Raw genomic sequence first — 72089 nt, 5'->3', positions numbered from 1 at the left:
GCATTGATGGACATGGCTAAATAATAGCTGCAAAATATTACTCTTGTTAAACAATTTTACTATTATAATCTCTGAGATTTGTCTCTTACTCTGCAACATCTCATTGTTGTTATCTTTCTTTAAAGATAACGACAACATCAACCATGAGCGACAATCAGCAATCAGTTGATTATGACATTATCATTGAACTCGTAATTGAAACATCAGTGGATGTTGATCCCTTGGATGATTTAAATCCTGAGGATGAAGAAGAACGTGATGAGGATGCAGATTTGTCCGAATTATATGACATAGGGTGGGAAGCTGACCTGCTTGAGCCTATGGAACTATAAACATTTATTTTTAAAATTTATAATTAATAAAAAGTAAAAAGGTAAACCGTTTAATTTAAAAATAAAGACACCTTCAAAAGCAGGTTATGTGTAGTGTCTTCAATAAAATATTAAAATATGCTCATAAAATTAGATCAGATTCACATATAAAATAGCACAGGTAACATAAATATAAATGTCATTTCTTTTCTGCTATTTCTGTATTGTAAATTTGCAAGGACTAAAAAATCTTCTATTTAAAATGTCAAGTAGTGTGTTAAGTTTTTGATCACTGTTATTGGTTTACTGTTTGGTAATAATGGTTAATAACATTTGTTATTATATTTTACCACAGATTCAACTGCAGATCATTTCAAGATTTCACCATGCCAACAATAGAAAGACAGAGAAAGGCTGCAAAACGTCAAAGACAGCAGGTGAAAAAAAATAAGCAGCAGTCCTCTAACAAAAAGATTTGTCAAGTCACGAAGAAAGCACCGGGTAAGAGCACAAAATATTTCATAAGAAATATGTGTAGTAAAAAAAATATTACTACAGAAAATGTTTCAGTCCATAAAACGAGAAGGAATTCAAATGGAAAGGAAAGGCCAATCAAAAATGTTACTGCTAGAGCAAGAGATAACTCTGTGCATGATAGTAGAAGGAAACAACAGTTTAGGGAGATTCGTAAACGAATGTTCCGCAACAGGATAATTGGCAATTTGTTAAAAAATATTAAGAAAGGTCAACAGAAACTGGTTTTTTATAAGAGAAAAAAAAAAGTTGAGAAAGTTATTGATCAGGCATTTGAAATTAAACGTAAGTTATTTATTTTGATAATCAATAGAATTAGGAAGCTAAACAAGGCAATTTATGATTTCAAAAGAAATAGTAGATGGAAGAGAATAGTTAATCGTAGTAATTTTTGTGAAGTTTTTTCTGGAGAATGGATGCATAGTTCAAGCTGTGAGGCATTTTTTAATGAGGAGAGTTATTTCCAGGATAATGATTTGGTGCATGCAGTTGACACCAGTGGTCGTGCTTATGAAGTGAAAGATGGTTGTCCAGTTGAAAAAGAAAAACTTGTGACAACAGAGGCAGAAGAGGTGTTAGGTAATGAGGTTTTAGGAAGACGTGCTAAGGGTCCTGTGTACACCTGGACGTGTAGTAGTATTTGCAGTGTGCGACAGGATTCCATCAATTTGCTTTGTGATTTTGTACGGTCATTTAATAAGAAAAGTTTGAAGCAGAAAATGATGTTGTTGCAAGAATTAGATCCTTGCAGAGTGAGAGAAGTGACAGGTTTGCATGGTCATTCACTGGCTTGTCTTTCCAGGAGAGTATGCCAGAGTGTTTTTCATCATTTCAGGATGCTAGCAGTGCATCATAATAAAGTGAGGAAATTAGTTAGAATGTTGTATTATGCTAAGAGTCCAGCAATTATGCTTAAACAATTATGCGCTGCTCTTTTGCATGGTTCTGAAATAGATGTGAAGAATATATGTGAAGAAATTGAGTTTTGTTACTTTGGAAGTAAAGAGGAGAATGTTGAAATTGAGCAAGAAGAAGAGGGTCATGTGGAAGATAGTGTACAGGTTTCCAGTACAGATAATTTCCAGAGGGAAATTGCGACGTTTGAGGTGAAATCAAGTGAGAGGCCTAATTTCACTTGTGTGTGTTGTCGACGCACTTATTATAAGAATCAGACTAAGTTAGTGGATTTATATGCAAAAAGTGAAAGGGAAAATAATAGTGAATGGAAGGATTTCGCAACATACTTGATGGTAGAAAATTGTTTTGATTTGGGATTGGATCAACGTGTGTGTACTTATTGTTGTTGCAAATTAAATCAAAACCAGATGCCTGCTAGAGCAGTTCATAATAATCTGGAATTGGTTGAGATTCCTTCTGAATTGAAGGATTTAAATACTTATGAATCTATTTTGATTCAAAGTATCCATCCCTTTCAGGCTATTGTAAGAATGGAGCCAAAGACAGGGAAATTGCCTCCATCAGATTTACAGAGAGGATTAAAGGGAAGAGTTGTTTATTTGCCTCTAGATTTGAAGAAAAACATTAACACAATTGGAGTAGAAAAAGTGGAAGAGGAACCTCTGGTTATCTTAGTTAATGGGGTTCCGACAAAGAATAAGAAAATATGGCAAGATTTAGTAGATGTTAGGAAAGTTAAAAAGGCAACATTGTATTTGAAAAAAAATAATAAATACTATAAGAATGTATATGTTGCAGAAGAGGAAGTAAGTGAGGAAGAGGATAGCGATTTGTGTGCTGGTCAAATTGAGAAAGTAGAACCCTCTACTAGTGAAGAAATATATGAACATTATAGTGTTCATCCTTTGCATTCCAAGGAAGTCATGGGGAATGCTATTGAGTTGTTTCAAATGAAACAAGCCAAAGGGAGTCCCATTAGTGTTTGGGAGGAAAGTTTGGAAGCTCGGTGTTTCCCACAGCTTTTTCCAACAGGTCAGGGAGGAAGATATGATGAGCGACCTCATCAAATTCCTGCTTCTGAATACCGGACTTTGCGATTGTATGCAGGAGATGCTAGGTTTCGACAATGCATTCCTTATTTGTTTCATCTCCTGTTTGAAAGCGATCTGTCTGGACTGTCATATGCAGTGAACCACATCTTGAAAAGTGGTATACACATGCAAAACATCTCGGCAAGTGACTTTATGGATAAAGTCAATGTCCAAGACAGTATTTTGGATTCTCACCTGATTAATCTCATGGCGTGTCAGCGTGGTACTAATGAGTACTGGTACCGTCGTCATGGTGATTTAAAATGTATGCTGAGGAACTTAGGTACTCCCACATGGTTCCTCACTCTGAGCTGTGCCGAGTATGGCTGGGAAGACTTACTTGAATTTCTACGAGAGGCAAATTCTAACGTAGATAACATCGAATTCAAGACACCCAGAGAACTGTGCTCTTTGGATCCAGTCAATGTATGTAGGTACTTCAATCATAGATTTGAAGCTATGATGTCTTTCATCATGAATAAGAAGAATCCACCTCTTGGAGAGGTGTTGGATTTCTTCTGGAGAAAGGAGTACCAAGCAAGAGGTGCTCCTCATATACATATGTTGCTGTGGATCAAGGATGCACCTAAATTTGGAACGGATCCAGAAGACTCAGTGATGAGTTTCATCCAACAGTATTCTACGTGTGCTGTTCCAAACGCAAAGGAGAAGAAAAGCCTAAGAGAAAAAGTTCTGCGTTTCCAAAGCCATCGATGTGGAAAGTACTGCCGTCGTAAATTCCGAAACAAGGACAAGTTCTACACTAAATGTCGTTTCGGCTTTCCACGACCGGTGATTTCTAAAGGAAGAGAAAACAGTTTGATGTCTTCGCTGCGACACAATGTCATGAAGAAATCACCTAAAAACACTTACAATTTGAAGAGGAACGAAGAGTCCAAGTACATCAACGACTACAACCCGGTGATTTTGTCCATGTGGAATGCTAACATGGATATACAGTTTGTGGCTGATAACTGTATGGCTGTGGCTCGGTATGTGACGTCTTACATCACCAAAAAAGAGAAGACAGAATTGAAGGATATGTGGGAGGACATTTCCCATAAAAAGAGCCTCAGCAAGAAGTTGTACAGTTTCAGTCTGAAGATGTTGTCGCATCGAGAAATCGGAGCGTACGAATGTTCTGACCGGTTGTCTTCAGCAAGTCTCTATGCCAAGTCCAGGAGTATCGTTTGGGCGAGTCTTGGTCTTGCTGCAACGCGTAATCGAGTTCTCAAACCTGTGCGGGAAATTGAGTATTTGGCGGAAAAGGAGCCAAACAGTACCGACATTTTGAAGACCAACATGTTGGATACATATTATCCAAATCGAAGCAGTCACCTCGAGAATGTTTGTCTGTATGAGGTTCTTCAAAATTACATATTCAAGAGGAACATCAAAGAAGATACTGAGAAAGGAGTGTATGCTGTAATAGGAAGTGAGGGATGTCTGGTCAAGCAAAGAAAATGCCACTTGGTAAACCATCGAAAATTGAGTGGCGAATCTCCTGAAAAAAAGGAGTTTTTCTATTTAGCACTTTTGCAACTTTTCAAGCCTTGGCGTGCAGAAGAGGAACTGCTTGGAGATTTCCTCTGTTACGAAGACTCTTTCAATGCCACCAAGGAGACCATAGAATGTCCTGCTTTTCCCAAATATGTAGAAATGTTAAATGCGGAAATTGAGCAGGAAGCAACGATTGCAGCCGAGATTGCCAGAGACAGTTCTCAGGACAGTCAGAGTTCTGCTTCATTGAGTCAGGATCCACTAGGAGGACCTGTTATTGAAAATGAAGCTGCCACTGCTATGAATGAAGTGGAAAGAGCCATGGCACATGCTCAAGAGGATGCGGTTAACTTAGAAGAGTTGGAAAGACAACTCAACGTTGAGCAGAGGAAAATATATGACGAAGTTACCATGCAAATTGATCATGGATTAAGTCATGATAAGAAAGAGTGCTCATGTACGTCGTTGAAGCCTGTCCGACTGTACGTGAGTGGAGAAGCGGGAACTGGAAAAAGTTTCCTCATTAAAGCAATTTCATGCTATTTGCAGGAAAGGACAGAGTCATCGCTGTCTTGTGTTGTCACCGCTCCAACTGGACTGGCAGCACATAATATTAAAGGGATTACTTTACATCGTTTACTGATGCTGCCAGTGGAGCATGACAACAAATTACAATATCACAAGCTATCTGGAGATGCTTGTTTTGAAGTTTCAAGAATCTTGAGGAAAATGAAACTTCTTATCATTGACGAAGTAAGCATGGTTTCCAATGTCATGCTTGCCTTTGTGCATTTGAGGATGCAAGAAGTTCTCAAAACAGAGTATGATGTGTTATTTGGTGGCAAACACATCATTGTTTTCGGAGATCTTCTGCAGCTGACACCAGTGAAAGGGCAACCTGTGTTCAAAATGCTCACGCATGAAGATACCAGGAAGTGCCTAGGCAGCATTGGCAACGTCAATATATGGTTAAACTTCAATTATGCTGAACTGCATGAAAATATGCGTCAGGCGAAGGATGAAGTTTACAAGACTATTCTACAAGATGTTAGAATTGGAAAAGTGACCGAGCATGGGAAAGAAGCTTTACATGCACGATTACTGTCAAATTTATATCCAGAACAAGATGTTGTGCCTGAGAATATTTTTCAGAAAATTACTGAGAAGAAATCTGGAATATGTTTGATGCCAACTCTTGCAGAATGTGCCAAATTTAACAACAAAATGTTGCATTTAGAAAAGCAAGAGATTGTGAAACTGGAAGCTATTGATAGAGTAGAGCATATGGGATCAACAATTATTTTGTCTGAGAATCTGAAAACAAAATTGGATTCATTAGAGAAGAGTATATCTAAAACTGCAGGTTTTGAAAAGACTCTGAATGTGTGCTTGAACTGCCGTATAATTTTAAGAAGGAATTTACATGTTGAAAGAGGTCTGGTAAATGGATCAATGGGTAATGTTGTTGATTTTGTGAAATACAGAAATAGAGATGGAATTGAATTTTTAAAAATTAAATTTGATGGCATTGAGGAAGTACAGCTAATTGGTCGTTGTTCTGCTAGATTTTTGCTTGTAAAAGACTTATATGTTCGCCGTAAGCAGTTTCCTGTTTGCTTGGCATATGCGGTGACAATTCATAAATCGCAAGGTTTAAGTGTAGACAGTGCATTGGTGAATATTGGCAGTTCTGTGTTCAAGGAGGGTATGGCATATGTGGCATTGTCACGAGTTAGAACTTTATCGGGATTGTACTTGATTGAGTGTGATGTCACAAACATTTGTGCGGATCTAGATTGTGTTAAGGAATACAATAGGTTAAGAAGAGAGTATGCGCCACATTTGCCTCAGTATCCTTTGTTTGAGAAACGTGTGGTAGGCCGGAAACGAAGAAATGAGAACAATACTGGGGAGGTTGTAGCAAAAAGACAAAAAGTCAATGAACCTAAAATTACAAGCAGAAACAAAAAGGATTCTGTTGAAGATGTTGTTGGTTTTCAGTTTGAAAACAGTTCTGGTGTCAACTGCTATGCTAATGTAGTGGTTAATGTTTTGTTTTCTCTAAAAAATGTAAAAGAAGAGATTGTGGTCAATTCTGATCAAAGATTTTGCAGTTTGTTAAATTCTGTGTTAGAGAAATGTAGCACTGATAGAAGAAACATAGAAAGTGTGTCTGAAATTCGAAATCTGTTAGACAGATGTTCAGGCCAAACACAATTCTCTCAAAATATTCAGCAAGATTGTCAGGAGTTTTTAATGTATATGCTTGATGTATTACATGCTGAAGGTGTAGATGTAGATCAGCTGTTTGGGCTTTCTTATCAATGGCAGCATGACTGCGAGAACTGTATGGTATCAAGTACTACTAGTGTAGACTCAAAAAGATTTATATATTTAACTTTGCCAGACAGTAAATCAGTCTCCTTTAATAAGCTAGTAAAAGCAGCTGATCACAACATGGAGTGTAGCCAATGTAAATCTGAAATGATGTCCACATTATTTATACGAACATATGGCCAGTATGTCATTTTAATGTTCCAACGATGTAGGCCTGATGGAACAAAATTGACAACTTTAATTAAAAATTTTGTAGCTTCGCAGTTGTCAATATCAGGAAGGACTTTTGTAACTGCAGCAATTATATATCATGACGGCCCTTCAATAACATCAGGACATTACACAGCTTATTTAAAGTCTAGAAATGGCTGGTCATTCTGCAATGATTCTGTTTTAATTTTCAAAAAAAAATTGCCGTATGACCTTAAAAACTCTTACCTGGTGTTTTTAAAACCAAAATTTTAGGGAAATAATCTCGGGATGTGCTCTGTGGAATTTCAAGAAGTTCTAATGGCTCCTACACAATTTGGCCTTGAGGATAAGTGTAGTTCAGAGACATAACTTCTAACCATAGGACTGGACGTCATGGAGAAATACGTGCACTTTCAATGAGTTCAGAAAAACTGTTTCTTTTTATAAGCTAATTGAAGCAGCCAATCAAAACATGGAGTAGAGGGAATGTAAGTCTGCAATGCTGTCTACTGTTTTACATTGCTTTGTGATTAAAAGTGATGTAGAGAATTAAATAATTGTAGTAGTCATAGAGGTAGTGTAAGTCTGCTTCATAGTAAGCAGTATCAGTGTCATATGAAATGTAGAACATGACTGAGCAAGAAGGGGAAGATATTACTATTCCAGGATTGTGAAAATGATCTTCAACATTTTAATTCTGAAAGTTGCGGAAATGCCAAATGACGGGATTGGCTTACAAGAAATCCAAGAGTTATAAATGGCTCTGACCAGATTTGGCCTTGTGGAAAATTGTGGTAGAGAGCAAGAAGTCATTTATTGCATGTAACGTGTTTTTAAAAACGATGGAGATTTTCTTTCAGAAAGTGGCGGGCTGAAAGTAATAACAGCACAAAAGAGTGTAAGCTGTTCATAGGACATCCTTGGACGTCATGGAAAGTAAGTTAACTTTAAGGAGTTCTGAATTTTGATTTCTGATGTTGTATGGGTTTTTTAAACACAATCATTTTGATTGTGTTTTTTTTTCCCCGCTGTTACATGATGAATACCTTCAAGTCACTGTTTTTAGTGAAATTTGATACATTCTGAGAACAGCAAAAATAAACCATTTAACATGTATAATTAATGTTCTACTTTTTGTACATATGATATACATTTAGAAATGTGAGGTAGATATGGAGAAACTGAGGCTTCTGTAAGTGTCAAAGTTAATGCTTACAGTGCTGCACTTCTGGGTACTGTTTTTTTTTGAAAACTGAATAGGCCTCACCTTAAAGAAACCTCTTGAAAGGACACATCTTATTTGTATCCTGAAAGAATCATTTAAAATGTTAGACACAATTTTATGATGGCTTTACATCTTTTTTGCGCTGCTATTGCATCACTATTGTGAGACATCAGCAGTGCAAAAGATGCACCATGTTCCAAAATAGGCCTCACTTCATCAGCATCAAGATACTGTTTGTTTAAAATATATATCTTTAGGATTGTGTAGGGGACGTATAGCAGCAGAGGCTTCTGTAAATCTCAAAGTTTTTGAAAAACTGTTTCTTCTTGAACCTTTTCCCTTGTCTTTTCAAATTTTTAAATACATGTTTTAATATTTTTGAAATGTTTCTTCTCTCTTTTACAGATTGAAAGTATGAAAAAATATTTGAAAAAGTTAACAAGAATTATAAGGTAAATGTTTTCTACTCTTTTAACCCGCAATCCACTGCTGATGATGTCATTGACTATGTCATGAATGATGTAATAAGTGGACATGACTTACTTCATTGGTAGGCCTTCACATGTATTAATGCATACACTGCTGCACTTCTGCGTACTGTTTCATATGCTGAACTACATCTGCACTATGAGATACCTAAGCAAAGGCAACACAGGTGATGTGATTTTGAAATGAGCAAAAGAAACTCCACGTTTTTCAATTACATTACTTGTGTTTTCTAAGTTTACGGATGACATTGTGCAGATGAACTTTAGGTCTGTCTATGGACACAGAAGAGGTCTGGCCGTTGTTCAAGAGTGAAGTGGACATGTTTTACTTCAATGGTAGGCCTTCACATGTATTATCTCCTCTGTATTCTTCAACAAGCATAAATTTGATATGCAACCCTAAGTAGGCCTCATCTTAAACAAAATTTTGGAGAGGACACACCTTATCGTCATCCTGAATCAATCATTTAATCTATCACATTTAACATCTATTAGTTCTACTGCTTCATTTCTTTAATCCTTACTTTCCTGCGTTTGCTACTTCTCTCATTCCTTTCTCTATTACTTAATTATTCTACTCCTTCCAGTATTTTTCTCAGTCCCTCTCTTCTCATACTTCTTCATTATTATTCACTCATTCTGTCTCTATTAATGTTACTGTTTCTGAATGATCTCAAAAAAATTTTAAAACAAGAACAGTAAGTATAAGGATAGGAAACAGACATTTATGTTACAAGAAAGACAGCTATAGGAAGTAAACAAAAGATACTGTTACTCGCAATCCACTGCTGATGATGTCACTGACCATGTCAAGAATGATATAATATGTGACATGATCAGAAGTGGATTGCGGGTAACAGTATGTTTTCTTTACTCCCTGTAGCTGTCTTTCTTGTAACATAACTGTCTGTTTCCTTCCCTTATACTTACTGTTCTTTTTTAAAAAAAAATTTTTTGGTTCGCTCCTGGTTCGCGTACCGGAGAGCGAACTGGAAGCGAACTAAAAGAAATAGAGATTGGCAGAGTTTCAAAAATTCTACCAATTTTTTTTATAATGGGGAGGTAGTTCTGAAAAGAACTTTTTTTTTGGTTTTTGTTGTTTTAAATTTTTTTTATTATTTTTCTGAACATTTTTTATATTTTTTTTGTTTTTTCTGAACATTTTGTAATTTTTTTGTTTTTTTGGGGGGGAGGGGGGAAACAAAAATGATTCATTGAGAAGGGCTCAACAGGAGCAACGAAAAAAAGAAGAATTTATTTTTTGGGGCGTTTCGGGCAAACATGATTTTTGATAGCTCTCATTATAAGAGTAATGCTACTTTCTCGGTAGCAAAGTGTTTGGCTGCACCACACGCACACTTGCTTTACTTCCCCCATGTCCATTTGAATGTTCGGGATCACCACCCTCGCCTCTGGTCCCGATACTTCTTTGACAGCAGATGTTCTCACCATTGCCAGGGGATTTTGCTGTTCATCACGAAGCTGGGCAGCACTATAATTATTCGGGTGCCACCTACTCATATGCCTGTGCATCGTATAATTGCCGAAGCTGTATTTCTTGTCAGTGCCCCTTGACAGTCGATCGTTGCAAATACGGCAAAACACATATCTGGCATTGACTTTTTTTTGCCCTGCTGGAAATTTAAAAAATTGCCAGATGTAGTTTTCTTTTCTATTGTACCTCCTGGGCTCCTCTGGCAAAAACTCAGGCTCTTCCTCCTCTTCCTCCTCTTCTTGATCTTCCTCTTCTTCAAACATTGGTTGAGCAGGTGGTCCTTTCTTCCCTTGAGGAGGTGGGGGTGGTGGTGGGGGAACACTAGCTGAAGCAACAATGGAAGCCATTTCTCTATAAAGTATAAGGGTCTTTCTCTCACCAAGATGAAAGTCAGAGTGAGGAAAGAAGGAGGGGTTTTCATCATTTGGGAAAAACAATAGTTCTCAACCAAGGAAAAGTGTTCATTTTAGATTATATGACCTAGCCTTACATCATTATGAAACCAAAAGTGAAATGAACCAATGAAAAGTTTTATTACCAAGTCACATGACCTCTCACGCTCATGTTACGCGCTGCGGAACGCTCCCCGGTTAGCTTCCGGTTCGCTGCGCTTCGCGCCTCGGTCCGCGCCCCGGGACACTTCCGGGTGCGCTAACGCGATACGTCACAAGACGCATTACGCGGCAACGCGATACGTCGCGCTTTCGCGCCGCGGATCGCTTCCGGGGAGCTGCGTTTCGCGCCTCGGTCCGCGCCCCGGGGCACTTCCGGGTGCGCTAACGCGATACGTCACAAGACGCATTTCGCGGCAACGCGATACCGTCACTATGTTGATTTCTTACCGGTTCGCGGACCGGGTCGCGGCATCTATTTGAGCTAACGGAAAGCTTCCCGGTTCGCGGACCGGGAGCGAAACAAAAAAAATATTTTAAAAAAATTATTAATAAACATATAAAATATATTTTTGTATTTAAAGAAGAATACATTTTACAGCTATAGATATTAGCTTTTAAAAAACCAATGAAATTCATTGAAAAAACCATAGGTTATAGACCATATATAGTTAGGAATTTGCATTTACAAAACCTTGAAAATTCACTGAAAAAACCATAGGTTATACACCATATATAGTTAGGAATTAGCATTTAAAAAACCTTATTTTACTCACACAAAACCAATGAAATTCCATATATAGTTAGTGGTACTAACTATATATCACGCACCCGCAATCCACTGCTGATCATGTCACATATGACATCATTCATGACATGGTCAGTGACATCACTGATGACATCACTGATGACATCTCAAATGACATCACTGATGACATCACTGATGACAACATCCAGTGACTGTATTTTTCTGTAAAGTTAAAATATGTCTTACATATTTAAGAATGAGTGGATGTATAAGTGTCTGGATGAAGGATTTAGTAGGTGCATGACTGACTGTATGAGTGAGTGGTTAAATGTGTCTCACTGAGTGCATGGGTTAGTGACTAAACTGTCTTAATTTGTGCATCATTATGTCTGTTGTTCTGTAAACTGCTGCATGTGTTGATCATTAGCTATATGAGTAACTATATGGGTTATTGATTGGTTGCCCAAGCATTTGTATGGGAGACTGAGAGTGTGTGTGGGTGGCTGGGAGGTGTATGACTCTGTGCATAGATGTATGGGTTCAAAAGTGCATGTGGATACAGCTGTATGGGCGGTTGACTGTGTGCATGACTGTATTGGTGAGTGAATACATATCTCAGTGCTACATGTCAAAGTAAGTACATATGTAAAATACAGTACATGTGAGAGTTGACATATATAAATAACTGTGCATAAGAGCCAGTGAATGTGTGAGTGGCTGTATGGATCATTGTGCTCTTGTATCCAGGATTGTATAAGTGAGTAAATATGTTTTAGTATATGTTTGAATAAGTAAGGTGTGTATAACTGTATAGTTGTGAAAATGGAGCTGTGATTGATTCTTTGCATGACTGACTAGGTGTGTAAGTAACTCCATGGATGAGTGACAGTCTGTGAGTGTCTGTTTACACTGAGTGTATCTAAGGTTATATTAGAGTCTGAAGAGGTTCATCGTATTATCACATGAATGATGTCATCAGTGATGTGATCATTAATGTCAAATGAGATTTTATCAGTGATGTCATCAGTGATGTCATTTGAGATGTCATCAGTGATGTCATCAGTGATGTCATTTGAGATGTCATCAGTGATGTCATCAGTGATGTCACTGACCATGTCATGAATGATGTCATATGTGACATGATCAGCAGTGGATTGCGGGTGCGTGATATATAGTTAGTACCACTAACTATATATGGAATTTCATTGGTTTTGTGTGAGTAAAATAAGGTTTTTTAAATGCTAATTCCTAACTATATATGGTGTATAACCTATGGTTTTTTCAGTGAATTTTCAAGGTTTTGTAAATGCAAATTCCTAACTATATATGGTCTATAACCTATGGTTTTTTCAATGAATTTTATATATATATATATATATATATATATATATATATATATATATATATATATATATATAGACAGCACTGCTCAACAATAAGAGGAGCAGGAGAAGGAGAAATGTGAGATGGTTGAGGATGAGGAGGTATTTTACAAACAAGATTACATTGTTGCCCCCACGCAGAATATCTTCAGGAAAGGCCACTTCATGGCACGGGCAGCAGTGTCCCTCCTAAATCACTTCAGAGGATAGCCAGTCCCCAGATATTAGTTAAGAACCCATGGTTGCTAGTTCTGCCTATACAAAATTCACCATCATATATCTCCAATCTTCTCTCAATATTATAAGTTAAAGAACACCACTGGTGAGGATTAAGTATCCCTATTTATGACTTTCCCTCTACAATCTCCCAGATGGCATCCCTATCCATGCTGAAGAGCCTGCTGGCCATGTCAGATGGCCCACATGTGGGGAGGTTCTTTCGGCTAATGTTGCTCAATTGAAGGATCAATTTTGCTAACATTTTAATGTGGGGAAGGATATTCATGGAGGGCAGCTATCTCATGAGAGGGTTACTCTCATAAGATAGCTGCCCCTTAAAAGACTCCCTCATATGATTGACAGGCAGACCCGTGGCTTGGATAGCATTGCTAAATGTTACCAAGATATTGCAAAGATGAACAAATAACACCTTCAAACTAACTTTTAGGGAAGCAAGTGTAAGCCACCATGCCGTGGCCATGAAGATGATAAAGGCAATAAGCACAAAAAAGGAAATTAAAGTCTTCATGGCTAAAGCATGCAGGAGATTCTACAGAGGCACTGCAATGTGGTAGGGACACAGCCCAACTAACCTCTACCACCTCCACTTTTAACACCTCAACCACCTAAATCTCTAAAACCACCAATTCAATGAGCACGCAGCCACAACACAAGCACAGTCTCAATCATACTTCCAACCAGAATTGGGTAGGAGGAGTAGGAGTAGGAGAAGAGTACCCTAAAAAATATTTTTCTACCAATATCCTTCACACCATCACTGTAAGCATTTTTATGATACACTTTATTGGTTTTCCAACAAGTCATAATCACCAAATCACCAAGAGTATAGAATAGCAATGCAGCATAGTATATAGGTGAACATTATTAATTTCTTGTATGAGCATTACAACCTCCCTACCCAGCTTCAGTTCGTCATATCGATCACCAATAGACTGTCAGTGGTCTCCCTCCCTCCATTCTGAGACATGGGCCACAACAATATAGTTCCCATTGCTGCCATATTGTTTCCCACTTTTTGGGGCAGCGCTGCCCCTGTAGACCTGCTTCTACTCTTTTCAAGGAGGTTAAGTCTGGGGGCCTATTAGATCCTCATTTCTGTGTCACATTTCTTTTTGATACTATCAGTCTTAGTGTGAGGAGTGTTTCTGTGTGTGGGGAGTGTGTTTCATCTTCCCAGATGTTGAGAACTGCTAGCCTGGGGGAGAGTTCAGCCTGGATGCTGATGACCCATTGCAGACACATCTATACCACCTCCAAGTTTTTTCTTAGTTTTGGGCAGTCCCGTTGTATAAGGAGGAATGTTCCTGGTAGGCCGCGTCACCTGGCACAGAAGTCCAACTCTATTTTCCCTATCCTAAACAGCCTAGATTTTGTATAGCAGTATCTATGTACAATGTGTAACTGGACCAGAGAGACCCGGCCCAGATCTCTATCTCTCAGAGAGTACTGAATGCCTCTTCCCATCCCCCTTGTCACTGTCCACCAGGTCATATTCCCAGTCTCTCTTTAGATTCTCCAAGACATATGGGTACATTTTTAACATCTTCCTATAAGTCAGCAAGACTGCTTTCTTGGTAATGGGTTGCGACAACTAGTGGTCTTCTAGCGGCGACACATCCACAACCTCCGCTCCCAACACTGTGTGGTTCGGAAAAGTATTATGTATGTGGAGATATGAAAAGACTTCTACCTCAGCCATCCAACACTCTTTCCGAAGGGCACCTCATGGGATCAGCCTCCCATCTTGCCACAGGTCTTCCACCTTGCTGATTACTATCTTGTCCCATTTTCTGTCTCTCTGTGCATTTCCAACCATGGCCAGTTCTACATTTTCCCAAAGTGGGGATTGATTCATTAATTGCTTCTTGCATCCCAGGTATCTAGAGGCCTCCTTCTGGGCTCTAATCATGAACTCAGTATGTGTAGGCAGGTCTGCCCTTGTCTTAGGTCCATCAAGGGTGGTTGGGTAACCCCTCTCTCACTTAAACGCTCTGGGGCCGATTTACAAGTCCTCTGCGACACCAGTAAGTCACTTTTCGTGATGTACTGGTCATACAGGGGGCTGCTCCATATTTACACGGACAGGAAAAGCCACCCTGCGTGACTTTTCCTCTCCTTCTAAATACGGCCTCTTCACATACAGCACTTTGCATTGAAGGGGCGTTCCATGGGTGTTGCTATGGGTGTTCCCACGCCACACCCATGGAACAACACACATCTCAAGATTTACGAGAAATCATAAATCTGGAGATGCGTCTGAATACTACGCCACCCCAGAGGTGGCGTGGCGAGGCGCAACAAGGAGAAATGTTTTCATTTCTCCTTGTTTTTTCCTCTTTCAATGCGCGCTGCATTCTACAGCACACATTGAAAGAGTAAAATGCCTGTAGCGTTTGTTTTTATGCAGGAAGGTGCCCCTTCCTGCACAAAAACAATCTCCCCACGGCGCAAGCATCCTTGCACCATGGCTCAAGGGTGCCTGCGCCAGCTCATGGCTGCAGCTTGTGTGCCAGCACAGGGGGAAGCACAGAGTTTTGACATATTTTTAAATATGTCGCATCCCTATGCGTCGGAAGTGCCGCAGTGTGGTGCAGCCAAAGGGCTTGGGTGCCATGCTGCGGCACTTTCTTGTCGTTCTGCAACTCTATTTGGCCACAGGGTGTTTGACTGCCCGTGGAGAGTTAGATGAAAGGCCAAATTGCAGGCTATGCTCTGCAGCTGACGAAGTTGGCATTATGTGTGATAATAAATTATTACTTTACGTTAAAAATAACCCTATATCTTAACAGAAAAAACAATGGTTAAAGTGATGTTATAGTTGGTATGGTAATAATATCTTACTTTGCATTAACAAAACCTTAGAAATTTACTCACAAACTACAAAGGTTAAAGGAAGGTTACATTTAGGTGAAAATGGCACTAAAAACAGTTCCATTTCAAAGCCACTGAAATTGACAAGTTATAGTTATCTCAAGTAACTAATATTCATTGCTCTACATTTACTATAACTTACACCCTCACTGTGCACTGCTAATTATCCTACATATTACATTACTAATGATATGTTCCATGACACCATTGATAACATAAATGCATCATCTGAAATGGAATCATTGAAGACAACACTTTGCCTGGCAAGGGTCCTAAATGTTCCCTTTTCTAGCTGAGGGAAAATGTTTTACATGGTGCAGTTTTGACCAAGGTTCTCTTGTCTCTTTGGTGGACCAACAGTTCCTGTGGTCTTTCTGAGTTTTCTTGCACACCGCAGATAGTAGTAAGGGTTTTTGGGGATTAGCTCTGAGGAAACCCATCAGGACTGTGTAAAATACCTCATATGATAGTTGATGTTGGAGAAAGATATCTCTGACCAGATGGGCTGTTATAGCTACTGTTTGACTGGCATTGCTCCTGCCTGCATGCTCCAACCATTAGGAATGCACTTGTGAGCTCCTCCAGGCATCCAAACTTTGGATGGTTGCAGCAGGAGGCATTGGAAAAAACTCTGCTCCTCCTTTCATGTCCAGAGTGTAGTCGTTTTTATACCCTGGGGAAATTTAAATTATGCCGGCATAGTTCACCTAATTATCAACATTTTTACATATTCTGATGCTGTAATTGTAGGCCACTGCTGTAAATAATCTCAATTAAGAAGCACTAGAACAACTAAGATGAGCAACACGCAAGTTGCTCATCTTCATGGCATTTCTTAGCACAAAGTGTGTCCTCATTTCGCTTCAATTCTGGAGATGAGGGCACACTTCATACTAATGAAAGTAGCCCACAATGCCAGATGTAAGCATTGTGGAACTTTTCAGAATTTCACGTAATTACACAAATGGAAATTACTCACTATTTTCACATCCATATTGGGGGAATATTCACAAGGACTTATCTCCGATTTATCTCTACCTTAATGCATCAAACGTGGAGATAGATTTTACACTCCATTCACAAGCTGGTGCAAACTGCAGACATCGCCAGTATTCCTGTGATGACTGCCCCAAAATGTATCTCCACGATAGACACCACCAACTAACACTAATGAGATGCAGAGTAGGCGTTCCCGTGCAAAAACACACGGAAAAAACACAACACCACTTTCACAACGAACTGCCAGATCTGCAATTCGAACCAAAAACAGGGGATAAGCCGCAGTAGCAGCAGGGAATTAACACCTGCCCTTTGCTGGTGTTAGGCAGGATGAAAAGGAGTCCAGCCAAGAGCCACACCTGAAGACCCACAGATGCCATGGAGACAATGACCATGCAACTCCAATACCCATGAGGGCCACAACATCCCCAGCCCCCACCCGGGCCCCACCCGGGACACCGTGCACGACAAAAGAGCCCCAAAAAGCGCATGATGATGCACATCGCCAAAATAAATACACACATGTGTGGCCAGAAGAACGAGAGACAGTCACACAGCACTGAAGTAACAACCAACAACTTTATTGAAATTCAACACAGAAGACTCCTGTAGGGTCCGTCAGAGCCAATCTCGATGTCACAGCCTCGAAAATAAAGCACAAAATCAGGATGTGTGTCATATGCACAACAAAGGAGCAAGACACAGAGAAACAGAGAAGGAAAGGAAGCCAGAGAGAGAAAGAGAGGGAAGGAAAGGAAGGGAGAGAGAGGAAAGGGAGAGAAAGTGAGAGAGAGAGAGAGAGAAGGAAAGGAAGGGAGAGAGATAGAGACACCGCCGCCCTTGCACACACAGGTCCCACTGTTCACCTGCTGCCACCGGTGTGTCAACCAGTAGGCACACCACGGGCCCGTGCAAGCTCCAGGCCCTGTCCCAACACCATGGCATGGTCCACATCATGCAGCACCGCTGCACGACCCAGCAGGTCCCACACACGACACTGAGTCCTGATTCATCAATGGAGGAGACCACATCAGTGCACACGTCATCAAAGCAGACTGCACACCCGCTCAGCTATTTCGGTGCCACTATCCCTGTGCAACGCCAGTCAGCACCACGTGGTAGTAGGCCTGTCATGCCCGCAATGTTGTGGGTACCACTAACCCTGTGCAACGCCAGTCAGCGCCACTTGGTGATAGGCCTGTTATGGCTGCAAGGCTTTGGGTGCCACAAACCCTGTGCAAAGCCAGTCAGCGCCACGTGGTGATAGGCCTGTGGTGGGCGCAAAGCTTCGGGTGCCAATAACCCTGTGAGCAACAACTCATGGGCCCTTTATGATTGAGAACCGTGGAGCGCCCGTCATCCAGTCACCATCGACAGAGGGAATGTGACATTGTCAGCCCTTTAACTTTGCGGGTCACATGGCCTGTGACGCCTGTGCCGGGTGGGTGTAGTGTGTGTACAAACCTGCCCTCGGGGAGTGGCCGTAACCTGCTGACAACTAGACCATTGACCTGCACACCACCAGCGAGTACGCCTGCGACAGGTAGCTATGTGGCCCCCCCCTCAAAGCGGAAGCGGAGTGGTCTGTCCTGGCCTACGCCAGACCAGTGCAGGGCTTCCAACAATGACTCGGGGGCTCTTGAGCGCGGTGCAGTCCATGTCTGTACAAGAAAGTGACTAATGCATGTGTCCCTGTTGTAGTGTCCACAGCACCCGGACCACAATAGGCAATGTTGCACACTGTGACAGGCATCCCACTAGATAAGCATCCTTGACATAAGGGAAATTACTGCCCCTACATTCATCCACACATTCCTACACGAATGATGAAAGACATGACACAGCAGTGCGTCACTGCATGTTTATTGCACATCCAGTTTAATTTAGCAGCTGGAATGGTACAGGGCCTTGCCAAGCACATTACACAATATGGACCAGTGGAGGGCCAGCCAGAGTCCATCCAGGGATGACAAGTACTGCGGAAGAGGATGGGTACAGTACACAGTTTGGTCGCCGTGTTATTGGTCATCAAACAGGATATGGCAGTCTGTGTCGCGGACCAAGGTGAGTGTATCGGGGTCAGTGGAAGGTCATGGGGCCATGTGTGACACCAAGCAGAAACAAGCCGGGTGGTGGAAATGAATGCTAGTGCCTCCTTCTGAGCAAAATCCCATTCACATCCTCGAATGTGTGCTCTGCCCCACCTGTGGGTGTTGCAGTACCGGCTGCGGCACTGTGTGCCACTGACACATCAGGGGCCAAAGGACGATTGTCGGCCGCACTGTGTGGCAGTGACACATCAGGTGCTGGAGTGGATATGCCTGCTACACTGTGAGGCACTGACACACCAGGGGGAGGACATGCGGATGGTGTGGGGGCAGCAGCATTCATCAGCGCCACGCCTTGTGGCAGCAATGCCATGATGAGGATCTGCAGGGCATGGTATATTCCAGCTACATTTCACTGATGTGCAGCAGTGGCTGCCATCCTTTCCGCTTCCATCTGCACCATGTCCTCCATGATCCTCCGCATGTGTGCCAGCTCACGCTGGGATAGCTGGAGCCAGTCTGAGTGGACAGGTGTTCTTCTCTCCGCGTCATGACTCCAGTGATGTCAGTCAGGGCTCTTTGGAGACCATGGAGCGAGCCGTGGGTGTCTGTTAGGGACTGGACCTGGTCCCTGAAGGGGCCTAGACACCGATAGATGGTGTCCAATTTGGTAGCCATGAGTCCGAACCCCACCCACACCTGCTCAGCCGTCTCCCTCTGGCCCTCAAGCACACGGCGTTGGAAGGCCATGTGTTGTTCCTGGGGTTCTTGGGAGACTGCCCGGGATTTTGGTGCCTCCTGCTGGGTGGTTTCGGTAATGTCTGTGTTCTCCTTGATGCAGCTGGGCTGCCCTGATCCGGGATGTGAGTTGCGGATGATGTCAATGATGTCTTGGAGGACTTGGGTGTCGATGCTGGGGGTGTCCTCCGTGTCATCAGTGAAGAGTGGCTGGGACTGCTGTGCAGACGGTGTTGGCGGTGCATCTGCAATGTGAAGGGGAACTGGTGTACTACAATGTGTCCACATGTATGTAGGCGTATGGTACATGTTGACATTTAGACAGCATGGCATTGTACATTGTGAGTCTGTAGATTGTGGCCTTGACCCAGAGTTGTTGTGGGTGTGCACTGTGCTCTGCTTGATTGTGCATGTGTGTCATTGTGGCCATCACCACTCGTCCTCCCAGTACCTGGTGGTCACTCACCCTGTTGTGGTTGTGTTGTGTCCTGTCGAGCAGTGTCCGCCCCCCCCCGACTCCAACACTGATGACTGTCTACACCGGCTCCTTCATGTCATCCAGCACGAGCTGTGGCGCTGGGCTCCCACCTCCAGTCTACATTGCTGCCTTCTGGTTGGCTGCGAGTTTCTCCTTGGTCTTGCGCTTGATGTCAATCCATCACCTCTTGGCCTTGTCCATTGATCTCTTTAGCTCTCCCACGGCATTCACCTTGTCCACGATGTCCCGCCAAATCACATTTTTGGTGCCAATGACACATTGGAGGTGACGAACAGTTGTTGATGGTGTTCCATGACCTCCGTGTCCAGGATCCTATTTTCCTGCGGACTGAACTTCGTCTTCCTCTTCTTCTTGTCCTTGCCCTTCCCTATCCTCGAGGTCCCAGGCTGGTCGTCTGGGGTGCTTGTGGGTTTGCACTCGTCCTCTGCACCTGCCCCAGCTGCCTCCATGGTGCTTTGTTGTTGGTCAGTTTGTGTTTGAGTGTTTCTTCTACTTTTATAGTGATTTTTCCCACCTGCCATGTGTGTATTGCAGGCCTGGCACTGCTTATCACTGATTTCCTCATCGCGCTTTGGCCCATTGCATTTTTTTTGCGTTGAGGTTTGTGTTTTCATCTCCGTCGAGGTGGTTGTATTGCGAACATTGGCCATGGTTTCGGTAAACTATCGCATGGTACCGCCTTGTTGTGAATTCCACGTTGACACAGGGCTATTTTCCCGTGATCGGCTGCGATGTGTAAAGGTGCGTTAGCATTTTATTGGTAATATCTAGCACACGTTCTTGTAAATATACCCCTCAGTCTCCTGACCTGGGGTCTTCCTGCTGCATCATCCCTTGATCCTCAAGGCAGCTCACTCTCCACATCTGTACTTCTCAAGCACCCAAGGCCTTTAGTCACTTGCAGGGTGTTATGTGTTTAGCATGAGCCTGGGGTTGTTGGAATGAAAAAGTCCCGTTAATGGTGATGGTCAGGCACCCCTGTCCTGAGTGCCCCAATTGTAGTGATGTCTATATCCCTGATGCTGATTGTTTTTGTCATGAGCAAACACGGATCATGAATGTGCACCCTGACATAGGCCCTTCCCATGGATTGTGGTGTTTTTTCAGATTGGGAGGGGCAGCCAAAATGCTACCCTCATATTGGTGAAAGGCTCCTTTGCCAGGAGTTAAGCAGCACAGGCATGATAGTTGCAGCTTTCGTATAGTGATCAGTAGAAGTGAACAGGCCGTTTTAACTGTGTCACAGGAGTGAGGCTGACAGGCTTACTTATTTAAAGTTCCTCTGCTGTGTCCTTTACTTACCCTTGACCTACATTGGTTTTGTGTGTAGTGCTGTGCAGTGCTCGAGTGTTATACATGTGCTCGGTGTCTAAGTGCCTATAAATGGTAAAATGCAGGGATGGTGGAGTGCTGTGTGTGTTATTACATGTGTTAGGTGTATGTGTGCCTGTGAATGAAACTATACATGGGCGATGTAGTGCTCTGCAGTGAGTGTGTGCTATATGACTGTATATGTATGCTTTTGAATGGTACAATACATATGAGTCTAGATTCCATCATAGGCGACCTGGGCTAACTGAAGGAACATGAAGAGATTGGGAAATCCCCCCCAGAAAGATTTGTGGATTGCTTCATTTCTGTGAGGTGGCAGTGACACACTGGAGGAATGAGGAGCAAGGCTCCTCTGTATCGTACAAATCTTTGATTCAGAGAGAGGTCACTGGGAATGTACGTGGGCACAGCTCAGTAAGGTGACTGGTCTGAAAAGAGAGGCCCTGGGGTAACATTTTGATACACATATCAATGTGGGGGATGCCCAGCTGTGAACGTCTAGTCACTGCTATTGCCTGTGCTGTGGGGCCATCAGATTTGGAGTCATTCTTGCTGTGACGGACTGCTTTCTGAATTAAAGGCACTGCAAAAAAGAGGGCACTTCAAAAGGAAGAATATCCTCAACATAAACTTTAAAGACTCACAATCTAGTGTCTTGAAATGGACTATAAGAAAATAAGCTGTAGGCCCCCAAAATTGTCAACTGTTAAACAGCCAGTCAGGCTGAGCGCGGAGGAGAAGTTCTGCAAGATTTCTGCCTGTGAGCAGGATTGAGGGCCAAGGTCTGGAGTTCTCCCAATTGAGTGATGGAACAACAGCCAGGGAATAAAATACCACCTGCCCCTGGAGCATTAATGCCTGCCTGCTTGCTATGACGAGTGTGTCCTGTGAGGAAGAGGAGAGTGTTAGAGAAAGGAAGATCCATTGGTGGATCCGGCTATTGGATTCCTGTAGCAGGGTGTGAGAAGACAGCTGTTTCACAGATCGGGTCATTGCCTGTGTGCAGGGCAAAGTCAGCGACCCCCTGTATGATGCTGCTGAACAGATCGAGACGTTGCTTGTGTGCAAGTTTAAAGTCAGTGACCTGGTATGCTAGGTGGGGCCATGTGAAGATTGCTGCCATGCAGTCTGGGCCATAGCTCGAGTGCACAGTGAAACTGGCAACCTCATGTGCCAGGTTGGTTTGTTGTGAAGATTGCTGCCATTAAGATTGATGCCCCTGGTCGGTGACCCCATATGCCAGGTGGGGCCACAAGAAAAGGCAAGGAACCTGGGATGGTCAAGACCATTGTCGAGATGAGGAGGCTGCTGTGGCAAACAGTGCAGGCACAAGTCCAGACTGAGGACCAGCACAAGGTATATTGAATCCCCTCCCAGACCAGTAGTGAGGATCCCCGGAAACTTACCAGCATTCGAGGAGAATCAAAGACCCACTTAGCTTCTGCCACCACAGGACCGCGTTTGGGAAACCTGAGGATACCTGACTGCTGCCCCTCCCAGGCCGTATGTGAAGAACTCACCAGAGACAGTCACTGCAGCTTCCTGAGAAGGGGGTGTGTTTGGAGACTCCAATCATGTAGGTCTTGCTAATGCGAGTCAGACTGATCTACAGGCCAGGAGGCCCCTAGGGAGCTTGCTTGCCATATAATGCTTTGGCACTGGAATACTTTTAAGTTTAATGAAGAGTTGGAGTGGAAAGCCCCTGTCTTGGACTACTAGTAGGGCTTAACCTGAATGTTGCCTACGGTGTATGGGGAATAAATACTATCGCTAACGAGAGGGGAGTGGGACAGAGGAACCATATTGTTAAAACACTCCATCCCACAGTAGGTCAGGCCCTTGAGAGCAGGAGTAAAATCCACCATTACTGTGGTGGAACCAGTAGTTCGTGCTTGTCCCTTGGCTATCTGAACTGGGTTTTGGCATTCGCATTCTCTCCAAAGAGACTCACATCTAGGAATGGTCCACAAAGTCAAAGGGGGCATCCTTTCTTCAGAGTCCCTAGTACGTCTACCCTCTACTCTACCCAAGAAGGAAATTGGAAGCTATTGCCATCAGCTCTAGACAAGGTCACTGAGATGGCTGCATGACAGGAGCAGCTCCATCTAGCCCCTGGATCCTGGCCCCTAAGAGTTCACTATCATTTGGCAACATGCAGCTACTCCAGACTCTGCTCATGAAACTTATCTTCTGCTCTTGCCAGAATGTTTTTTTTCTTCTTGCTATAGGCCTGTTCGATGAATGCATGGCCGTGCCCACCCTCCGATAGCCAGTCCCCAGACCATTTTGCAGGAAGTCAAGTCCTCTATTCCCTCCAAGGAATCCAACAGACCAAACAATGTCCTGGGGCTCCCTTTGTCTGCACTGAGCCACTTCAACCCACCTCTGCTTGGATTCCAATTATCGTTCTTGCAATATCACTACTCATCCAGAGTTTCACTTTTTATTGTTCAGCAGGGATGCTGGATGATAGATGCCCTTCATGACCTACCGGAAGGGTGTCTTAAGAGTTGAGTCTTCGGTCTGTAGGCCACCCTCCCTCCTCTGGGTCTGTGACCCAACAGCCAGAACATCTACAAGAAAAAATCTTCTCTACTCTGGACAACGTACCTGCTCACCAGTGTCAGACAGAGGACTGAGGTGTGCCAACAACCTGGTTGCCACGAGCCTCATGGGAAATCACCCCATCCAACAGTGGGTTTCTCCTCCACTTGACTAGCTTGCCTGCTTGCCGCAACATTCCGCATAGTGACATAGTGGTGAGGCACCTGTCCTTCCAAACGAGTGGGGCAGCTTGTCACTGTAGTGAGAAAGGCAAGGCCACGGAACCCACTGCAGTGCTGTCATTTTCAAAACTCACCATCAACCAGCGGTTACTCCTTGCTCTTCTCACCTACCCTCCTTCACAATAACAGTGTTTGTTCTGTCCTTGCAAGTACACTCAGCACTGTGAATTATCAGAAGTAGGCAGAACTATCCTATGATAACTGCTACCGCCAGAATGTTGAAGTGCCTTTTTGTTTAGGTTACTTTTGTGTTGTCAGTATTTCCTGTTGCAAAAAATAAAAAAGGAGTTAAGTGACCATGTGAAGTTCAGAGCTGTTCAGTGACCATCTTTCAGAGTATTTAGACCTCACCCACCAAGTCCAAGATATCTCAGGACATCACTCACTGACCTAAGAACTTCCTAGAGAGCTGCCCAAGGCACATATTTAAGGAAAGTAATTGAACTGTACAAGAGGGTTGTTGGTTGTCGAGAGCAGAACTTTCTTCCAACTCTAACTGATCTAGGTGGGCACTAAGAAGAGGTGATGTATGGTAACGGGTGCAACTGGAGATCCCAATGGAATGGAGGCCTCATAAGCTAAGTAGGGACGAGGTGCAGGCCCAGATGGTGTGTGGTCTGCTCTTGGTAAACCACAGATTTGTCTTGTTCAAGGCCAGGGGAGACCCATAGACATCCTCCTCCTAGTGGGGGTGGAGTCCAGATCCACAACATACCTGCCATCACCTGCAGCAATTTATTTTTATTTTTTACAAAGGAGTCTCCATTCGATTTGTAATTCTTAATGTGTAGATTGTTGCAGTATGTGTCAAGGTAATGATAATTTGGACCTTTTGTGTTGTAGTGATTATTAGTTATGTTTGAGATGCCACTTGCTGAGCATATGTACCTCCAACGTGAGTTGATGTTACTTTCCAATAGCATGTCACCGAAATCACAGTCAACTAAGCCAAATGCAAGAGGCGATTGGCAGCAATTATAGCTACCTTGTTTGGTTCCAGGAAAGGCATAGTTTACATCAAGGTAGCAGCCCCTGTTAATGCTGACTCCATGTATGTGTGTGCTCTGCAAGTTAGGTCTGGTGAAAAAGGTGTACTGTGTGGTGAGGTGACTGAATTGCATTAGGGGTGTAGACAATGGCATCTTTGACACATAGTAAGTGGTTAAAGGCATACATTTCCATTGCACCATTTGCCTTTCTGTCTGTGGCTGTGGCACTGCAATGAACTGGTGCACTGTTCTGTTCATGCATCTCAGAATCTGATGCAATCACTGTGTCTGGCTGGCCTGAAAGATCCAACATTGTTAGAGGCAACCATCTGGGAAGAACTCGTCAGTGCCCATAAAATGAGTGAAAACATTATTATGACATTAGCTGGGTAGCCTTAGAGATGGTTATAGTTGAATGATGGTCCTGTACCCAGTCAGAAACCATGTCTAGATATACATCAGGTGACAGGCAGTATCTGGAAATGACAGCTTCAATGGACACCCCAAAGAGCTTTTGCCTGTGAAACCCCTCTCTCTTCCTCTTCAAATAATTCCACTTCAAAATGATGGGCAAACCTACAAAGACATTCACCGTCATAGTGAATGCAGTTAAAGTTCTTTGTTATGTAAGCCCAGTTCTTAAGTGGTCGCTTGGATATGTTTCTTTATTGTTAAAATGTGTTTTAGCTGGAGATGGGTCTTGGAGTTGAGAACAATCACTCCTTTCATTACTGGGTATTTTACAAATGTTGTAATCCTTGTTAAGTAAATCTACAGCATTTGCATCTAAGTCAAATTTAAAAAAATGGCCAAAGTTGAACAGCATTTTATTCATTCTGAAAATATATTTAAAGCAATTAAACACAATGTAATATTATAGAGGGAATTTACAATAATAATTACCAGTACATTGGATAAGAAAACACAAAATAAATTACACAGTATTTAAAAATGAAATCAATATTTTGGAAACTAATCAAATAAATCAATGTGGTTAATTTACAAATATATTTCTATATTTATTTGTTGGCTCCATTTATTTGTATCCAACAGTGTTGCAGTGTGAGGGTTAGACCATGTGTTGTGCTAGACTTAATCAAAGTCTGAGCTGGAGTCCATTTATTATTAGGGTCCTTTTGACTGTAGCAGTTACACAAAGTGCAGTTAGAAATTATGCAAAGTACAGTTTGTGAATAGTAATGGGCCTACTCTTTTGTGAGTAGTTCTTTGACCATCCTATACCTCTCCTTATTCCTCCATTATCCCCTTCCATTTTGTAGTAGGTATTACCTATTTTCCAATCACTCCTCTCTGTTCCTCTCACATTTGCTACAGAAATGTATACTTATGCATTCGGTGTGGCGATCTCCATTCAGTAAAATATAGGCCAAACTTCTACACATACATTGATGAATAGCATATTTATTACATTAGTACTACTAGTACTAAATGCACTACAGTGTGCAGTTCGTGAATAGTGTTAAAACTGGGATTGTATTGGTTTTAAATGTTACAAATATTAATGTATTATATTCATATTTGTGTTAAATTTGGAATTCTGTGTTACTAACTTAAATGTTTTTGGAACAAAAATAATGCTATTTTAGTAAGTTTAAAGAAAGATACTTACATAGAAATGTTGTATGGCTGGTTTTGTTAATTTGTTTATTATGGCATTTTTATGTGCATATGGTGGAGGACATTGTAGTAGACTGTGAGTGATTGTTTCTTGGTTTTGTGGTCCTTGATGGAGAAGAGTAGGACTTTGGTTGCTTGCAACTCATGCATTTGATAACTTTGTTGAATAAATGTTGTGCTGGGCTTGTCTTTGTTCTAGGTCATGATTGCTACTCACCTTCGTTAATATAATCATGTTTAGTATAATAAATGTATAAGTCAAAAACTCATAGACTGGCCCATAATGATGTGGCACATCAGCTGCTACATACACTTTACAGACAATGAGGATTTTGCCAGCGTGAAGGGAGATGAGAATGATTTGGCTACACTACCACATGTGTGTTGCGCAAGATGGCACGCATATTGCTTTAGTGCCAACAAATGACAGAGAACAAGTCCAATGTAATCTTCAAATCTTCCATTCAATTACAGTGCAAGTTGCTTTGGTACAAGATTTGAACACACAGAGTCTATGTCTGTATCTACCAGGATCAACCCAGGCGCCATTTTTACTTTTAAACAGTACCATATACCAGCAAATGTCACAACTCTGAAATGTCCACATGGAGATGACATGGTGAAGGAACCTAAAACAGATCAGAAGAAAAGAGATCGCACTGAACATTATGGCTACGTTACAAAGTCAACTTTTGGAGGACACAGATTGACAAAACAATCTGGGATGAATAATGTAACTGAACACAGTAGTTACTGTGTCCAAACTGTGATCAAAAAACAACTTTCGCCTGATTTTCCCAGAACTTGCCCTTCCCAACAAAGTATAATTCACCACATACTTATCTCATCACCACATCAATATTAGGTGTAAAGTTGGAAGCAATAACATGTAAAGATATACTTAAACTCCTTCCTCTTCTCCATTATCATCTTCATTTGTCATATGAGTATTCTCACCCGGTGGCTCTTCATGGTCTTGTTGCTCAAATCAGAATTACCTTAAAAAACAGAGGACAAGAGGTGTTTGGCAAAACAGGAACAGTTTGCTTAATTAAACAGTTCAGCCGGTAGAACAGTTACAGGCACTAGGTCTGAGTACTGTCTCAATTTCCATTGAGTTTGTACTCTATATATACGACATTAAAACAAGCAATAAAAGGTTTCTGGCCTACCATATAATGTGAGGAATGTTGGTTACTGCCTTCAGAGTCATAAATTAATGGCCAATGGTTACTACAAGGTGGGTCTTGACCTGTGTAGACACAGTGTAGCCAGTGGTGAATGTCTCGAGTTGTCCAGCATGGGAAGCGATTGATTACGACATGTGCTAGGCCCTGATTGGCTATGTGTACTCAGATGCTAGGCCCTGATTGGCTATGTGTACTCATGTGGCGTCTGACTTTATTTTGTTTTTAGGAATGCAAATACCCCGTCTGGCCATGTGTGCTTTTATTGGGGCAATCTCCCCTGATCATTGTAATGTTACTGCTCCTATCTGTGGAATTGATCAAGAGTTTCCTTGCCGGGTGTTTGACTGGCAGCTTTGCACCCTCCCACCTGTGACCCATCAATCAGTTATCCCGGGTCTAGTTTGCAGGCCCTGCCTGTCTACACACTTGCTTATCAAGGTAGATGTGAGGGTTAGAAGGGGCTGTTCTAATAATAAGGACAATAGTTCATTTTTATCACTAATCATATTGATATTCATATTAACATTCCACCTCTCTTGTTGATTCTTCAAAATATGCTACCTAACTCATGCATTTGTACCATTATTTTATCTGGGTCCTGCTGTTTCCTATCCTCACTTTTGACCACTATAACTTTCCTAATTATTTGCATTCTACATAGTTTGAGGACTGGAGTTTTATATCAGACTAGCTTACCCGTTGTTCGTTGCTGCGATCTCAGAAGAAAGAAAATTCAAGGAAACTCATTATGATAACATTCAATTTACATTTTGTTGAAACGTATTCATTTTAATGTGGAAAACATTTCAAAGTGTCGTTTTAATTCTATTTATTTATTCGTGTGCTTGTGGATACACGATTTTTTGTTTTTCGGTCTGGTGTGTACATCAGTATTCGAAAGATTATGAGGGCCCTGGGGGGCCGATATTTAAAAAAAATGTATGCCAGAAACCTTCGCGGGAGTGTATTCAACAACTTCCCAAAGTTTCTTGGCGATCGGATGAATGCTGTTTTAATTCCATTTATTTATTCGAGTGCTTGAGGATACACGATTTTTTGTTTTTCTGTCTTGTGCGTACATCTGTATTCAAAAGATTATGAGGGCCCTGGGTGGCCGATATTTAAAAAAATGTTATGCCAGAAACCTTCGCAGGAGTGTACTCAACAACTTCCCAAAGTTTCATGGTGATCGGATGAATGATGTAGTAATGCATGAAGGACAAACAGACAGACAGACAGACATACATTCGTTTTTATATATATAGATGATCCCCAATTGTATAACCCAGCAAACCAATAGAAACACAATGATAACTGGCAACAGTGATTTACATAGACCGGATATCCATCATGGGAGCCGGAAAAAACAATTTGAAAACAACTCCTGCTCAGGAGCACCTCCCTCTTCATGCATGCTTCTCTGTTCTCTATGTAGTGCTTTGATAGTAAGTGTCAATGTTCCATTGTCCATGCCATTCCCTGGGATGAATGTGCAGCAGGTGTTGCCAATCTTGATTCAGACCCTCCCTCCATTGTGGTCATTATGCCCAACACATAACGGTGCTGCCTTATCATGAGGTGGATGACTCATATTTCATCCTTGATTAAATTGAGGCGGAGCTTAGTGCTGTTCATCATTTCAACCCTTTCCCACTGGGTGTTCTGAAACCAGACGGCATTAGAGTTTGTCTACAGGGGTAAGAAGGGTATTGATCCCTCTGCCCCCATCTATGCTATGAGAACAGTTTAAATTCTTCTAGGATGTCCTTGAACTGAGCCCAGCTAAAATAGTCTGTTGCGCACCTTGCAAGAGCTTGGTGCAGCAAGGTGGTCTTTTTCCTTATCAGGTGCTAGTATAAATATGTTAGCAGGAATGACCAGGGTCAGGGTGTGCAGCATTATCAGGAAACACCAGCTTTGCCATCAAGGAACTAACTGAGTGTAGGCATGCTTGTTGCACTGCCAATAAAAATCCATCGGCTTGGAGGTGCCCTATTGCCTATACAGAATCTGTAGAATCAGTCCACAATCAGCATTCATGGCCATCGGAAGCATTCCTTTTCCCCTGAAACATAAGGAATATGTCAATCAGGGGTTGATCTTTCCCTTCTAACCGATTGTTTCGTCAGCGACCCAGATTTCCTGACATGGGTTAACCATACTTTTATTAAGCCCTTCCTATGCAACCCATTCCCCTTTCCATCGCCAAGTTGAATGGCACTAAACAGGAACTCCATGTCGGGAGACCACTTGTTGTAAAAGAAGACCGCCCCAGATACACTAAGAGCCACTCTGGGTCCACACATTGATGCTAAAGCGGTTATGTTTGTGCACTGCATTGCAAGAAGTGTGGCTCAATGGTTAGAGCGGCAGACCCTGATGCAGAGGTCTAGCCCGGGACCAGGGTTCAATTCCCCGCCTCGGCTGGTCTTGAGCTAAAAAATTCCACGGACCTGATGATTCTTGCCTCGGTGCCTATTCCAATCATGGAGTCCCACTCTGCAACTCTGGGCAATAGCTTGCTTAATCTCCACAACGGCCCCCACAACACTAAGGATACCTGGCCTCCACCTTGGGGGTGCCCAGGAGTGGACACCTCACAGGGAAAGCCAGGATGGGTTCCACAGAGGTATTCGTACAAGCGCCTTGAGACCCTTGCGGGTGAGTAGTGCGCTATACAAGTATCAATTTACATTTTTACATTTACAATTTACTCTTCTCCAAGAAATCTTGGGGTCAAATGGTGTCTTCCTCCATTGAGCCCTTCCTATGCATTCGGTCAAGCTCAGTTTGGATACCAGTGGGCTCAGTGTAGAGGTATAACACTATTGGGTTGATGTTGTATCAGGTCAGGTTTACAACTATCATGTGTGGTTCTGTCTTAATGGGTTGGATCTTGGCGCTTATCCTACATAGGTAAAGGTAAATGAGGCACTTTGCTTTCTCAGGGAATATCTCTTAGGACAGATAAAGCCTATATGCGCCTACTGTGTATGAGATCAACAAGAAAACACAACATGCAGATGGCTGATGCTTTAGAGTGACTGTGGTCATATGCCGATACCAGCTGTTATGTAAAAGGGAGCGGTGCAGTGTATGTGGGATGCTGGTGTAGGTCACATACAAAAAGTCCTTATACGGGCGCTGTAGTACCCTGTTAGTAAATCTTTTTTGACACTATAGTACATCAGCATTCTTCAAGTATATGTCCCTCCAGCGGCTGTGTCTCTTCTGACTGCGTGGAAAATGCTTGCAGGTTTTAGTCCAAAGGCGTCATGGAAGGGATGACTGTATGTTGGGAGAGTGCACCCATGTGAGTGTTAAACAGATCCCTCGCTAGAGTCCTGTGGAGTTTCCCTCCTTCCATTGATGAAAATTTGAAAAGTGTCCTTTTTCCTTTTGGGTCGTGGAGACTGATAACGAAAAAAGGGTTCGTACTCTTCCTGTTTTTGTTGTTACCTGTTTTGAAAGAACTTTGTTGTTTGTTAATGTTTGGTGTTAGGTATGTTTGTGAGATGGTATTCATGAGTACAGGGAGAGATGGAACTATGGTTTTTAGTAGGAGTACTATGGGAAGTGCTAGTCTTGCTGAAATGTTGTAGCTCAGTATCATTATATGTGGATGGAAATGTAGGAAGAGGGAATGTGTTGCTGTTTGGTGTTGCTGGTGTCTGCCACGTGCCCACTGAACACATTTTTATGCCTGTGCATCTTCCTATTTTTGCATGTGGTGTGTAACATGGCCCTCTCTCCTGGCCTCAGATACCAAGTTTTCCTGATCTCGGCCACACCTTTAACCGAGATGCTTCCTTTTGAGCAGATGTTTGGTTATTTCAGACAGTCTCCTTCAGCTGCACCATCCACTGTTTCCCTTGCCCCGTGGGGAGAAGGTCAGAGGTTTCCCTGTTGTTCTACCCCTCTCCTCTAAAATGCCCCGGTCAGGTTGGCATTTAGGGCTGACGGTTTCCTGGATGTTGCCTGTAGGGTTGGAGCAACTTGAGCGGACGATGCTTGGCCATACCCGGCCCTGGACAGTTCACTGAGCCTCTGACTGGAGTCATAAGCTCGGACCACCAGAGTCATAATAAGGCCCAATATCTACACCATTAAAATGGCTCTTGTGAGTTTAGTCACTGTAGAAACACGCAAACTTTAAATTCTTACATGTTCTACTTTTAAATATCAGGTACCTTGCCTTATAGGCTGCAAGGCCTACTTAGACATGTGTTACTTTATAAGTAAAAGCTGATTTCCTTCTTGTCAAAAAGGGTTATTTTGACAAACCTCTCTGCAGGCTTAAAACCTGCAGCAGCTAGATTATACATGAAGGGCTGAAGCAATGGTTTACCTATCCGCCTGGTGGATTGAGTAACACATGCTACCATCCACAGGTGACACTTGATTTCCCCTAGGTGCATTTCCTGCACTCACTAGAAGATTAAATATGCCAAGTAGGAGTTAGCTAAATGTGTCACCTGTTCAGGGTCAGTGCACTTGCACCATGGACTAGACAGCAGTGTGTCAATGTGTAGAGGAGCAGAATAAGTCATCTAACAATTGCGGTGACCATGCAAGAAGCGACACTTTCTCACAGCTATTTCCTCTTTTTTCTTTCTAAAGGCATACCTAGCTCTTAAATACATTTTCCTAATCATTATATTTCTTCAGCATTTCTTTCTCACATTCTTAATTCTCCCATTCATAATATCGATCAGACTCAGGAGCAGGAGTGAGTCCAAATCTTTTATTGTATAGTTAATAAAAACCATTACAACATCGAGTGCAATAAATATATATCAAAAAAATACATTCATGTGCAAGGGTTAAAACAGCCGTTAATAAATGATAAAGGAGGAGCAATTCTTTAAATTCGTAATTGAGTATGAAAGAATTATTTTTTGTTGTTGAGAGTTTTATATAGTGCAAACTCGACCTGAAGCTATCAGAGCTCTTTACATGAGCACCTGTTGCATTCCAGACAAAAGCATTCATTTTTGTAAGGCACAGGAGATTAAGTCATTTTCCCAGAATCACAGGATGCTGAGCGTCCCTGCCGCGACTCAAGCCTGGTTCCACAGCTTCGAGGTTGAACACTCTAGCTGTTTTAATGCTTTGGATGACAATCTTGCGGCCTCTAGGGCAATATTTCTCTCTATATATTAATATTTGCTCAACTCTTCCTCACTTTAACTTTCAAAAATGAAATATATGTTGATGGTACCTCTTTTTAAATTACTTTTATTGGTTTAATCTGCTATGCAACATTACAACTTCACAACTTCTCCCTCCCTCTCTTCTCTCACCCTCTCAAAAAAAGGAGGATGCTGCACCAAATACATTTTGCCAGCAGTGTGAATATGGCATCCCGGAAGAATGAGTAACACTTGAATTAAATGTTGAAGCATGTCACACCTCACCATTTACATTTTTGCACTATTCAATCAACCATCTGCAGGTCCTTCTGTAAATGTACATCTACCAAGTCCTATTAAAATGTTGCGCCCTTGTCTGCCTCACTATACACCAATCTGTGTGTCCCCTCACCTTGCACTCAGCTGTTTCAGTACCTTCTCTCACAGTTTAGTGTATTTAGCACGGGACACCAGGCCCAACAATCAAAGCTGGATTGTTGGCTGTAACGGCAGCCAGGTCATTTCCCCCAGTGTCTGGACAGCTACACCACAAAAATCATCCTCTCTGGGGCATGTCCAGCACATGTGTATATAAGTCCCCACTGTAGGATCGTGTGATGCAGTCTAGTGGTTGGGGGGTGGAGTTAAAGGGAGGAGCAGGAACGGGAGGAGCCGGGGACAGGAACTAGGGCAGTTAGAGTAGGGACAGGGAGGACACTGGAAGTATACAATAAAGCTCCAGTTCAAAGATCCAATAGTGTCTGTATTTATTTGTAGCACGATGCTACAACTGGCGACGAGGATGGGATCTGCATGACTGCAACCCACAGAGAATCAGGAAAGTGCCCTGTCCACCTGCAGCGTCGAGAAAAGGAGCCCGCTGCCGTGTGGTGCTACTGCCTGAAAGAAGAGGACAGCAGCAGGTGACCCTGCCCCTCCAGTGACCGTGAGGAGCCCAGAGGGAGCCACTACCACGAGCGCTGAAACGCTCGAAAGAAAGAAAGAAAAGCCATTCGCGCCGAAAGCGCGAGTCCCGCCGTATGCGTGCAACTTGGCACCCTTGAGAGAACAGGAGTCGGGAGCCCACTCCGACTCTGTCCAGCAACCCCAGAGCAAGACGAAGGTCCCCCGACGTAGAGGACGCTGTCCCCAAGAGCCTGGTGACAAGCGCTGCCGAGCGCGCTACAATTGAAGCCCGGGTGCCGTCGGAGGTCGGAAAACCTCACGCCCGATGCGTGAGCTTTAGCACGCTCTCGGCGAGGAAGAGCGGGAACTTGAAAAGTAAGGAGAAATCGGGAGCCCACCCCGATCCTGCCTAGTACCCTGGTAACCAGAAGGCGCCTGGGGCACTGCGGAAGCCCCGTGGGTGTGCCCAGAAGCAAGAGCGCTGTTCGCGCCAAACGGAAGAAAAAGCTCACCCCCGATGCGTGAGACATTGCAGGCGCGCCTACCGATGGAAGTCGGGAACTCACTCCAATCGTGCCTGGCTGCTCCGGTGCCCGAGGAGCATCTGAAGGATTGTTGAAGGTGAGCAGCAAGAAGAAAATTGGCTGCCGGTAAGTGCCGAGGAACGTGGGAGCCTGGAGAGTGAATGGCAATCAAATCTCGTGGAGAACGAGATTTCGAGTACGGAGGCCATTTTGAAGTCAGGCTGTCCCCACCAATCCCTGTCGAGGCCTAGAAGCGGCCATCTTGGAGTCAGGCAAACTTCAGAAAGGGGGAGATGTAGGATCGTGTGATGCAGTCTAGTGGTTGGGGGGTGGAGTTAAAGGGAGGAGCAGGAACGGGAGGAGCCGGGGACAGGAACTAGGGCAGTTAGAGTAGGGACAGGGAGAACACTGGAAGTATACAATAAAGCTCCAGTTCAAAGATCCAATAGTGTCTGTATTTATTTGTAGCACAATGCTACACCCACTACGACCCTGCCCTTGGGACACTGCTCTGATTTGGAGGGGTCTAATCTGTGTAACCACTGCGGCATGACATAATCTCTATGAACACTCTCATAGTGAATCAGTTGCGAGCGTTCATTGCATGCTACTTTTCTACAGTTGCCCAATATGGATCCCCATTCATGCTCCTTCAACTCCACACTCAGATCATCTTTCCACTATAGCTTCAAAATATGCAATACGGGCAGCCATGCACTATATCAATAATGCATAGATCCGTGTAATCATCTTGCCCTCTCCACCCACATCCAGCAGTGTCTAGTTTAAGAAGTGCGATTCCAGCTCATGTGGGAACCTACGAAGGCCTTGCAGATAGCAGCTTCTAGACCAGCATATGCCAGGAAGCATCTGCCAGCGACTCCCATCTAGCACAGAAGGCCATATATCCAACCAGTCGACCATCATCATATAGCTCTCCCATACTCCGAGGGATATCTCCCTCTTGCCTGTGCCTTAGTAATAGGGGTAACGTGGGGCTAATCCATGTGTTGCAAGGAATCAGTTGCTGCAGGTAGATGTACTCATTGACATCTTTTTTGATGTCTGCCACCATACATCCAACAGGGTCCGATCCTGAAATGGTAAAGCCGCTCTTTTCTTCCAGATAACTAGCGATCGTGCTAGTATTTCCTGCAAGTGAATTGAACGCACCATGATGCCCCCTTATGGAACTACATGTTGTAAATGGGCAGCTCAGTAGTAAGCCCTAAAGTTCAGTGTGTGTCTCCCTTATCCATCCCACAGTAGTTTCAAGACTTCCAAGCTAATGCGTACCCTCCTGTGCCCCCAGTAAAGCAACCTGAGCAATCATCCAGCTGGTGAAAGCAGGATTCTGGTATGTGCAGAGGCATGTGTTGTAGCACATTGTAGTACTGTAGCAAACTGCACTTTTTTACAGATACCTCCTACTTGTTGCCCCCATTTGAACTGCTAGATGATGTTTTTTGACTCTGATAGGTCACTGTGACCTGCCAACCAGGCCCCAGTGCCAGTGCTCTATCCCCTAAAGTAATGTGAATTGGTACACCGATTTGGCAGGGTACTTTGCCACCCATATAAGTCCCTAGTATTTGATACCTGTGGTACTCAGGGTAAGGCTGGTAAATGGGCCACTTGGGCTCCAGCACTGTATTGTGCCACCCTGTGTGACCCAAGTAAAAGTGTGACTGAAGGTCTGCCATTGCAGCCTGTCTGCTTGGTAGAGAGCCTGCACACACCACGTGCTGTGTGGTCACTAATATTGCCTTAATGTAAGTATGTCACCTCTAAGGTAAGCCTCGTACAGCCCAGGAGGCAGGGTGCATTATATTAAAGGGGTAGCTATATATGTTCGGACATATATATCCCTGCAGTAACCCTGTAAAGCAAGGTTTACTGTAAGTAACAGGCAGTCCATCGGTTAACATGGGCTGGCTACAAGCAAAATCAAGATAGCCAGCTCCATTATGGTACCATAGAATTGCATCATGTATGGCTTCAAACACTGTGCTTTTTCACCCCCAACACGATTCCTGTACCGAGGTTGAGCTGTGAAGGAAGTGGCCCGGTTCGGGTCACTCCATTCACTAATGACCACCTCTCAGCCTTCCGTGCCAAATGAAGAATCGGTCAGACTGTAGAGAATACAAACCAATAACTGTTCATTAGTTACACTTAGAGCGGAGCCCAGTCTGCCCAGTCGCTAGGAGTGCTGCAGAGGGACTGAAACTAATAAATGTTTTGCAAATGACATTGGTTTTTGTGGCGCTCACTTGTGTGGTTTCTGTGAATTTTTGCCATCAGCACATGCTTTCATAAATAAGGTATTGACTGCATACATGTAAGTGATTCTCTTAGGTATTGAATACCAGTGTTGTAGCATTTTACACAACACAGATTGTCTACATTTGGAATGTATATCATGTTAAATTAGTCACGAACCATTTTTGAATTCCCTGATTGCACCCAGGTCCGGTTTGACTGGTTGGGGTACCCCATTTCTCATAATGAGGGACTAAAATCGACAAGCATAAAGATACATTATGTACATTTCGCAACTGGACTAGAACACGCCCACAGTGGAATTGTCCAGGCAGTTGCTGCAAAGCAATGGAATGCAAGAGGAAAACAATTTCAGCACTCATATCTTAAACTAAGTTACAAAGTTCAAGGTTTTTCCAGTCAGGCCCGTCACCAGACAAGTGGGAGAAGGCCTTCATCTAGTGAGAAAGGTATGCGCTAATAAGAACAGTCTATTCATTAGTGAAGCAAAACCCAACCTTGGAGCAATTAAGCCTAGCAAAGGCCTTTTCTCAGAAATAATGAAGGATTAGTTTTAATCCTGATTCAAAATGGCGTCTAAATAGAATATGGTGCAGCGAATGATAACTTACATAGAATAATGCGCAAAAAGAAATATTTCTATTCTGACAGCCCCTCCTTTCAGCATAAGCTAAAACATTTTCTCACAGCAACAAGAAAAATATAAAATCCAAAAAACAAAAAGACCGTAAATATACCTCTTTATGAACATTCCATATTCTCAATATCGGGAAGGGAGCCTATAAGGAGGGACGAGGTCTCGAAAATGCCCTCATCTATCTGCATTAGGGGGTCTATCTCTTTGTGGACCATAATTGCAGCATTGTTATCATGAATCGATATTTTCCTCTTAGGAGTGAGAAGGGTGGTGCAATAAGAGCAACAGAAGGGGAGACACTGAATAAGAGCACAACAAAACACCAATATCACAATCCAGAAAATCACCTTTTCAAGAATCAAACCCCAGTCACCAAAAAGAGGCCAGCTCCAATTTGCGCTTTCCCTTCCCTTGACATTCTCGAGGATGTCTAATATGTGTTTAGTAATATTCTTTTCCATATTTTTGATCCCGACTACACTCTGGTCTCCCACTACCGTCCATACACCACCAGTCTTGGCTAGAATAAAATCCACTGCATATCTAGTCTGTTCAGAATATATCCGCTTACTCTCCGACTGAGTAGTGATGTCGAGTAAAACAGCCACGATAGTGTTGGATAACATTTGCAACTTAGACCCAAAATATTCTCTGACTTTCTCCCCCTGGGCCATTGGAAGTAACATCCAAAGTGAAAATAGAAGAAAGGATATATCTAAATTGTATTCCATTACCATAGTTTTTCACCTCTATATTAGTCACTCCCTAACAGAATTCTTTGGTCAGAGTCCTCTTAACCCATTGCACTTAGCATATTTACAGGGCACCCCTAAGGGCTACACCATCCCAAGGGTAACATCGTCTGTACCATTATGAACATTAGAATAAGTACCATTAGACAAAAAATAAAACCCCAGGGTGGTCTAAAAACACATTACTTGGGGCTGTCCTTTTCTTTCTTGGTGGGGAAATAACCATAACCTTGGAATGTAAAGGCACATCCTGATCATTTTCCAAAACTCATGGCACAATATAATTAGCAATAACACGACAAGAGCAACACACATAGGGGCATATTAACAACGGCCAGCGATAATCATCGCTGGCCGTGCTTAGCAATAATAATATTATCGCAGGCTATCTCTGTTTTTTATCGCCTTGGTAGCGCGTAAAAAGGGCGATAACTTTGCTGATACGACCCACAGGGTCGTATCAGCATAATCCACCACCTATGTTATGGATGGGTAAGTCAGGATTTTAGCAGACATTAGATTTTGGCGAAAACTCCTGTTTTCACCAAAATCTAATGTGTGCTAAAATCATGTGGGCTGCCTTTTAAATATCGCAATGTAAACCTCAGCGATATTTGCAAGGTAGTCCATCTGGGATATGCCCAGTAACGCCAACTTTTCATCTCATTGGAGATGCAAAGGGAGGCAATGGGAAAAAAAAGGGTACTAACCTGCGATTATGCATGTTAGCACCTTTTGTAAATAGGGCGCTGGTTTTATCTCTGCTTTTTTGGTTTTGTAAGCCAAAAAAGCGGAGATAAAGCCCTTGTAAATATGCCACATAATTTTCTTCTTGAGGGTCCACACCACATTATGCTTGGCAACAAGAATCTCTTGCTGCTCTTCCTCAGCAACCAACCTACCAAAAGGATGCATAACGAATGATGAAATGGGGGTGAAATGCAAAGGAAATATACAAGTTCCCAGTGCCAATCAGAGCCTTACTGGTACAGGCTCCTATCGACCATCAATATATTGGCGCTCTTGAGCACCCGTGGTGGAGCTTGCTCTGTCCTAAGCTCATATCCCACGCTAATCACGATAATATACCTCCACAGTATACTTCGGTCTTCCCTCTCTAATGTTCAAACAAACAACTAAAGTAAGCAAAAATTCTTCACCAAGCTTAATAAATCTCTATTGGTACTATAACTCAGTACAGCCTATTTTACGCAGTCCATCCCTAATCTCTTTTCTCCTTAGATGTACTTTCCTTCAGCCAAGGGTGCAAATTGTACCTAGTAGCTCCAGGCACTGTAGGGTCAATGAATAACGGCTCTTGGATAGCTCGCACTTCTGGAGGAACAGCTGCATTCAACACTTCACCATTTTCCTTCTCCGTCTGAGCCCAAATTATTTGGGCATCGCTAAATGGGACAAACCAAGGCACCTGCTCGCACTCGCTGTCCCCGATGCAGTCCTTGACCCACTGATCGTAGGGTAGAGGTAAAGGAACCCTCTGACAATGGTTGGCCTGCACCCAGTACTTACGGCCAGCAACCTTTACAGCAGTTGCGGTCACCAACAGGACTGTTCTGGCCCCTTCCAGCTTGGTTTCAGACTTTTCATTTGTTGAAAATTCTTCAATAATACATAATCGCCGGGCTTGATATCAAGGTCAGGTCCCTTTGGAGTGGATGGCAGAGATTCACTTAACTGTTGGTGAATAGAAAGTAAACCTTCGGTTAACTGGCCAAGATAATCGATCAACACAGGGTACTCACTGTTTGAAAACGTACGAGGACGCAGGACGCCCTAGACATTTGCCAGGTGCCCAAACACAGCCTCATAAGGTGACTGTTGGAAAACTAGGCCGTATCTGTGAGGCCTGCACAAATAACATGACTACATTTGTCCTTCACTAGGAACCAAACACTCAATTGTAGTGCCTGACTCTCAGAGGGTAGCGTTGCAGAGCAACCTGAGTCTTACTCAAGGGAGATGGTGTGGGCTAGAACCGCTATTACAGGTGCAACCAGGATGAAAGGTCCAGGGATTCCAGATCGATATCTATTCTTTCTGCTGCATTCAAATATGGGACTCTGCTCAAAGCTCTGGACCATAGAAGCTTCAATGGGGGATTTTGAGGTTTAAGTGGGAGCATACGTTCCTAGTATCTTTGATATAATGCGGGTAAATCCTTTTTTGTCTCTTGTATTTTTGAAAACAGAATACATTTTTCCATATTTCGTTCATTCTCATTGTAGAATTTCTTAACTTTATTGTACAAGGAAAAAGAACAGCCAACATGTGTTTCACCCTGTGGCGAATAACGCCAGAGCTTTTTCAAGGCTGTAACATAAACATGATACATTTGTAAGAAAAGTTAAACATTGTAGCAGTGGACCCCAAAGAGTGAAAAGAAGAGTGTTCAAGAGCGTGAAATAATAATAATAAAAAATTCTTTTTAATTTTTAATTTATTTTAGAAAAGATTCTTTAGAATAGTTAGTCCCTAAGTATTCAGTTTGAAATTCATGAAGTTAATAAAGAGTTTCTCAAGTACTATAACTACGGAACTCAGTGTTCAACTGCATTACTCTGAAAAGTGAAGATAAGTGATAGCAATGTCAGTGTAAAAGATACCACTTCCCATGATGTTCAGTAATGAAGGAGTGGGTAAAGTACCCACCTTAAACACTTCTTTGCAAATGGACACTTTAAAGCCTATCATTATAAACTAGTCAACCTCCTAAAAAGAGATGGAGACCTTTAGTACAGGAAAGATGAAAGATAAGGATAAGATCTAGGAAGTTTAGGAGAGTGTCCAGGACGGAAGAGTAGCCAATACCTAAACAGTTATGTCACGTCATTTTCAGATTATTCCAAATGTCGAAATCACAATATAAAGAATATACGTATAAGTCTGTAAAGGAAATTAATGGTTACAGTCAATGTGAGGCAATACATCACTACATCAGCTTATATTCTTAACATCTCTTGCAGAGCATATTTATGCAAACATTAACCAATGCTATTTTAAAGTAATCACAATGGGGGGTCAAAGTCAATTGGAGATATTAGAAACTATTGTTTTATGTTAATAAGGGAAAGTGTTTCCTCTAACATCATCTCTGAAGTGTTCATTCAGTTTCTAGATTAGAACTTCTATGAGGCATATGTCTTACCAAGTCTATTTACAATTAAAACCGATAACATGTATACAGCTTTTGTTCTAAAGTCATACATTTCAGATATAAATGCCTACGTTATTGCAGTGCGGTTGAAGGTTACAAGCCAACATGCTTTAAACCGCACCTCTTGCCAAAGGGGAATAACCGTCATGCCGCTAACAGCCCGGTAACGCGCAACCCGGCAGAGCGCTTCATATTTATTCCTCATTTTTTTGAAAGAGGAAATTGCGGCAAAAGGAGAGGTTGGCTATTACAGGTGCGCAGCAATAACACTCAATAATTGATTGTCCAGTCTGTACTTTTTTTTATAAAAGTAAGAGTACATTTATTAAACACACACACAACTCAATACTATGCACCAATTTACAAATATACATAAGCTGTGGGAACTACTTTGTGACATTGAATAACATCTCCACCCCTCCCGCAGGGGAGTGGGGTCTAGTACCACCACTCCCATATATGCACATCATCTTGCCCCCAAATGCAGGTAGTTGAAGCTAACCTGGAGCAAGGGCCCTGCGCACTGGTATCATCCCAGCGGCGACCCACCCTGTTACCTCAACAAGTATTTAAAATAGGTACCCCTGCCCTGGTGACACACAACCCTGACTGAGTATTTCCTACTGACCATGAAGTATACACCCCTACGTCTTAAGGGCTAAGAGTCTGGGTTCTTCACCTAAGCACAGCAGCAAGAATACATGTTTAACCCCTTCGGTGCTCATGACGGAGCGGTTCCGTCATGAGCACCGGTTGGGCTGTGCTTATGACGGAACCGTTCCGTCATGGCCCCGCCCACTCAATAGAACCTTCAGCACAACGCGGAAATTCACGCCGCGCTGAAGGAGTTAAGCATCACTTTAGAATGACAATGCTCATCACATTTGTTGGACATTAAAATGTGTTGCAATTACAGCCCCTAAAGCCTTCACAGATGAAATCACAGGATTACACATATAAAGCCAGACACCCTAGCAGGAATGTCTGGCAACATAACCCCACTTTGCTTATGACATCACCTTACACAGGTACTTCACATTACACATGTGACCTTCAGTCCCTCTGAAAGAAATAACATTAGTAAATGCACTACAGGTGCAATTACACCTCATCACCTCCAGGGGATGCCCTTCTCCCAACATCCACAACTCAGGCCTTCATCACTTTATGCACTTCTCATAACACACACAGCTGTAGAACTAAAGTTCCAGCCCAAGAAGTGTTAAAATGCAAGAGGAGCCCTTGAGGGGTTATCCGTTTCAAGTCTACATGAGACTTAGGGAGGGACTTCTCTTAATGCTGGGGGATACTGTGCTTCTCCAGCAGCTCCCCCTGCACCTTTGCACAAGTGTGGTGGTGACCCCGTCCTCCTGGAGCCACCACAAGTAAAGGAAACGCGGTTTGCCCTTGCAGGCCGGTCCTGTCCTGCACGGCATTATGGGCACTCTTGAATATCATGGTAGCAGCTCTCTCGCTGCTTTGGGGAGGGCCCCGATATGGGTCTCCGGACGCGTCCATTCTGGATTGGAGGGTTCGGTCCCACCCGGACCCCCAGGTGAGTGTTACGGCCCAGGGAACCCACCCCCTGCCAATCTGTGCATTTTCAGGGGCCAGGTCCCACCCGGGCCTCGCACACCTCTCGCTCCGTTCGGGGTCCGTGTCCCACCTGGGACCCCTGCATGCCTTCCTGTTGGAGGGCAGACTGCAGAGCCCACCCCTGGCTACCCCCTCCTGCTCCCAGCACGGCCAGCACCCTCACATGCTGCCACGGGAGCCGGCACCACATTTCTGGACTGCCCGCTCCGCTGCCATATGGTAACTTAAAATAAGAGCCATCGACATATAGTTCCCCTTGTGGGTCGAATAAGGAAACATCAGTCAGGTTTACCCGTCCTTTTGTCTCTTCTTCTGTTCGTAAGAAACAATCATATTTGTCATCTTCATCACTCTCAGAAGGGAGGGGAAGGAACGTGGCTGGGTTCAGAGTGGCACATCTTTTAATTGTGATATGTTTAGCAAACAATGTCGATTCATAGCCAGTAAGTTGTACACTGGTGAGGTGCTATGTCTTTGTCTTATTCATAAGCGTGTCCACAGCATGATGTACAATGACTGTGAGGTCAGTATCAAGTATGAGTCCTGCCGATTGTCTGATTGAAGTGGCCACAGCCGCAACTGCCCTTAGACAACTCGGGAGCGCTCTTGCGACTGGTTTAAGCACAGCAGAGAACTAAGCACACGTTCATTGCTCATCTCCAAAATTTTGTGTTAGAACAGAGAGTGTGCAACCGCCCATCTCATGGACGTAAAGCACAAACGGCTTGCCATAGTTAGGTGTACCAAGCACGGGAGCCAAACAAAGCGCAGTTTTCAATTGCTCAAAAGACTGCTGATATTCAGGCATCCAAGACAAAGGCTCATGCACTTCTTTTATTGTTAATGCACGCAAAGGTTTGATTAGTAGGTAGTAATTAGGTATCCACCGGTGACAGTAGGGAGTAATACCTATCAAGGCACGCACATCTTTTTAAGTTTGTGGAATGGGAATTTTAACAATGGTACTGACACGCTCCGGGGTCAACCTCCTACCCTCCTTCGATAGTAGGTGACCTAAATTGGTGCGATACCTAAATTGGTGACCTCTTTCGACAATATTGGGATTTAGAAAGAGAAACGTTATGGCCATGATGATCTATTACCTGAGGGAAGCGAAAGGGAATCTAACTGACTCGTTAAGGCTTGCCTATAAATACTGGGATACTCTGTATAGCCCTGTGGACCTCGACAGAATCAAAAACTTCTACTAGCGAGTGTGAACTCAAACAAATATCTACTATCTGGATGAATAGGAATACTGAAGAATGCAGTTTTTAAATCAATAACAGAAAATGATTTAGCAGTAGAAGGAATCATTGTTAAAAGTGTGGTAATATCAGGAACCACTGGAAACTGGGGAACCACAATTTTATTACCTTCGCGCAAGTCAATCACAAAACGGTAAACATTCTCATGATCATCAGAACAACCTGAGGATGTCCATTTAAGAATCGGAAGAATAGGACTATTGCAAATAATGGCAGATGTCTTTTCAACTACCCTCTTTTGTATCAAATCCTAAAGAATCTGTAGAAGGGCCCGTTCTTCCACCTGAGGTATTTTATACTGATGAATACGAGCCAAAATAGCATTGTCGTTGCCCTGTATTGAAACTGGTGGTATATGCAACAGTCCCACATCTATTTCACCTGTCAGCCATAGTGTGGGTGGCACATGCGAATTCAACAGGAAGGGGTGTGTCCTGAGACAAACACTGTTTAGCACCCACATCAGGGCCCATCGTCATATAAACACCTGCCAGGGAACAATAAATAGTAGCATGCAATTTCTTCAACAAATCCAAACCCATCAAATGTTCTCCACAATTTAAGGTCAACAAAAACGGAGAATCCACAGTAAATGGACCAACAGTCAATGCAAAGGTTTTGGAAATGGGGCTTTCAACTGATACACCTGAAAAACCTTAGAATGGCCAGACAGAGCAGTCCCAGGGACCAAATGTCGTGAAACAGAACTCTTCGTCGCACCTGTGTCCACCAAAAATTCCTTAGTCGAGCCTGGCAAATCCACAGTGACATAAGGACCAAGCTGATCTACAGGTATCGGAACAGGTCTCTTACTCTGTCCCTGGCCATCCTAGCTGTAAGAATCATCATGATTATACTGTCTCGAGGGTCATGAAAGGAATTATTATCTGAGCGACTCTGTGAAACCATAGCATTCTGAGCTCTATCGGTCCCACGACCTTGTCCACGAAAACCTCGCCCTCTAGGGACAGCAACCTTCTGCAAAAACACAGGACGCTCACTATGCCAGTGGCCCTCCTCCTTACAATATGTGCACTGATTCGGCCCCAAAGGTGTCATTGTCGGCTGCCTGCTGGTGCGCAGAAGCTGTATGAAAGGACCACCGCGTCCTCTACAATCCCCTAAAGGCTTGCTGTAACAACACCTTCGTCTTCAACTCCTTATGCTTTTTATCTGTCTTCTCTTTCTCCTCTTAGTCCCGATATTCATAATATTGATCCATATTCAAAATAACAGAGGGGGAAGAGGTGGACCAAGTACGCTCAGACTCCTGCAAATGAGTCGCAATTTCAGGGAGCAATTTAGAAACAAATCTGCTAACAAACAATGAAACTCCTCCCTTGATAGACATTTACTGCCCACTATATTCCAAAAACGTATCTTCAAACAGATTAAACAAATCAGACACACTTTCATCCTTCTTCTGTTGACAAGCTGTCAACCTATCCCAGCTCACCTTCTTCGGTGGAATAAGAGAATGCATATATGTAATAATACGAACATGCAAAGCAAGTATCGCGGCTTGGGGCTTATCACCTGGCTTCCTTTCCTGATGCCATCCCTTAATCTGCTCCCAGGTGCCACCCAACTCCACAATATGATCTTGAGTATGAACCTGTCTCCAAATATCAACCGGAACAAGAAGACCAAGAGCATTTCAATAACAGCAGGGGTCGTTACAGTAGAAGAGACAGCTTCGGTCAATTCTTTATAATAAGCAGTAGGATTTTTTCTAGGATGCGGCAAATGAGTCTTTAGGAATAGAACCTCACTTCTCTTCCACAGAGTATAAACCCATTCTTCCTGAAAACTGCCTGCTACACCCGTGCTGATCCGTTAACTCTGGTATATATGGGATGAACCTCCCACATCTGAAACTGAGATACTGACTTTGGACTATTCTCATACTATCTTCCACTGTAAGCTATTAGAGTTGTAAGATTTCTAAAAGCCTGACCTGGCTCCAAATCTTGAACATACACTCGATCTCTAACATCAAATAAAATTTGAGGTGCTTCGTCCCAAAGTGTTCCTGTCAAAGACTAATCAACATAGCGGACATATGCTTAAGGGCATGTTGCTGTATAAAAGGCTCAAATTCTCGCATGACTTCCCAAACATCCTCCACACTATAGATTGCATTACGAGCCCACTGCGCAGCCTGATTATCTATTACTTGTTTTCTTCATTCCCCCACTTCAGACCACACTAAAGGGCCCGTGCGCTCTTTAAATTTCATCTAGTCTCGGTCCTCAAATCCACATGCTGGCATCTCGAAACTCAAAGATGCCGGGGTATGTAAAACCATAGAAAGAGATGCAACAGAAGTGACAGGTACAATAGTCGCTGGCACTTGTACAGGAGGAGAGAGAGCAGAGGATACAGGAGTCAAAGCATAGGTGTGGTAATAGTCACAGTTGACAAAGATGGAGTGGACAAAGAAGGAGCAGGGAGTGCCGTGGCCAAAGGGAAGATATAACAGGCTGCTATGACTGTAAGGAAATAGCGGGATATACCCTCTGAGGGGCATATGGGGTTAGGGGTCGAGTGTCTAGCAAATCCTCCCTCAACAGTATCTGTTTCCTCTTGGGACAAATAAGATTTATCAATATGCAACCAAAACCTCCTATCTTCACATTCAACCCCTGCCTTTTGCTTTTCTCTATCATATGCTACAGCTTTCTGGGTCAGTGTTTGTACTTTCTCCTTCCGGGCATCCTTTTCCATTTTTAAGCATCTCTGTCTAGCTACTTTCTGCCATGTTCTGAGGTAATCAAACATAGACTGTCGACTTTGTCTTTCAAATAACTGCTCCTGCAAAAACCAAAGTTTTTGTTCATCAAAAGTGCCTGTCAATGGCCACTGTAATTCAGCATTGTCCCTCGTATATTTGTGCCATAACATACTAAACATAATTGGGCAAAGACCATGCTTCACATACATATCAAAATTAAGGGGTCCTTCTACAGGTCCAGCTGAGCCTTCTCCAATCGAACATCTGCAGAACAACAATGACAACAGGAAAATAAGAACTTACTAAGCCCAGGCATTTTCAACAAGAAAACAAATTCATTATGTTTGCCTGGCAAAACAATTGCAAGTGCTTTTATCAAAATTGGTCCTCAGACCATACCAAACCACCCTGGTATCATATCCACAAAGAGCCAAAACAAACTCACCTGATATGAGTGGCACAAATAAACCAATTCTCCACTGCTGACTCTTAAGACCAAACGGTCAGATCCAAGGGATTCGCCATTCAGGACTCCAGTCGGGATTACTGCTGGGCGAGGCACCGTCCGGCAGGACGGAAGGGGTAGCTGCTAGCAATCAATACTCCTCATGCAGGGATCCCTGAACCGTCTGTCCGACCTGACGATGGCCTCGACCTCCTCTCCGTCCGCGGAAGGGGATGGATCAATCACCCAAAGGAGTCCCTGTTCGGACGCCAACTGAAGGAAGTGGCCCGATCCGGGTCACTCAGGTCACTAATGACCCCCTCTGAGCCTTCCATACCAAATGAAGAGTCGGTCAGACAGTAGAGAATACAATAACTGTTAATCAGTTACACTCAGAGCGGAGCCTAGTCTGCCCAGTCGCTAGGGGTGCAGCAGAGGAGCTTAAATTGACAAGCATAAAGATACATTACGTACATTTGGCAACTGGGGTTGTTCCAGTCGGGCCCGTCACTAGACAAGTGGGAGAAGGCCTTTTTCTAGTGAGAAAGGTATGCACTAATAAGAACAGTTTATTCATTAGTGAAGCAAAACTCAACCTTGGAGAAATGAAACCTAGCAAAGGCCTTTTCTCAGAAATAACAAAGGATTAGTTTCGATCATGATTCAAAATGGTGTCTAAATAGGATAATGCTTGAACAGAAACATTTCTATTCTAACACCTGGATGACTCCCCTCCTAAGTTTTAGTGCTTCAGTTTATTGGCAGGTTTCCCAAGCCATTTACTACCAATGTGCTAATACTTCCCAGGATGGAGATAAAGGCCTGGAAAGGAAGGAGGTCACACCTCCTCCCTTCCAGGATGCCTAGTTTTCATACTAATCAAGGCAGCGAGCCACAAAGGCTTCCACCGCCCTTTATATGGAATGGACTTGTACCCCACTTAAGGACAAAGCCCTTCCGGCCCCTGAAGAAGATCTGCTTGTAGGAAGGCAGAAGAATTAGGTATGCAGATGATGTACACCTCCAAAAGGCTACCCACACATTCAGGGTGGGCTAGGAGGTCTGTACAGCCAAGGAAGGGTATTGCCATTTTGGGAGACCCAGAATTAGAGTATCATGGGTAGAACAGTGACATATATTGCATGGGCGAGTTAGCCGCTGGGACCAGTAGCCAATTGGTCACTGTTGCTCACACCCTTGACACCCCCTAACCTAGGATTTAAGGGGTTCCCTTGACACCAGAACCTCAGTTCTGACTTTGAATCTAAGAGGCACAAAGAATACATGTCACAGACAACAGAACTTTGGACTCTGCCCCAGTGCAAAGAAAGGTAACTTAAGTGCCCTGAAGATACCATATAATGGAACGGTGTTCAGCGTGTGTCTGTGGCAAAAGCTCATTGCTCCCAGCAAGAGAGACTCCAACGGATGCAGAATGCAGACTCCCCTGGACTGCTGGGTCTGTCGAGAGTGAGCCCAAACAGAAGTGGTGTCCTGCAAGGCCAAGTCACTACTCCACTCCTGTCGCTGTCTAGCCCCTAAAGAACCCATGGACTACTTGTGCCACAGCCAAGGCTTGCTGCTCACCATCCCGGTAACCAAACCCTGAAGTGACTTCATGAACTCAAGAGCAACTCACAGTAACAGTGACTGACATCAGTAACAACCCCACAGCTGTGGGCTGAAGGTAATGTTAAACACACAAGATGATGGACAGAATGATGCACAATGGCAAAACATTCACCCCCAGTCACAGATCTGGGTTTAATCCATCGTTATTTTGCTCACCAAGCCACCCCAGTTCAGACATGGCCATATGCAAATCAGTCTTGACCCTGTGCCTCGTGGGAACAGTCCAGCCTGAACTGCCAAGCCATGTCTTCCCTGGACTGGAAACAAGCACCCTAGGACCGGTTTCTGGCTATCAGTCGTCTTCAGCCAGGATAGCTTGACTCCAGTGGCCTAGTGAGCAAGGGACCCACGTCTAGGCATACTCTTCCCACATAGGGTGAACAGCAAAACACACAAGATGATGGACGGAATGTTGCACAATGGCAAAACATTCACCCCCAGTCACAGATCTGGGTTTAATCCATCGTTATTTTGCTCACCAAGCCACCCCAGTTCAGACATGGCCATATGCAAATCAGTCATGACCCTGTGCCTCATGGGAACAGTCTAGCCCGAACTGCCAAGCCATGTCTTCCCTGGACCGGAATCAAGCATCCTAGGACCGGTTTCTGGCTATTGGCTAAAGAACGGTGATGGATTAAATCCAAATCTGTTGACTGGGTGTGAGTGTTTGATTGGTTCAGATGCTCCGTCCATCACCACCCCTTTTGTACCGCTTTGTTCGCCATAAGTTGGAAGGGTATGCTTCGACGTGAGTCCCTTGCTCACTTTGCCACTGGATTCAAGCAAGCCTGGCTTAAGACTGCTGGAATGCCAGAAACCGGACCTAGGAAACTTGTTTCCAGTCCAGGGAAGGCATGGCTTGGCTGTTCGGGCTGGACTGTTCCCATGAGGCACAGGGTCAGACTGATTTGCATATGGCCATGTCTGAACTGGGGTGGCAGAGTGGGCTAAAGAACGGTGATGGATTAAACCCAGATCTGTTGACTGGGTGGGAGTGTTTGATTGGTTCAGATGGTCCGTCCATCACCACCCCTTTTGTACCGCTTTATTCGCCATCAGTTGGCAGGGTATGCTCAGACGTGAGTCCCTTGCTCACTTTGCCACTGGATTCAAGCAAGCCTGGCTGAAGACGGCTGGAATGTCAGAAACCGGTCCTGGGAAGCTTGTTTCTGGTCCAGGGAAGGCATAGCTTGGCAGTTCGGGCTGGACTGTTTTCATGAGGCACCGGGTCAGACTGATTTGCATATGGCCATGTCTGAACTGGGGTGGCAGAGTGGGCAAAAGAACGGTGATGGATTAAACCCAGATCTATTGACTGGGTGTGAGTGTTTGATTGGTTCAGATCCTCCGTCCATCACCACCCCTTTTGTACCGCTTTGTTCACCATAAGTTGGCAGGGTATGCTCACACGTGAGTTCCTTGCTCACTTTGCCACTGAATTCAAGTAAGCCTGGCTGAAGACGGCTGGAATGCCAGAAACCAGTCCTAGGAAGCTTGTTTCCTTTCCAGGGAAGGCATGGCTTGGCAGTTCGGGCTGGACTGTTCCCATGAGGCACAGGGTCAGACGGATTTGCATATGGCCATGTCTGAACTGGGGTGGCAGAGTGGGCTAAAGAACGGTGATGGATTAAACCCAGATCTATTGACTGGGTGTGAGTGTTTGATTGGTTCAGATGCTCCGACCATCACCACCCTTTTTTTACCGCTGAAGGTAATGTTGCCATGTGAGTGGTAAAGCATCTTTGGCATGACCTGTCCCAGTGACTGACAGCTACATCTGCACCTGGGCCCGCTGAAGAAGAGATCCAGTTTCTGGATCTAGGACCCCAGGCCCCCTACTCTCCAAGTGTAGCTCCATCTCCAACTTTGGTTTTGTCAAGTGCTGCAAGTTTGACAGCTCCAGTGGATCCCGTTTAGTACCAAGGACAGTCAAGTCACCTCTGCACCCGGATTCCATGGGCAAGGTAATGAAGTAACGACTGTTGGAACCTGACTAGTGACCTGCATGACCTTATCCTCAAGAGGGTATATTTGAATTCACCCTGCAAGTGAAGTAGTGTCACCTATGTTTCCCCCATTGACTTCAATGGGATCAGTTTGACTGTTTTAATGCATTTATTTTTAAACACTTTAAACAACCTCAACTCTGGGTGTATGTATGATGCAAAGTTAATTTTGGTGCCTACATTTCTATAAAAATATACTCTATTTTTATAAATGTGTTGCAAGATTTCTTTCAAGTTGTGTCACTTACTTATTGCCAATGCTTGTATTGTAAAATGCTGAACAAATATTCCTCTAAGTATTCCTGCCTGCTCTGTACCACACTACCAGAACATCTCTGTGTATTGTGTTAATATTACATGCTAAGGCCTCCCAACCAAATCACATACTACTTCCCACTTGCAACACTCATACTAAACTCTAGGCAGCATAATCATCTTACTGATAGCTATGAACTCCATTAGAGACATTGGAAATCACACTTATTTGTGCACGCTGAACTCTAGGTCATCCATCAGGGTAGTCACATTAGAATCACAGGTTTCTGTCATATCAGAGCTGAAATGCACCCAAAATACTTAACATGAGGTGTCTGAACACCTATTGGGAGAGTCACACACACACAGACAGACCCGCCTGCATGGGGTAATGCACCAATTTCTCAGCATTTATCCAGAACCCTGAGTGTGCCCCCACCTCAGCTATTGTGTTATTGACTGCACACCATGTAACCATCGAATTCCTCTGGGTCAGTAAAATGTCTTCAGCATACAGCGAGATGACCTGCCCCCCACTAGTATACCATTGTCCTCAAGTCTAGCATGCATGACCTGTGCCAACGGCTCTATGACCAGAACGAATATCAACAGGGAGAAACGTGACCCTGTCTAGCCCCTCTGTTCACTGGCCAACTGTCTGAAAATGTATTGCTCACTTTCACTCTTGCCCTGCTGTCAGTGTACTGTAGACCAACTGCACCCATTTCAGGTAGTCCTCCCCAACTAATAGCTTTGCAGCCTGTTGTCCATAAATGTCCAATTGACAATATTGAAGTCTTTATGGGCATCTAAACTGGCAAAAGCACAGGATTCCTCCCCTTTCGTGGCCCTTTCTATTATGACAAATACCTTGCATATATTGATAGAGGTAGTGCGGCCACCCACAAATCCAGCCTGATCTGAATGTTTAATCGCCTCCACTGCCTTTGGCAAGCAATAAGCCAGTATTTTATCCAGGATCTTAGCAATCAAAATTGATCATTGCTAATGGTCGATAGGATTTGCGTTCAGTGGGGTCCTTCCATGGTTGAGGTAGGACTACAATGGTTTCCACCCTCAGCGATGCCAGTCACACCCCTGATGCGAATACCTCCTAATACATGGCCAGAAATGGTGCGCACAGTAAATCTACATATGTTTGGTAAAATGTTAAAGATAATCCGTCATTACCTGCTGCTTTCCCTGTGTTCATATATTTGATGGCTCATCTGATGTCTGTTTCATCAATAGGTGCTTTCAAGAGAACCCTTGTGTCCTCATCCTCCTTGGGAAGTAGTGCCTTACCCAAAAATACAGCTATGCCTGACTCATTACTCAGACCCTGCTGCACTTACAGCGATGAATAGAATTCTGCAAACTGACCCAGGATATAATCCTGAGCCATTGTTGTCATCCCAGTTGTGTCCTTGACGGAACCAGCTGCATTACCCCCTCTCCCTGTTGACCAGCCATGCCAGTAAGCACCATGGTTTATCTCCCTGCTCATGTGTTTCCATGTATCTTCTATTATTGTGTTTCCCTAAGGTGATCCAGCCTCCCCAACTCACCCTGTATCCTCTGTCGTGCTTCCCACTTCGCAGCAGTGTGTGGAGCCTGCCTGTCTTTGTCCGCTATCTGTTGTTCTCAGTCTTGTGACTGTGTGTATCAGGGATTTCCACATCCCACACGTTGTGGCCATCCTCTTTCCCGATATGGTTGCCTTAACGGCTTCCCGTACCACACCAGGGGATGGGACAGTCTCCATATTCACAGCATTGAACTCTCACACAGCCTTTCTAATAGCTTCCCTGAATGCTTAGTCATGCAGCGCCCGGGGTTGGAAATGCCACCGCAGCCCAGCCACGAGTGGGATATGGCCCGATTAAGTTCTGTTCAAATACTGGACTGCCCCAGAGTGTGCAACGTGTTCTGGGTGTAAAAACATGTAAGATACCAGGTGGTGGGCAATAGAAAGAATAACCCCTTTACAGACAGTTCTTTGCCCTCCAAACCTCCAATAAGTGTTCATGCCCTCCAGTAGCACCCTAGGAGACCTTCCCAGAAGCCGAGCAGTGTGCTTCGAGCTGTCCAGATTTGTATCCAACACACAGTTACAGTCTCCTATCCATATAATGTTGTAATGTGCATATGGTGTCACTAAGTGTACCCCGCCCTCCAAATAATCTGGGGTATCTATGTTAGAGGCATATGTGTTAAATTGGTAGAGATGACTCTGCATGCCATGGAGCTGAACAGCTGATGGCAGCCACAGAACGAGTTGGACATTGGCTGTGATCAGGCAGGCTGGGAGGAGTACTTCAGGAGTTGTGCTGGGTACACCTGGAGTTGGGGAGCGGCCTGTCTGGAGCCGAAAGAAGGTGAGCGGAGCAGCCTAGTGGCCTACTGATGACTGGAAAGGGACACCGAGCAGGGCCAGGTGGCCTGAGATTGAGGGCAACTCTATACGGGGGCAGCAATCGTGACCCCCCCACCCATTGGAGGTAAACAGAGTGCAGGGGTTGCCCCTCACAATCGTTTGCTAGAGACACCATATGAGAAACCTAGGGTCCCTGGCCCTTATGAGAACTTTGTGGGGGAAGGTGAATGTGCATCCCTTGCTCCCTTCCCTGGAGGTGAAACATAAGAGAAGGGGCTGCCCTCATCCAGCCCCTGAGGGGGATACGTAATAGGAGTCTGGGAGTAGGAGCCCATGCAAGGATACTCGTGAAGGAATGGTACTTGGGAGCCCCGCCTCCTCCCTACATAGCAAATCTGGTGCAAGGGGCAGACATCTGGGCCTTTGGAGGTCGGACAGGCAGCCGGTGGCACAGTTGAACCATCAGTCCCTTTTGTGCATGGTAATAGTGTGTGTTTGGGCTGAGGAGCACACCGAGAGTGCTCAATTGACTTGTGTTTGGTGCAGAGTGTTGCGAATGGGTGAACTTTGTGTGTTTTCGACCTATGACTTAAGGTGCACATCACTGAGCATGGATGCCACCTAAACCCAAGGAACGGGGCCCAGGAACGACCTCCAAATTGCACCATACGATAGAGGAGGGGCTGGCAAGGATGGTTCAGGATGCGACTTCTTGGGTACCCTTGCTGGGTGCGGTTGCAACCCCATCCTGTCTGGATTTTAAAAACTTGATTTTGGAGGGCAACAACACCATCACAGTGACCATCATGGTGGCGTTGTTGTGCCAAGAAATTAACAAAATGAGGGAGCATGTGAAAGACTTGGGTATTAGAGCTGATGCGACAGATGGGATCCTGGGGACTCATACTAGCCAAATCGCAGACCAAAAGATGCAGGAGGCCACATTGGAAGACTTGGAAGATAGGTCTCGACACAATAATGTGCGCATACTAGAGTTGCCAGAAGGGACAGGGTCCACGCCTGTGGAACAATTTCTGGACTCATGGCTGCCTACTATCCTGCCGAAGGTGGAGGGTGAGGGGGAACTGCAGGTTGACAGGACCCACAGAACCCCGGGTGGCAAACTAAAACCTGTTGCACCTCCATGTATGCTAATAGCTAGGATGCTGAGATATAAGGAGAAAATAGGCCGACTGGCAGCGACTCTTCGCAGAATGTTGTGGAATTTGATGGAAACAGGATTATTTTTAACCCTGACTATGAAGTGGGAACATAAATGAGACAAAGGTCATTCTTGGAGGTGAAAAGGAAACTCGGAAATTGAGGACTGGCTTATGTATTATTGCCTCCAGCTGGTCTTCAAGTGGATTTGAAGGAAAGAGAAATTTTTTCGATCATGCGAAGGATGCCATGCAGTTCTTCGAGAGCCATTGAGTGGCACGATGAAGGAGGGCACATGCCTACGGATGCAGGTCAACAGTTGAAGGGGTGGGGGAATGCAGACAATAATGTGTGCAAAACTGAGAGTTGTGAACATCAGTTGATTGAGCATCCTATTAAAGTCAGACTTGTTAGGGGAGGTATCTAGGTACACAAGAGCTATTCTGTGTTTGTAGATACCGGTGGCCTGGTTCTTGAGGCACACCATACCTGAGGACCACCGGAGCAGGGGGCTATGTGGGGATAGTTTCATTGTTATCTATCGGGTACTAGGACAACACCATGGGGCATATGTAGGTAATTTACATTTTGCGATTCTCAAATACCGATTTTTAAGGAATCGCTATTTGAGAATTGCAAAATGGTATGTATGTAATAATTCGCAATTTCATTGCAAATCTCTAAAATTCCTTAATTGCAATTAGCAAATTGTGAATCGCAATTAAGGAATGAGTATCCCATTCATTCCTATGGGCCAAGAGGCCCATAGGAATGAATGGGGAAACATTCTCAAATTGCGATTTTCTATGAGAAAATCGCAATTTGAGAATCGCAATTCCAAGGGTGCCAAGGTGTCCAAGGGACACCTGTTGCACCCCTGGAATGTGCCTGTAAGTACATGTGGCGCATATACATGTCCTAAGGGCACGTCTGTGCGCCACATGGAACTTAATTTTTTTTTTTAAATGCATTTTGACTGGAAATCGCAAAATACCATCTACTTGGAGTAGGCGGTATTTTGCGATTCCTTAAGTCAGACTTGTTAGGGGAGGTATATAGGTACACAAGAGCTATTCTGTGTTTGTAGATACCGGTGGCCTGGTTCTTGAGGCACACCATACCTGAGGACCACCGGAGCAGGGGGCTATTTGGGGATAGTTTCATTGTTATCTATGGGGGAATAGGACAACACCATGGGGCATATGTAGGTAATTTACATTTTGCGATTCTCAAATACCGATTTTTAAGGAATCGCTATTTGAGAATTGCAAAATGGTATGTATGTCATAATTCACAATTTCATTGCAAATCTCTAAAATTCCTTAATTGCAATTAGCAAATTGTGAATCGCAATTAAGGAATGAGTATCCCATTCATTCCTATGGACCAAGAGGCCCATAGGAATGAATGGGGAAACATTCTCAAATTGCGATTTTCTATGAGAAAATCGCAATTTGAGAATCGCAATTCCAAGGGTGCCAGGGTGTCCAAGGGACACCTGTTGCACCCCTGGAATGTGCCTGTAAGTACATGTGGCGCATATACATGTCCTAAGGGCACGTCTGTGTGCCACATGGAATATTTTTTTTTTTTAAATGCATTTTGACAGGAAATCGCAAAATACCATCTACTTGGAGTAGGCGGTATTTTGCGATTCCTTAAGCCAAAATCGCAATTTGAAAGTCACCCCTACATAGCATTTAAGGATTCGAAAATTTGCGATTCCTTAAATGCTTGAGCAAAATAATTAATCGCAATTTTTGCGATTCCTTATTTTGCTATGTGGCCCATACATATCAAAACGCGGTTTGCGATTCGCAAACGCCGGAATTCTGCAAATTCCGGCATTTTGCAAATCGCAAACGGCTTCCTACATATGCCCCTATGTGTGTTGCTTGTGGAGGTCAGATTGGGGTGTGCCACATGGGTTAGGGGAGGCGGGGACAGTACAGTTTTTGATTTTTGGAGAGAGGGGCTTATGCTATAAGCAATGCAGTAATTAGACGGGATGGGCAGATCACTGGACAGGAGTCCAGCACAACTTATACACATGGGGCTGACAGCATTGTCCTGGAATGTTAAGAGGATACAGAACTCCATTAAGAAACAGAGAATATGGTCATATGAACGGAAGCAACATGCTTGAAAAATAATGTTACAGGAAACACATCTGCTATTGCTAGAACATGAGAAGATACAGGTCAAGTGGGGGGAGGGGGGAGCTGTGGTATGCCAGTTTTTCTTCTGCAGTGCGCTGGGTGGACACTGAATTCATATGAGGATGATGGCCGCTATATAGGTGTGGTGGGGGGCATTTTTGGTAAACTCACTCTCTACCAACTGCATCGGCTCCAAGCCTGTCTCCCCGGCAGTGCGGCTGCACCTTACTCAATTTGCTTGAAGAGCCTCTCACAACAGGGCACAGCATCCTGTAAATCATTCCTTGGTGGTGGCGCACTCCCAAGTATTTATCACCCCTGGATGACAACGGATAGTATTGAGCGGGCCCCAGTATCAAAGATCCATTGGAGCTGCATGGTGGTCTGTCTGCTCAGGCAGCCATCTTGGCTCCTCCTTGTTGAAGATACTTCTAATATTAATATAATATAAAGGTGAAATTATCTCAAATATTGTCCACATCTATGTAATTACAGGAATGTGATAAACAGAACTCCGAATGCAACATCTAGGTAATACCACTAAAAATGTTATTTTGAATTCCACACATTTTTATTTGTTACATTTTGAGTAACAGATTTAATCATCTAGATGCTGTAGCCATAATGCTTCAAATAGAGTACAGGCTAAACTCTTCTCAAGGCGGAAATATCCCGCTGTACAAAATAAATGATGAAATCTTGACTCAGAATAGTCTGTTTTTTCATATACATCAACTTTTAGCAGAATGTATTCAAACACATCTTCAATCCCTCTCTTTTTTGGCAGGTTGCCACACAGGTTTCCCATCAAACATAAATAATGTTCTTCTTTCTTAGAATCATACTAAATAAATCAGTTATGTTTTCAATTGACGTAGGGACACCGTTTGCAGATGACAAATCAGATTTATAGGGATACAATCAGACGCATCGAAGTATGGTAACCCACATATTGCTGCAGGTGCATCCTCAAATAATTTTTTTTTTTCAGTTGCATCAATCAATAGGCATCACTTCCTCAAGTAGTTTATCTCTTAATCTTGTTTAGGGTGACTAGCCAATTCAGAGTATCCATCACACTCCAAAATCTTATTTCTTTCCGTGTCATAATATGATATATTCATGACCACAAACGAGCCACTTTTGTCAGCTTATTTACTCTAAATGATCTGTTTTGAATACTTATTTGATAGATAGCTTTTCACTTTGAAGTTTACGAGTTTGACTTATCAAATGTTGAAGTATGTTTAACTGTGTCTAATTCCTGCAATGTTATCTTATTAATTATGGCAGTCGAGCTGTTTAAGTACCCTTGTTCTGTTATATTTGATACCTTGGATGTTCATACAGTCTCTCCATTTGTTGTATATTTGTGTGCTTGAGTAAAAATATCCTTTTAATCGTAATCTGTGAATCGACCTATATAGGTTCACTCTAGCTTTTGAGCAATGGAGTGCTGAACCTTGTTCCATAACTGGAGAACCCACTTTCATGATCTGGTTGACAGGCTATTTCGGCCAGTTGCTTCTGGCAAATCTAGATAATTAGGTATTGGCAGAGAGCACCATCCTTATTAGGATATCAATAATATATCTAAATATATGCAAAAACGATATTCAATACTTCTCAAGAATAACATGTTAAAATTTGAATAAATAGTCTGTATTTAGATCCTCCATTGTCTTTGCTGACATATCCTTTCCAATGCTTCTTCAGGAATGAAGTCAGAACAGTCGTAATCACAGCTTGGTCAAAGATTAAAAATAGTAGAATGTCGCTAGTCTATAATGTGGTCTGTTCAAAAGTATATTGTGAGCTGAAGAAAATGCCTTCTGGGAAAATGTGCTGGCTATAGAAGAGCATATATAATAACGATGTGCAGCATGAAGCTGTAAATGTCTGAGGCCCAGAAGAAGGTGCGGAACCCAAAGAACCATTGTTAGAAATGGGGGTATCTACTTAGCAGGGGTAGGTACCTTTGTCCAAATAGGGACCCTTGCTTCTAGTCACGGTAAGGGGTATACACACTTTAAGTAACCCGGCGCTTCCGAGCAGCCCTCGCAGGCAGCTTGGAATATCGAGACCTCAGACGAGAGATACTATCCCTCAACCATCCTAGATCTCAGGTACAGAGCTGAATAACCCCTTGCAGAGAATTCTTGAGTCAGTCACTTGGCAAAACAAACTTAACTTAAACTGCTACTTTCTATTCCCGCCCACGTATTAGGCTTAGGTCAGGTACACTGGGGTAGGCGTAGTTAGAAGCACCAGTTGAGTACTATTAGTTAAATGTATATGTGTATGTATATATTCTGTCCATTTTAAATAACGTATGGCTTAGAAACCATATCAATGTTTTTACAGTATTATTTTATAATTCTGCTTTTATTGTATGCACTTTACTTAACCATAAGTATTGCGATAATATCGATCCATTTCTCTTGTACGAGAAAAGAGACTGATCAATAAATAACATCTTTTATTGAACACGCCCGTCTCTTCCTTTTCTCTACAATCTGGTGAAACTAAGAATGCACGTACTGACTGAGTAAAATAAGTTGTCTTTTGTTTTCACACGACTCTAGAGATACACTCTTGATTAGGGGAGAGCAAAGTTGTCATGTTCTATGGTTGTCAGAAACTAAATCCCTTCTTGTCTATCCAGGGAGGTTCAACTCCTCCTTGCCTATTCGAGAAAGTTTCTAGTGAACTCTGAGCTAGCTGGCAAACCCAAAACTTTAAGTCTAATATAGACAGTAGAAGACCTAGTTAACGTCTGGTCTAGGTCTATACTATTGGAGGTATTATTCCAATGCGCAGAGCCTATTGGGATAATAGGAACTACACTACAGCACAAGCAGATAGGTTTATCCCAAAGGCAATGTGTAAAGTATTTGTACCAACACACACAGTAACCCAGTGTACACACCACAAAAGGATACCTCATCAGTTTAGAAAAATAAAATATCTTCATCTGAACTCAACAAGACCAAAAACAAAAAAAACAACATACACAGTTAAAAATATGACTTACAAAAGGTTTAAAGAACTTGTACAATAGAAAACTATGGACGTGTGACTTTTTCACAAAGTAGCAGTAGTTGCGTCAAAATTCACAAGGCCAATCAGCAGCAGAGTCGGAAACAAAGAGATGCATCAACTTTTGGTGAGGCGATGCGACAGTCCCGCTTCACGCAGAGGAAGGGTTGCGTATAATCCGGTCTATATGGGGAGTGATGGGTCGATTATTCGTGACTGTTCCGGTTCGCAGGTGATGCGTTGGGAACACTTGCCTCACAGGTGCGATGTGTGGAAATTTAGGATGGGGCGGTGATCTATGCGGCGGCATCGAGTGTCCGTTTTCTTCGGATGCAAACCCTCGAGGCATCGATTTTTAAAGTGGGAACAGGCCCAGCGTCAATTTTTGCAGTGGCAGGACGATGCATGGAAATTCTTCTTGTGCCGTGGAGATGCGTCGGAAAAATAGCCACATGAATAGTGATGCGTCGATGTTTGCAGTTCTTCAAGTTTCTTCATTCTTTCAGCTCCCAAACAGCAGCAACAACCTCCAGAGGTCCAAAACTGGCACAAGCACCTCTTGGCAGGTCAGAACTCCCAGCAGCAGAGTTCAGAGGAGCTGGGGGATGATGTATTTGTGTCTATGAGACTTCAGAACCGGATGCCAGCACACACAGCCCTTTGGAGATCTCCTCCAAGCAGGGGACACAGCACACGGCAAAGTACTTCTCCTTTCATTGGCCGAAACAGCAACCCACATAGCCCACAGCAAAGGGGCATCACTCTCCATTTCTTCTCCTTGGCAAACGGTCCTCTTGAATTCCAGGGATGATCTAAATTTCTGGGGTCTGGGACACAATATTTATAAAGCAAAATCTTATGGTCTCTGGTTGCAGAGAAGCCCTGTGCTCAGTAAAAAAAAACTGTTCTGTTCTCTCTGGTGCAGCTTCCTTGCAGAAGGTGGAGGCAGAATTGTGAAAGGCAGACCAGGCCCATTCAGGTGAAAGGAAATATCTTCCCCCTACTCTAAATGCAGCCCAGGTCTGTTCCGCCCAGCCCTGACTCATCCAGACTCTCTGGAGCCACTGTACATCCCCAGCCCCTGTCACTTCAAAGCTAGACAGTCAGTATTCATCCTAACAGAAGCACACTTGATGGCTTAGAAAGAAAATACCTACTTTCTAAAGGTGGTACATTCAAACACAGAATGTAAAAACCACCCTAACTAAAAGATGCATTTTAACATTCTGAGTTCAGGCATACTACATTTTATTTTCCTACCTTGTTCCCAGGGGTAGTTATGTCTGTGATATGTTGTAAGCAAACTCCCTATTCTATCCTATGGGAACTGGTAGCCTTGCAATAGGGAATATGAATTACACTATTAGGACATGACACAAACACCAGGGCATGTCCTACCTTTCACATGCACTGCATCCTGCCCACAGGGATACCCCTGGGCCTACCTTAGGGGTGACTAACATGTAAGAAAAGGGAAGATTAAGGCCTGGCAAGTGTGTGCACTTGCCAGATTGACATGGCAGTTTAAAACTGCACGCAGGTACTGCAGTGGCAGGCCTGTGATACCTTTTCAGGGCTACCCACATGGGTGGCATAATCAGTGCTGCATGCCCACTAGTGGCATTTGACTTTCAGGCCCTGGCACACAAAATGCACATTACCTGAGGCTTACCAATAAATCAACTATGCCAATCAGGGAGAACCAATCATAATAACAGTTTCCATAAGGAGCACTTCCACTATGTGCTGGTCGTTAGGAAATCCTAGAAAACGTGGTTATTCAAACAAATCTACAGTTAGGGAGGGTACCTGGACCTTCGACTTCAGCGCCATGAAAACTACGGGTGTATGTGCGCTCTATAAATAAATATTAACATAACATATCATAACATAACATAATACTATGACACTGATCAGCAGTGGCAACGTGCCCATAGTATCTAAGCCACTAGGCTAGCCCAGGGGCTGTTCGAGGGCTCTATCACCCCTAATGCCAACATCTTGGAAACTTCTTTCTTGATGCTAGCCCTGTCAACAGTCGTTCTGCTGCTCTCGGGTCAAGGTAGGAGAGAGGTTTACCCCTTCCACTGACCCATCATGTTCCTTTGATGACAGGAGGTCAGGAAGAGGCTCACTCTCCTCCTCCATCCCATCATCTGTTGCATGGAGCATAGTAACCTCAGACCTCTGAAACTGCGGCTTCAGGTGGTTCATGTGCAGGACCCGCAAAGGATTCCTGGGAGTCTGCAAGTCGATCAGGTAGGTCAACTCACTCTTGCGCTCCACCATCTCATATGGACCAGTCCACTTATCTTGGAGCACACAAGGCTCCACTGGTGCCATCAACCACACTCTTGGGCCAGGCTGAAATTCGACCAGAGTTGCATTCTGGTCACACCATCTTTTCATTTCTTCCTGGCTGGCTTCCAGGTTCTCCTGAGCAAGTTTCCTGAAGCGTTGAGTCTGGTTCCTTAAGGCCACCACATAGCTAAACACATCTTGGGGGTCTTATCAGGAGTTTTCTCCCTGCCCTCATTCACCAGACTCAGAGGTCCCTTCACAGAGTGCCCACACAGGAGATCAAAGGGAAGGTTGCCTTGCAATAGTGAAAAATTAAATTGGCAGTATTTCACTATCAGGACATGCCACACATACCAGGGCATGTCTTATGGTTCACATACACTGCTCCCTGCCCACAGGGGTACCTTGGGCCTAACTTAGGGGTAACTAACATGTAAGAAAAGAGAAGGTTAGGGCCTGGCAAGTGTGTGTACTTTCCAGGTTGACATGGCAGTTTAAACCGGCGTGCAGACACTGCAGTGGCAGGCCTGAGATACCTTTTCTGGGCTACTCATGTGGATGCACGATCAGTGTTACTAGCTCACTAGTAGCATTTGACTTACAGGCCCTGGTACACATAGTGCACATTAATAGGGGTTTACCCGTAAATCAAATATGCTAATCAGGGAGAACTAATCATAATAACAGTTTCCATAGAGAGCACTTGCACTTTGACACTGATCAGCAGTGGCAAAGTGCCCAAAGCATCTAAGCCAGCAAAAACTAAATCCAGCACAGCATTAAAAAATACGGGTGGGTAGAGGCAAAAAGTCTGTTGAAACCACGCCAAGGATGCCCGGTCGAACAACCATGAACCTAGTGGACTGCCGGCTGCAAATCCCCTCAGAAGACCTGTAAGTTGGATTTGGGGGTCCTTAGGCTGTGTAGCTAAAAGCACTTCTGTTCTGGCGGAAATTGAAGCCGAGCTTAAAGTAGGGGTGTGAAACATTTCAAAATCTTGTGTTGCAGAATTTGTGAAATGCCACTAAATTCAGTGAAATTGCGAAACATTTGTGAAATTTGCTTAGCAGCATAATCACTGGATTGTGAGTGTAAGGGCATATGTCACATTTAAAAGTCATTAGGGATACCAACAAGGGAATTGCTTTGAGGAGAAAATGTCGCCTGCAAGACATTTTCTCTTGAACCCAGTCTACAACTGGAAAGTGTGTTAGCAATAGCTCAGCTTCGAAGTTTGAGAAATTTAGAAATTTCATATAATATTGAATTTGCCAATTTTGTGATTTGTTAAGGGTAATAGATATATTGCATGCACCTAGCTGAGAGTAGTGACAGTATCTTTATTGTTTACGTTGATTAAAACCATAACAATTCCAATCAAATTAATCAGTCTGCAGAGGAACATATACTGTACATATTAAAACCATTTTTTACCATTAATAAAATGTACAGCTTTTGATTATATCGTATCAAGACGGTGTTAGCACCAGTATATATACCTATTAGACTTACTGGTTGTCCGCTGCAGAAACCAGTTCCAATTGTATAAAACAATAATTGAGACATGTATCAAAAGTTTCATCTCTTTAGTAAAGAACCATTTAAAATGCTAGTTCAAATCAATTTTTCATATAAGAGTAAAAACTTCACCAATCTACAGTTAAGTTGCGGGTCATGTGGATCAAGACACTTTAATATAGCATATCTGCAGGTGTGTATGCCCCTATCTTTAATATAATTTTGTCCTCCGTTAACGAGTGTCTTTTTGTGTCTTTTTGCTGCTTTATTTATTAGTCGCCAAAATGTTGTGAGTGGTAAATTCAAGTTTCATGACTCTGACACCTTTGTTAACTTTATTGATAATTGCAAATATTTGTGATAAGCTGATCATGGATTGTTCTCTTGAGCTTCCCAAATGGTGCTATTAGGCGGATTCTGGCAGCTTGACCACATTTTATACCACAGTTTTATTGTCGCATACATTCTTGCTAGACGCAGTAAGCCAAACATCTAGGCAAATCTACGCTGGAGAAGAATTTCTCAATAGAGCAAATACTGTTCTCTATGCCTTAATTTGCATTCTCTCAAGAACTGCTACTTCCTTGCCATGTTGAACTTCAGTAGCAAAGGCTAAAGTCGGCAAGAGCTTTGCTTTAACAACAGCCATTAATGGTTTTAACGATGGACGGCTTAAACTCTTCGCTATAGAGCAAAAAGCATGTATCAAACCATTTCCTTACTTCATTAAACCATCTTTATGTGTTTGTAAAGTGAAATCTGCTATCAATTCTTAAGCCAAGGTATTTATAATTTGTGACTCCCTCCAAATTCACTTTACCTAGTTTGAATTGTTGACATGCCTGCAAGCGGTGACTCATTGTCATGACCTTAGTTTTCGCTATGTTTATTTCTAATAGGTTATCCTTTGCAAAATTGCTCAATATGTTGATCCCTCTTTGAAGCCCCACTTTAGTTTGACTTAACAACACTATATCGTCTGCATAGGATAGGTGCGTTAGTTGCAGGAGGCCTAGGCGTGGCGGATGTAAGTTTGCCTGGTCCAGCTTGGGGGAAAGATCAGCCATAAATAAATTAAACAGGTGAGGGGCTAAAAAGCAACCTTGTTTCAGGCCATTTTCTGTTTGTATTTTCTGGAGCCATCTGCTAATATATCTTGCATCCAGGTGTTTGTGTACAACTTCATTATGGCTCGGAGGGTGTGGGTTGGAACCCCCCACTGCCTCAATTTGTTCCATACAATACCTCTATCTACACGATCGAATTGTGGAAAAGTAAATTTTGCCATGTTCTGTGTCCCTACGCCTCATCCATCATATGTTATGTGTGCATGACCAATATGCATATGTTATTCCCCATGTCTGATTAATGACGCAATTACAGTTGTGTCCACCTCTGGTATGTCAGTTTCCAGTCCTCGTGAATACTACGAATATCAGGCCTATGTAAAGTTATATTGCCACGTTTCTCAGTGTGCACGTTATTTCATTATAAAGTCCCCGTTTCCAGGCCTCAAAAGGGCCCGGACAACAGATTCAGCTCCTGTCTCCTGAAAGCCTCGCTAAGGAGCGATACAGCCCCCACCTGTATCCTCGACCCTTCACTTACTCCCTGCCTCGCAGTGCCCGGTGCAGCTTGGCTCTGCCTCTGAGCCTGCCAAGAGTATGTTATGATTCCAGCTATCAGTTCAGTCCTTCTTCTCTGCATTCCTAAGCTACTGAACTGCATCAATAGTTTCCGTCATTGTCTAGCCTATTCGGCTCCACGTTAGAGAAATACTGTATTAATGGTCATTTAATATTCTTCATCACGCACTACATGTAGAATAATGCATGGTCCAGTCTTAGAATCAAGTTAGCTTTTCCCCTCATGACTTCTAGTTTATATCAACATGTTCCCTAAACATCAGATACCAGATAGGGTTCAGGCACATGTCGCTCCGACCCTCCAGACTCAAGTCTCTGCTCCTAGCACAGAGTTCGTAGCCCCCAGCTTCTCCTAGTAACACGTCATTGTCAGTTTACGCGCACCACCAGGTTAGAGGTCCCGGCTCCTTAGGTAGCCCCCTCCAATGATTCCGCCCATTCATGACATATTCTGTTACGTTTGCATCACATGTCTATGTATACTCCCAGTTACACCTACTTTTACTGTTATCTCTCGCGACTGCTACGCGTCACGCCTTCTGCTCCACCCACTGTTACGCCTACTGCAATGTAATGCTATGTGTTCGCGCTATGTATATAAGTTGATGTATTGTTATTAAAAGTTAGCGCGCTCATCCCAGATCCAGCCCCAGCAGCTGCTGGGCCCCCCTATTGCCCTGCTGGGTCATCCTATGCAGGTTGTCCCGATCCTGTCCTTATGCTGTAATAAACCTGCAGAAACTCCTACTACCTCGAATCTTGACTCTTATTTTATTGAGCTATCTGTTATTCATTCATACATTCAAAAATAGATCCGGTATTATTTATTTATATACCACATAATGGCGCCCGAATAGGGACTTGCCCTTTCCCCACGCGTCGGTGAAGCCACGCCGACCCCCTGACCCTCTGCAGCCGTGACGGAACCATACCGGCCACGTGCAGATATTTCTGCCTCAAGTATCCCTCAGGCCCACGGAGGAGACGGAGGAGGCGGTCCAGCATCCGAACGAGACGGTGGAGGAACGCGGCGAGTCCCGACCAGAGCCCAAGCCAAGAGTCCAAGGTCCGAGGTATCCGGAGGCCCACCCGTAACTGAAGTCCGAAGTTCGTCGTCCGTCGTCCAGTCCAGTCCGAGGCCTTTCCGTTCTTGCTGCCCGGTGAGTACCATTGCTGGGGTAGTATCTAGACAGGACCAATCTAAATTGACTCCTGGTCCGTGGGTTGGTGGTGCCCAGACTCACAAATGAAGTGTTCACCTAGGTGGATACGGGTCTTGATGCGTCCCTTTATGGGACCGGTATGTTCCGTACTGTTATAGCAGTGCATCCAGTAACTCTAGTCTGTTCCGTTCTCGAGAAATTCTGTTCTGTTTCTGTTCTCAGTATTCCAGGTAATATTCTGTTCGACCTGTCATTTATAATGTTGTTCAATGTATTTCCAATGTCGTGGTATGCCTGAATTGTTTTCCCAATTGTTATTGTTTTTCGTGTATTGTATTGTGTTCCGATTCAAGTTTACAATGCCGCTCTTTTCCAAGTTACGTCAGTTAAAAACTAGAAAGGGTTTATTAGAGGAAGCAGTTCCTGTCCCGCCCAGGGACAGTCCAGGTCATTATATGTATCAGAAACATGGCATAAGCGCCATATTGTATCTAGATTTATGGGTAGAGTATACCAAACAGTTAGACGAAAAGTATAGATGGCCCGTATCGGGTACATGGGATGCCGAATGTATCATGCGAGTAGAAGAAGCATTATGGAAAAAGAAAGCCAGACAGTCACAGAAAGATGCCATCGAGTTATGGCGTAAGGAAGCCCATAGAAGGACCGAGAAAGAAGTCAGAAAGTCAGAGTTAAGTAGAGAATCCCAGGAACGAGCCCAAGAAAGAGAATTAATCGAGATAGGTGAACAAGTCAAAGCCGAACAGTCAGACAGACAGAGGCATGCCCTCATTAAGGGTATGTATCCTCTTCTTGCCGAAGGTTTGCCAAAAGCGACCCCAGAGGCATCTAGTAATTTCCCGCCACCATTAGTTCCGACCAAGCTACGTCACAAACCGACCGCAGCTGATATTTTTATTTCGTCCTATCTGGACGACACAGTCCCCGAATATGCAAATCCTGTTCGCGCTCCGCCAGTCCCTGTAAACCAGGTAGTTCATGCTCCTCCAGACACCGGGGTGCCCTTAACAGCTTCCCCGGTCCAGCCCGCCATACAAGTCCAGCCCACGTTACAATTACCGACCCTGCCAGGACGAAGAATGTCAGTCGACGATTCTAGTCTAGGGGCCGCAGGAGGAGGTCTTCCTCAAACCCCGCCGCCACACAAGCGTTTAACATTACTCGAATTACATGCTCAAGCGTTACAGCGCACGCCTAAACATCAGTCTGTTACAGAAATCAGGCAAACCCTTAACGAATGTGTCTATGATCCAGTTCCAGGCGAATATAATATGGTTTTATATTCCTTACGTGTAAGGAGAGTGACCGAGTATCTAGTCACCTTACCGAATATGAAAGAAGATCTAGACAGAATATATCGTTTCATCCGTACAGGGGATGATCCAGAAAGTATTGGCGAGATTATGTCTCAAAGGAAAGCCGAGATCCAGCTCATGATATTAAAGTTCCTGATCAATTGTCTAATAAGAGAACAAGATTACCCGTCTAAAGATTCTGCCGAAATGAGAATTCTGACAAGGTGGAGTGATAATATAGCCGAGGGTAAGCACAAGACCGTCAGTGCTATGGAAAGTATGTACAAGAAAATCCGTAAAGAAATAATAAGGATACACGAACAGCGTAAAGCAGCACTAGTAAGCGAGAAAGAAAGTATCTCTGATCCTGAAGAGGAAGAGAACGAGAATCCCGCCAGAATAGCGTATGTAGGAAAATCTAGATTTCCAGATCGCCATTTACGTCTAGAACACAAGTCTATTGTTCATCATCCAGCACCAGAACAAGGTTCTCTAGAACAAGTATTCCAAGCTACCGATCACATTCTGAAATCACGAGTCGGTTACAGTGAATTAAGTACTATGCACGAACAAGAACTAGCCCGATCAGCAGTCCGATGGATTACTGATTCTACCACTTTTCCAGACGAAATAGTGGCACAAATGTTTCTGAAACTGCCCCCAGCCGAGCAACGACTGGTGGGTATGTATATGATCCAGTACCTCATTACTCTGTATGAGGGTCAACACTCTGATCCAGGTCCGTTACACGATATCCTGAACGAGTTACTCCAGTATAGATGGAGAGGTCTAGGTACCGATTTAGTTAGTGTCATTCTAGAACAGCGTCACAAGTATAGAACGTTTCTGAATCCGCATTTTGTTCATGTTTCACCCCCAGAAAGCAAATCATTCTACATAGACAGACAGAATCCGTTACGAGAAGTCCACCCAGTCCAAGGGGCGGGTGGCGAAATGCAACGAGTGTTTGTATACACTCCGATTTCAAAGATGGAACTTCTTGAAATGAAGAAATTAATTCCCTGTCATGACAAAGATCCAGCAGGGTTCCATAGAGAATTAAAAGACATGCTCCGTATGGGAGAATACACTTACCCAGATATCATTAAAATGTTAAAGGTCCTGCTACCCGCAGGGGTGTATGAAAAGCTAAAGGAAAAAGAATGGGAGGTGGGAGAGAAAAAGATCGATTGGGCAGTCCTAGAAGCAGAAGACAAGGCACGGGTACCAGGTACCGGTCTTGGAGATAAATGTAAAGAATTACCAGAATTATTGATTCAAGTTTTACCCAGATTATTGACAACTAGGAAGGAAGACTGGGATGCAATCTCAGCCTGTAAACAGAAACAAGATGAAGATATTAGTGATTTTTATTCTAGATTTGAGAAATGTTTCAGTATTAACAGTGGTCTCAAGACAAGTAGTGAGTCATACCCTCACCTTTTCGTTACTAAATTAGTCGAGAATTCAAGTCCACAAATTAAAAACCGAGTTCTGAAAGTCGAAAGCACCTGGCAAGCAAACACCCCGTCCCAGATGCTCCAGATGCTCCAGTATCACCAGAATAGAATCAGGGAAGAGCAAGAACACGAAAGAAAACGTATGAAAGACACGAAAATGAAAGTGCTAGTTGCACAATCTATTCCTCAAGACAGTCAGAAGAGGGGTCCGAATCAAGCCAGTCATCCTGCAGCTCCCGTTAAAGGGAACTGCAATTATTGTAAACAGCCAGGTCATTTTATAAACGAGTGTGCAGTTCTGAAACATAATATAGCTACTGGTAAGACTAAAGAAAGACCACGTCCGCCTAGACAAGAACAAGTTTCACAGACTCCTCAGCCACAGAATGCACAACAGACAGTTACCGCACCGCAGCCTATTGCTGCAACACAGCACGTTACATCGCAGATGTACCAGTATGCTCAGACAGAGTATCCAGAGTACCAGCCATATTCATGAAACAGCCTAGAGAGGGAGGTAGGCTTGCCTCTCATCGAGATACCTGTAGATCAAGAAGGTCCCTATGTTCACAGTCAAGTATTAGGGAAAGACAGAAAGTTTTTGATCGATACAGGGGCAAGTAGGACCACAATCAGTCACGCCGAAGTTCCAGGGGCTCCGCTCTCAGGCTCAAGAAATGTTTCCCTTGGATTTTCAGGAAAGCCAATAGTTAACGAGATTTCAAAGCCAGTCACTCTAGAAGTAGGTCCATTGTCCCGTACTACTGATCTGTTACTTACTAAGTCATGTCCAGAAAACCTATTAGGCATTAAGACACTGAAAGAATTAGGTGCAGTTATTTGCTGTTCCCCAGAGGGAATACGTCTGTTCCTACGTGACTTCAAGGGTCACTATGTATTACGAGATTTTGATTCAAGATTGTCTAAAGTTCCGCAGCATTTATGGGCACAAGGTCCAACTGATGTAGGTTACATGCAAATCACACCCCATCGTGTGACTCTCAAACCAGGTGTAGTGTTACCCCGAATCAGACAGTACAGATTGCCACCTGAGGCTGTAGCAGCCTTATCCAAAATTATTGACGAGCTCATGGCTCAAGGAGTAGTTGTAGAAACTGACTCCAATGTATGCAATTCTCCGATCATTCCAGTCATGAAACGTACAGATCCAAATGCACCTCCAGTATATCGATTAGTGATTGATTTACGAGAGCTTAACAAATGTATTATTCCTCAGTACCCAGTTGTCCCAGACATTTCTTCCCTGTTAACAGCTATTGATTCCGAAGCCACGTTTTTCACTGTCATAGACCTCAAGAATGCATTTTTCAGTGTTCCAATTCATCCAGACAGCCAGTTTCTTTTCGGATTTTGTTTAAATGGAAGGAGCTATATGTTCACACGCGCTCCTCAAGGTTTCACAGAAAGCCCTAGTATTTACAGTCAAGCACTCAAGAGACAACTAGACAACATTCACATGCCAACTGACACTGCCCTACTCCAGTATGTCGATGATCTACTGATCACAGCCCGTTCTGAACGTGACTGCGAGCGAGCATCACTTACAGTTTTGTATTTTCTAGCCGAGATGGGGCACAAGGTGTCCCCTTCTAAGCTTCAATTCTGTGTCCAGCAAGTGGTATACTTAGGACACTTACTGTCCAAGAGGGGTAGGCAGTTGACACCAGACCGTATCCAGTTAATAGCGAGTCTTCCTCAGCCCAGGACCCAGAAGGAGGTACGTGCCTTTATCGGCCTTACTTCTTATTGCAGACAATGGATTCCCCAGTATGCATTTCTAGCCAAGTCACTGATACAGTTAACGACACAGGAGGCAGCCGTATCGACTGTCCTCCCTTGGACATCTGAACATACACTGAGTTTCAACGAGTTAAAGAAAGCTTTATGCCAAGCTCCAGTTCTAGCTACACCGAACTACAGTAAGCCTTTTACACTTTTTGTTACTGAACGCGAAGGTACAGCATTATCTGTTCTCACACAAGATCAAGCAGGACAATACAAGCCCTGTGCTTATTTTTCTAGCACATTAGATCCAGTCGCCCAGGCGTTGCCTGCGTGCCTCAAGTCAGTCGCAGCCACAGCACTAGCTATCAGACAAAGTGATTCCATAGTTTTAGGACACTCCCTGACAGTACAAGTTCCACATTCAGTAGAAGTTCTTTTAAACCGAACACAAACACAGCACTTGACAATTGCACGTTTAACAGGTTATGAATTGACACTGTTCCAGCCACACATAGAAATTAGACGCTGCAACGTCCTGAATCCTGCTACACTGTTACCGTCAGTTAATTCAAATCCTGACCCACATGACTGTGTGGAAGTAGTCAACATCACGACAAAGCCAAGACAAGACCTGACAGACATTCCGTTACCAGACCCCGACCTGACACTTTATGTGGATGGTTCATGTATGAGAACTAGTACAGGAGAACTAGTCGCCGCGTATGCAGTGACTACTGACACTGAAGTTATTGAAACACACCGTATTGATACCCTGTCCGCTCAAGCAGCAGAGCTAGTCGCTCTGACACAAGCCTGTATACATGCCAAGAACCTGAAAGTTAATGTTTACACAGATTCACGTTACGCATTCGGAGTTGTACACGACTTCGGAGTGCTCTGGCAGGAGAGAGG

The sequence above is a fragment of the Lissotriton helveticus genome, chromosome 2_2 (assembly GCF_964261635.1).
Source record: "Lissotriton helveticus chromosome 2_2, aLisHel1.1, whole genome shotgun sequence".
Taxonomy (NCBI): domain Eukaryota; kingdom Metazoa; phylum Chordata; class Amphibia; order Caudata; family Salamandridae; genus Lissotriton; species Lissotriton helveticus.
Note: the sequence above shows the minus strand (reverse complement) of the source record.